This window comes from Coptis chinensis, chromosome 9, assembly GCF_015680905.1.
Source record: "Coptis chinensis isolate HL-2020 chromosome 9, ASM1568090v1, whole genome shotgun sequence".
Taxonomy (NCBI): domain Eukaryota; kingdom Viridiplantae; phylum Streptophyta; class Magnoliopsida; order Ranunculales; family Ranunculaceae; genus Coptis; species Coptis chinensis.
Genome location: NC_141464.1, coordinates 4,985,307 through 5,057,395, shown reverse-complemented (window position 1 = coordinate 5,057,395; position 72,089 = coordinate 4,985,307). Strand labels below are relative to the sequence as shown.

Below are 72,089 nucleotides of genomic sequence, written 5' to 3'. Positions count from 1 at the left end.
GTTTGGCCCGAATTGGTCGCTTTGGTATGAAGCGCCGGGCCTTCGGTGGTAGACGAAATTCCAAGAACTTAGCTGGTCGCTCTCCTTTAGCGGGCGGCGCTCCGTGTATTTTCTCGAATTTGTCACGCTGAAATGGGCAACCACAAGATGAAACAAACAAGGGTGGGTGGGTTTAATGGGACTTAAAAATGACTACTTCTACAAGGAAAACAATGCTAAAGTGTAACTAAGATGGCAGCGGCGCCATTTGATAACTGTAAAATGAATAGTTTACCTACAAAATGAACGTTGAATTCAAAACGTAAGTAAACTAAAACTAATCTTTTACTATCTCAATTATCAAAGCTTCTACCGATTAAATTAATTGCACTAAGTGGAGTAAGAAGTTCGCTCCACTCCTAGTTCCCTAGCATGGATTGTCTTCTAAGTCTAAGAAATCAGTCTTAAGTCAATGAGAGCTTTACTTAAATGTTATGCTAACAAGACGCGTTATTTTAAATAACTAGATATAATAAATAACAAGATAAAATATAAACTAAAGTTAACCTAATGGCTCACGAAATACGATTGTTTGAATCTAGATAAAGGATTGAAGGGAATTGAATCCACCTCGACTCCAACTTAACAACCTAGCGTAGAATGTTGTATCTCAATTCTCACGTTCTTACGGCGAGAATTTCGAGTTCTAATCCCTAGTGTTCATGGCATTCCTACCGGATACTAACTAGCATGTGAGGTCGTCCACCCATTCTCATGGCAAAACACGACCTTCTAGAGTGGAATAGATTCTACAACCAATTCTATACTAAACAACTAAGTCTTCATCAAGGCTTCATCAACCCCTCTAATGGAGGTTTTAGCCTTGATTCATCAAACTAACATTTCCCATTGAATCTAAACTAAACATAATATAAAGCATTGAAATTTACTTAATTAAACAATAATGAAATCTAAATTAATGACTAAAATGAAATAAGAACAAGAATTGAAATTAGATCTAGAAATGGAAATGACAAAAATCGAAATTGATAAAAAAATACTACTTTATTGATCTAATCAAATGAAGAACAAGATTCAAAGGTTTAATCTAATACAATGAATTGAAACTAATTAAACTAAGTTCTAAAACTAATTAATGGAGGCTAACTAATCTAGGTCTAACTATCTACCTAACCTAACTGCCATTAACAATGAGTCAAGCTTTTGTTTTATACATCCAGATCCAAAAAATCGTGCATGGGCTTGGAGCCATGTTTTGGGCCAGAGAATCAGGCCCAAAACCCAATTCTTTCAGTCCAAAAAGGCCTCTTCAGCTAGATTCGGCTTCAACAGACTTTTCGTCCACTTCTGCTCCTCTGATTGGGTCAAGGCTTGGACCATTGCAAAGCTCTTTCCGAGCCGGTCGTTTTGACATAAGGTAGGCCCAATTCCGAGGTCTGAGTCCAAAGATATGGCATTCGGAAGTTCTACTGACTTTTGCTCCTTTATCTCGCTAAAGTGGCACATTTCTGCACATAATGGACTTTGAAGCCTGAAATGCATAAAAACACGTAATCAGTATTAACTCTTACTTATTATTCACATAATTGGTCTAACAGTATGATTATTAAGGGGTTAAAACTACAGTTTTGGGCTCTTATCAGTCATCGTAATTTCCTTTCCACTCTAGAAATGATTAGTTCACCATGAGAATGGGTGTAATCGTTCACATGCTAGTTATGAATTGGTAGAAATGCCATGTGTAATTAGGGATTAGGAGTAACCAGATTGTTCTGCGAAGCAGTTCAATTCGGATTACGACGATTCGTCGTTAGTAGGATTAAGTCGAGTTAAGGTGGAATCAATCCCCCTCTAACTCCTTATCATAGAATCGACGTAGCATTCCCATAGTTGTTCTAATAGTCGACTAGTTGCATCTTGTGGGTAGTTGCATCGTAGTATAGAATTCCCCTCGTAAACCTCTCACTATACTTAAGACCGATTAGTTAACTATGAAATCATTCCATGCTAGAGAACTAGGAGTGGAACGAATTTGTTACTCCACTCTATTTCGATAGAATTGAGAGTAGACAACTTTGATAAATATAGGCAACATAAAAAGTTTTAGTTTACTTATGTTTTGAGTTTTATCGTTCATTTCGTAGGTAAACTATCATTTTTATGTTTTATCACCCTCTGTCTCTGTAATCTCTCGTTTGAAATCAATATAGAGGTACACGCCTCTAGAGTATGAGCCGCCAAAGGCGTGCGTAATGCTCATCTCTATATCTCTTTATCTCGTAGTTATCGCAATCTTGCTGAATCTCGCAGTTTCTAGTGGAAAGTGTGCACGCTCGATCCCCTAAGCCTTACGCTGGGTGTAATGTGTCTGAAATTTTTTTGTCTCTCGTATCTCAGTCCAGTTCTCCATATTCTTCAAAGAACTTTTCAGGTTTTGATTTCTTTTATGCCGCAGGTGGTGCCCGGATACTCAGGTGTTTCATTGACTTTTACTATCTTTTGTTGAGCTCTTTTAGCTGAAAAGCACGAGCTTTCTATTCATCTCAAGTTGCATTCACAATATCATCGCACTATTCAATATTAATCTCAAAGTTGCGATCCACATCATCAATCGCACTATTTAGATACATCTATCGGGTTGCAGTCATATCATCACTATACTATTTATATTCATCTATCAGGTTGCAGTCATCTCATAGGTGTTCTGTTTCCAATTTGTGCCTATGGTACAACTTCAGTATTCAGGTTAGGTCATTGTCTACATCGACAGTTTCACTTTCCAGAACGTCTCGTCTCAATAGTTGTTTGAGTTCTTCAACTAAAGGCAGTTCTATACGAAAGGGGGAGTTATATTCTTATATTTTCTTTCTGCCATTGAAGCTATAATTTGCAAGTTTGCGGCATTACAGCTTGAGAGGGAGTATTAGAATATATCATATATGTAAAGTCCCATGTTTCTATCTATAAGTGTGGACATCCATATCTAGTAGTTTCTATTATCATATTTTAGGTTAGTATAAATATGTAACTCTGGGTAGAGAACAATAACCAATAACTCTCTAACCATAATCAATCTCTCCAACCCAACTCTCTCAATCAATCGATCTCTATTATTCTCTATTGTTCTTATTCTTGGTTTTTTTCAATATATCAATGTCACAACTCTCCTAGCATCACCACTAACATGCAATTTAACAAGTATAAGCCTCTGAAGCATTGGGTAGAGAGCATTAATTATTCAATTGTGACTATTTGGGATGCCCTTCTCCCTGATAGTGATTGGAATATAGCTCTTCTCGAAAGTCTGCCTCCACCTATAAAGAGTGCCATCATATCCATTAAAGCAAGTCCAAGTTTCCTCGATGACCTTATATGGCAATTCACTAAAAAAGGCAATTTTACAATGAAGTCAGCCTATCAGACCGCCCTCACCATCAGGAATAAGGCTTCAAACGCCTCTTCCAGTGATTTCCCAAGATATATACTCAGATTTGGAAACTCAAAGTCCCTTTGAGAGTTCAGAATTTTATATGGAAGGCTTCTCATAACATCCTTCCTACGGGCGAAGTCCTTGTGGCTCACCACTTAAATATTGATCCCATGTGTTATTTTTGTAACAATACTTCAGAGGGTTTATACCAGCTTTTCTTCTTGTGTTCATGGTCTAGAGGAATATGATTTTTATCTAGCTTTGGTCTTAGAACTGAAGTGGAAGATTTTAATGTGATAAACTAGTTATCCTTCTGCATGAATTTAAAGAAACCCACTTATATAGGTTTCTTTAATCCTTCTGTGCTTTTCTTTGCCATCTTGGATGCTATATGGCAAGCCAGAAACAAAAAAAGATTTCAAAGAGCTATGCCTAGTCAACAGTCAGTTTTGCATCAAGCTTATTCTACTTATCAAGATTGGAATCTAGCTTTCCCTGAAGAAGATGATATACCATATATCATGGAAGATGATACTAATCCTACTACTTCTGATTTGAGTTGGATAAAGCCACCCCCTGGATGGGTGAAACTAAACTTTGATGCTAGTTTTAATAGAGAGAGTTCTCATGCCTGTTTAGCTGTGGTTGGCGGGGAATAGTGAAGGTTTTTTTTGGAGGAACGGTCGACAAAGTCAAAGCCACTTCTCCTAGTGAAGCGAAGTTCTTGCAGCCAGAAGTTAGCAAGTAATGTTTGCAATGCAGAAGCATTGGAAGGAAGCCATTTTGGAAGGTGATGCCAAAACTATAATCCAAGCTTATGGAGACATAGTGGAAGCATCCTCCTGGACCTGAAACCAAGCTCTGCTATATATTTCTTCTGTTTCAAGTAGTTTCAATTCTCTTTTGTTTAGATTTACTCCCAGAACTTGTAATGTTTATGCTCATAAACTTGCTAAATGAGCATGGCATAGGGAGTTTCCTATTGAACTGGAAGTTTGTAATAGTTTTTTAGACCAATTTCTAAATAATAAATGAATTATAGAGCCCGTGAATTCCTCATGGGCCTTCACCATAAAAAAAAAATGATTAATTTGAAAAAAAAAAAAAAAAAGCACTAGTCATCCGTTTTGTACAGCCCTATGCGCGTGTCGTATGACATGCATACATGTGTTACATATGCCTATAATATTTTAGCAAGATCATCGGGAACTATAGTTTTGTGGACTGTTTTTCGCGCACTGAATGTAATAACTTTAGAGGAAATACACACCGTACAGTGGAGTTCGAGCTTAGACAAGGCAGTATTGGGCGACTGTACAGCTAGTACGTGTTGATCATATTACATACTGTTGTCTAACATAACTTGAAACTGAGATATCACAGTGTGAGTGAAATATTGGAAGTAACAGATGCCACTCGATCATACAAAGATTCAAGGAAGTGGAATATTGAGGAAGGCCACTCTATGCTCATGTTATAATTCAGGGGCTGAAAATTTATGGACAATAAATTTTTTGAACAAGAACATGAAAACCAACCGTAGATTAGCAGATATGACTAATACCATTAAGAACTTGCAACATATCAGAGGGCTCCTTCTTAGTGGCCAACTTATGTGAAGCTAGTGGGTGCCCTGGCCTCTGGCCCGTGATGCTCTACCAAACAAATGTCATGAGAACTTATTCATTAATCCTAAAAGAGCTGCGTAATGCGACCACACAACTACTGCTTAATGCTTATATCATAGAAACTTGAAATTTCTTTTAAATTCGATTCATATATAACAATCAAATGTCATGGGAGATATTTTCTGTTTTTCTCTAAAAGTATAACATTCAATAGGAAATAACCTAATAACTTGAAGAAACAGAAACGTAACAATGAAATGCCAAGCAACTACTATTGATAATTGTATTGTCAAATTGATTATCAATGGAACCCGGCACATTGTGTGTCAACTGTCAAGTGTCGACAACCAGACGTAGGTAGAATGGCCAGAACATTTATCTAAGTTGAATCCGGCCTAATGATTCACTGGCCCCATAACAAAAGGTAAGCATGCCCTTTTTCACAGGCCTCCTTGAGATCCTGAACAAGAGAAGTAGAAAGGTGCCAGGAGAGAACAAGAGAATGTTTTTGCAGAGCACACGGTCATCAAATAGCCTTACACTAGACCTGCTTTGTTTTTTTCAGTGATGTTTACATTTTACTTTAATTACTTGGTCAGCCTTCAGGGATGTTGTAGTTCAAGTGTAAACACCAATTATAATGTATACGACTTGTTTAATTAACTACTAATTTTAGGAGTATATATATAAACTAACCATTTGACAGAAAAGAAATTTTAATAGAAAGAACATGAGGTTGACTGGAGAATGTTTTTGCCATAAAGTTGAAACAAAAGATTAATTCAACAAGTTACTTTGGATGCTTTCAGACTACATTTCTCGTAGGATGAACATTTAAGCATCTTCCTTTGGAAATGTACATAATGATTTCCCTAAGTTTAATTACAACCATATGACTGTACTATTGAAATATTAAGAAAGCAAATTCCGCTTAGTCCCACACGAAAAGAAGGGCTATCATGAGAGACTATGGTAGGTACACATTGGATGATGAATGCATAGAAATTTTGGAGAAATCTTAAGAGGAAATAGCACACCAAGCTGAAATTGGTTCATTCTACTTTTTTGATCATCTGTGACTGATTTAGCTTAGTCCAATGGTTGTTATCGTACAGGAGGCTCATCTCTTAGCACAGTGCGTGGGTACTGAAGCAAATTATACGGAACAAACAAAAAAAGGAGGAGAAAAGAAGAAAATCGAAAAGGAATGCACCATTCATATAATAATGCTATATAGCTTTGCTGGGTTTGACTAATGCATGCACAAAATGAGGAACGCTGATTTGTAAAGATGCATGTTGTTACTTGAAGTTTTGTTGCTACATAAGATAAGCTGATAAGGTACTAGTTCTAGTGGTGGAGCTAGGAAAGTAAGTGAGGGTGAACCAGCCAGACAAAAACCAAGCATACAAAAAAAAAAAAAAAAAAACATATATTATATATATTAATGTATTAGAAAAAAAAAATCAAATCTAAACAAGTACTTGTTCATAGTTGTCCTCGGCGGCCTTCTTTTTCGTCATCCTTCTTCATCTTCTAGAAGCGTTGTAAGATCAATTCGGTATCAATGCTATCAAAAACTTCTTTTTCAATGTATGTTATTAAACAATCATTCAACCACTCATCCGCCATCCGATTGCGCAGACGATTCTTTATGATATTCATACCAGAAAATGCCCTCTCCACAGTGGCAGTAGCAACAGGCCGGTAAAATCAGCGCCAACTTAATCAACAAATGAACAAGTAGGTACACAATGTCTTTCTTCGTCTCAACCATTTTTTTGGCTAGGCCGCTAATTCCATTTACTTCACCAAACTTAGTATCGGAACACACATCAATTATATAATTCTCAAGTTGATCCGCTAATTCCATCTAATCTATCTCTGAAAAATCATCAGGATAAAGTCGAGCAAAATGGATCAACTTTTGCTTATCGAAAGCAACAAACGATTCACTAGGATCAATACATGCCATACAAAGAAGTAATTATGTGTTTGCTTCATTAAACCGGTCGTTTAACTCTTGAATTTGCAAATCAATACAGTGATAGAATAATCCAACACGATAGTAATGTAAATTGGTGTTTCCTTCTGCTCTTCGTCGAGACCTCCCTCGAGCCATATACCTCTCTTCCATATTTGGAACAACCACATCATGTTTGACACATAGTGAAAAACTTGGTCGGGGAGACTATCCCACCCATCATGTCTCATCACCTGTAAAGTTTACCTTTGTTATTTTAACAAGAGCCATGGCATTGACAATGTCTTGGTCTTCACGGCTGCAAAGCCTTTGACAAATCATTGCTAATTCCTAGTATCGCTTTCATCAAATGCAAATTGAAGATAAATTCAAAAGACTGCACTGAATCTAATAATTCGTAAGCTTCACCTCTTTGTTACGAGCTTGAACCATTTTCCGCTACATTATCAAACACATCAACTACTGAACCATAAGTGGTTATCATGCCAAGAAGTGTATAATAGTGTGAGCCCCATCGAGTGTCACCAGATCGTTTAAGACTAGTCTCTTTCCCACCCATCATGTCTCATCGCCTGTAAGCGTACCTTTGTTATTTTAACAAGAGCTATGACATTGACAATGTCTTGGTCTTCACGCTGCAAAGCCTTTGACAAATCATTGCTAATTCCTAGTATCGCTTTCATCAAATGCAAATTGAAGATAAATTCAAAAGACTGCACTGAATCTAATAATTCGTAAGCTTCACCTCTTTGTTCCGAGCTTGAACCATTTTCCGCTACATTATCAAACACATCAACTACTGAACCATAAGTGGTTATCATGCCAAGAAGTGTATAATAGTGTGAGCCCCATCGAGTGTCACCAGATCGTTTAAGACTAGTCTCTTGATTCAACCCTTTGCCACTTGAAATTTCTCCACTTTGTAACGCTGCAACAACTTTAGCCTTCATTGCATCGTGCAACATATACCGTCGCTTACATGATGCTCCAACAGTATTTACCACATTAGAGAGAATACTAAAAAGGTTAGCGATTGACTCATGGTTCTTTGCAACTGCTACAAGGGATAACTGAAGCTGATGGGCAAAACAATGAACATAAAATGCAGACTCATTCTCCTTCATTACAAGTGCTTTTAGGCCATTCAAATCACCTTGCATATTGCTGACCCCATCATACCCTTGTCCACGCAGTCTAGATATGCTCAACCCATGCTTGGAGAACAACTCATCGATTGCCTTTTCAAGTGTTAATGCACTAGTTTCCTTAACATGCACAACTCCAAAAATCTCTCAATCACGCAACATTTCTTATCGACATAATGCAAAACAACTGCCATTTGCTCCTTAATTGATATATCACGTGCTTCATCAACTAAAATAGCAAACAATGAATTTCCATAATCTTTTAGAATAGCATTTGTAGTTTCCACAGCAGCCGAATTCACAATATCTTTTTGGATATCAGGCGATGTCAATTTCCGATTTTTAGAAGCATTATTAAGAACTTTCTTAATGACTTCATTATGATCTTTCAGAAACCGTATAAGTTCAAGAAAATTACCTTTATTGATCGACTCATCTGATTCATCATGACCACGGAAAGCTAAACCTTGTCTTAAAAAAAACCTAATGCAATCAGTTATTGCAGTTAGGTGTATTCGATAATCCCTTCGAACTTGGTCAGATTGTCTGTGAAGAAATGTCTCGATATGCTGCTCTTGATTTAACAAAGCTTGTGCTGCCCTATAAGCAATATTATGAGCACTATTTGGTCCTCCAATGTGCTCTTTTAATTTGGTTTTTCTTTCCCAATTAGTAAACCCCCTGAGAAAAAACATCCCCACCTCCTTGTGCCCCCTTATTAGGTTTAAAGAGATAACAATATAGACAAAATGCGGCATTCTCATGAATACTATATTCCAACTAACTAAACTCCTCATACCACTCTTTCTGAAAGCGTCGGATTCTCTTGCCTCTTGTTCTTGGAGGAAAAGCATGATTAGACAAGCAAGGACCCCTAAGCAAATATGCTCTTCTCACTAAGTCTTGATCATTAGGATGATAATCTGAAATCTTTTTTCTCAGTGCAGGGTCTCCCTGAAGACTAGACAAGTCAAGTTCTTCACGATTTTCACGTTGAACCCGCTTTGACGTAGGTTGTTCAACACCACCATCCTCAATTTCTTGGTGACTTCGCTTTGAGGAGGATCCTACTCCAACACTGGCAACAGTATTTGTTTTATTAGGTGGTTGAGTAGGTTGAGTGGGCAACAACTTTCCTTTGATCAAATATTTTAACATATCTGTTTAAATAATTAAAATAAACCATTAATCAACTGAATTGAAATTGCACAAATTAAAATAAACTACCAATGTTATTATGATATTCACAAAATAAAATAAAATAAAAATATGTGGTTTAATAAATTCACAAAAAGAATACAAAAAAATTAAAAAACATGGTTTAGGAATCAACTTAATATGAAAAGATAAAAAAATAAGATAGAAAATTTAATAATATTAGGCTTACCTATAAAACTTTAGAAATTATGGATAGCTAATTAGAATAATAGAGAGAAAAGTGAAACAGTGAAAAAGTGGAGTACCTGTGGGTTTTGCTTAAATTTTTGATAATGAGTCAAACTGGTTTGTTTCGCTGTTTGTTTAAATTGTTTGGTTTCGGTTTTTGTTTGTTTTCGGTTTGTGTGTCTGCTTTTCATTATCTCTTTTGTCGGTTATGGGTTATGGGTTTTAAGTTAGACTTCGAAGCCAACACTGTTAAGTGTTAACCCAAGTACTTTAGTACTTTATAACTTTAGTACTTTACTTTATCGCAGATAATACGCAGTTAATCGTTCACTTAGTACTTTACTTTTTACACGGATACAGTTACATTGTTCTTTGTTGAGTTTTTTTTTTATATGGTTTTTGGTTTTGTGAATGTGAATAGTAAAAAAAAAATTTGTTTGCGAAAGTTGAGGGTGAGCCAGGGCGTACCCTGGGCCCCCCCTGGCTCCACCACTGACTAGTTCCCACATGAGGAGAAAAAAAGGGTTTAATCTCTACTAGTTGTACTAAGTACTAACTAATTAGAGGCACTTGAAAGGGAACATATGGGACTATATGGTATGCAAAGTCGATGTGAGGCCATGAAGAAATGATTGTGTCTATGACCTAAGGCCACCTTTCAAAGTTAATGACAATTAAGTGAATACAAAAATAGGATGAAAAGAGATGTGACCATGGGGCCAAAACAAGTTGTTGACCAGTGTAAGTACCCATCATTCTACACTACAGAACACGTGTCCACACACCAGGTCGTACTTCACTAGCTCGTACCATGGAAGCAAATGATCTAGCGCAATCCTGGAGCTCAGTCAACGCATCAATCAAGGAGACATTTACTTTGTAATATCAGGAGTAATGTCGAATCATAAAGATAGCATAAAATATGGATCTAACTTAACAACAGCCTAGAGCAAATAAGGAAGGTCAGCTCAAACATTTATAAGTAGAGAGAGATAAACTATGTAAAAGAGCGTTTTAGTTATCCCTTACAAATATGATAGGAGAGGAGATTGGATTTGGAAAGAGGAAAGACCAAGTTCATTGTTGAGCGAACTGCCTACGTATCTATCTCTCGATTTTGAGGGGAGAGAAGAATTAGGTCTGACGTAGTTCAGGTAGGGGGGATTTATAGTTGTTGAGCATGTAGATCTGTGCAGCACGTGTACTGATGAGTACAGATGTGTAGCTGAGATCAAGGATGCATGTATGACTAGAGTTGGTAGGAATTTTGTAATGATGGGGAGTGGTTACAGTGGTTTGTATTTTGCGGTAATGGGCTGTGCAAGTATGGCCCTGGTAATGATTGCATCTGGACAAGGGATGATGTCATGAGATGAAGCGTTTTGCGTGAGTTCGTCCATTCGACCTATGTCACTCTAGAGAGAGCTCGTAGGACGAACATTTTAGATCGGGCGATGGTGTCGTTGCTTGTAGTACGAGCCGAAGTAGATCACCTACATGAGGCAAGTCGCTTATAAAACGAGCTCGGATGATGAGGACATGAGGTCGGTAGGATATTTCAGTTTATGCTGGACACGCGCCTAATATTCATTAGATGTGAATATTACTCCCTCACACAGCCCTTTCTCATTAGGTCGTGCTGTACATAGAAGCGATATGATGAGAGAGAACGGTGGCACGTGGCTAGCATATGTGAAGAGGCGAACAGACGTGATCATAAATACCAACCATGTTACATAGGAAGATGTTTGTTGTATGACGAACTGATGTTTGTTGGAGCTCAAAAAAGCGTTTGGTGCTTGAGAACGTTTGAACTTATGAGAGTGTTTTAGTTTGATTGCGTTCGGCTCATTGAGAGTGTTCTGCTCTAGTAAGCGTAGGTCTAGGACCCTTAGTGCTTAAGGAAGCGTTATGCTTGAGTAAGCGTAGGCCCAAGGATCATTTAATGCTTATGTAAGCGTTCTGCTCTAGTAGGTGAAGGGCCCTTTTAGCGCTTATGGAAGCGTTCTGCTTGAGTGAGCGTAGGTCAAGGGACCTTTTATCGCTTATGGAAGTGTTCTGCTCGAGTGAGCGTAGGTCAAGAGACCTTTTAGCGCTTATGGAAGCATTCTGCTCGAGTGAGCAATGTCGCCCCTGGAAGCCTGGTGTTCTTAAAGAGCGTTCTGCACTGAATTGATCCTAGAAGTGTAGGTCCTCAATTAGCGAGAAGTGATGGGCTATGTAGCCTGTGAGCTCGAGTGAGCATGTTAGCTTAAGAAAGTGTGTTGCTCACGGAGAGCATTCTCTCTGAGTTGAGCCTAGAGGTGTAGGTTGTCAACTAGTAAGAACTATAGAGGCTAAGAAGCCTATGAGCTCGAGTGAGCGTGTTAGCTTAAGCAAGTGTATTGCTCGCGGAGAGTGTCACTACTAAAAAAATGACTTGTGATGACGGCTTTTAGCCGTCATGAAACAGGTTTAATGACATTTTTTTCATTAAAAAAACTACCGTCATTATAGAGCCCGTCATAAAAGTTAACCAAAAGCGTCATAATTTTGATGACGGTTCTGAAGAAGCTGACATTAATGCTCGAACTTAATATGCCAAAAATTCATTTATAAACGTCATAATTAGATCATTTTACGTGACATGTTTTACTTAACCGTTATAGTTTTACTAAAAAAAGCGTCAAGAAATAAACTTTCTTTATGATTGTTTTTATTTAAACGTCACCATGAGAAACAAAAGCGTCAATAAATTAACATTAAAAACTGTCAAGAATTGGCATGTAACACGACAATTCTTTGGAAGCCGTCATAACTTCTTCGTTTTTTTTTCCTGTAAATCTGGAAATTCTTGTAAATTTGAAATTCCTATAAACCCAATGCATTCATACACCTTGACAACTCAAGTCCATTACGAAAACAAGAATCATACTTTTATTACCAACATAAATCATTCCAAGAACTTGTTCATATTACATAATTTATTCACGAAGAAAAAAAATTAAATAACTCAAACACTTGATTCAAAATCAAGTCATAATCCAACAATAATGCAATTTATATAACCCATCCAACAAATTGCTAATCAATCGATCCATCTCAAACAAACTTAATCAAGCTACCATGTTATCTCACTTGTAACCTAAAAAACAATATGAAGAAGAATGTGTTAGTTTGTTTAATTAAGTAAACTAAAAATATAATCATGTAACTACTAAATGAAAGAGATACAATCAACGCTACTATGACAGAGAATCATGTTGGTTAAGCCCTAAACGTACACCACTATAGGATATCTGATCTGTATATACAAATAACCCTTTACCTAATATGCAAACGAAAGAACGTAAGAAATTACCAAGCCAAAAAAAAACGTAAGAAATTAGACCTATGGAGAGATGCATTGATGGTGTTGAATCTGTGTTCTCCATAATTTGAAATGTCTAGTGGAAAAACTTCAGGCTAATATGAATGAACTGATTAGCATTGGTAACTAGAACAAACCATGCATGCATAGACAATCGATAAAATTTTCGACAATTTGGGGAGGATGTGCGTCAAAGTAAATTTAATCCCACTAGAAGATAAAATTTAAAGTAGAATCCCAGCTGCAAATTTTTTAGAAGTATATATTAAATATCGTATGATATTTAAAACTTTAGGCTGCCTTCTGATCCAATACCTTCTTTTGAGTGAGTTGTTTCTGCACTAAGGAGTTTGGTTTTATGTGTATGATCCGACCCCTAACAATATGACGAGTTTAAGTATTTCAATCCCTTGATCTCATCTGCAGGTAAACTTGTTATGGCTTGGAATTACATTTAACTCCTAGAGCAATATGTTATTACCAGTGTGCATCATCCAAGTTGACTGAAAGTTTTGGAAGACAATAGATACTACACATACAGACATACTAGCCGATACATCGTTAATTTTGGGCCACCCGCCATTACTTGTATCATTGTATGAGTCCCACAGTGCCTGTCCTAGTTGGTGATCAAAAGTCGAGTAGGGGTTTGTAAATTTTATTTCTTAGTTTAAAGATATATGATTGACATTTGACTGTACTAAGTTACTAACTTAAAGCACAAGTAGGAGTCGCCAGTTAGTGAAACGCAAGCTAAGAGAAAGATGTGTGTATCATCTTCACGACCATATTTTGGTTTTAATTATGATGACATAAGAAATTAAAGGTAACATACCTCTTCACAAACACATCAAAAAGGCTACGCCCATCCAAAACCATTGTAGCAATGCACAAAAACTGCTTTTTGAATCTTTTTTGGGCAACACTCCAAAGCATATGAGATGATTGCACCTCCACAACTGTGACCAACTAAAATAACCTCGAGGAAGAACTGCAGATATCACAATACTATCCAAAAGATTTGAGACAAAATATATGAAAGAATAATTTGGATCACACCATCACTAGCACACTCACACCTTTTCTTCTTCAGGTAAGTTCTGTAAATAATCAATTAGGGGTTTAGCGTAATCAGCCAAGGTTGATATACTGTCTATATCCGTTCGATCGATCTCGGATCCCAAGAGATCTATGGCAGTGGGAATCAGACCTACTTCCTCCAGCAGAGCAACAGTCTTATACCAACACCATGCTCCAAACCCTTCTCCATGAACAAGAACAAATTTCTTTGTCTCCGAGTTCTCAAGAAATTTTGGATCCTGCAAGAGGTACCTAAAGTTATTCCTTCATCATCCGAAGACGGGAAAATTATGAAGAACAAGCAAGTAAAAAATAGTTGAGGAATATTGTTAACAACAAAATTTGTAGTTGATTGCATTCAAAACCATTTTGGAAGGAGCTCTAAAAATAACACAGGCGAAAGGTGCATTTTCACGATGCTCTAAATATGTAAACATTAATTGGTTATACATCAAGGAGAGAATCTGTTAACTTGAGGGAATAAACATTATACTTTCGCCAGTTTTACTACCTATTGAAACTACAAATCAAATTACAACTCTTCCTATGTAGGCAATATATGGTATGCCAGAAATCTCCTCAATATAAAGAGGTTTCTCCCCATTTCCTATTTTATAATCTTAGTCATGCACAAGTCCCCCCTCCCCACACCAAGGTAACAACATTGACTCTGTGGCAGGTGTCGGGGCAAAACGTTAACCCGACACTCCCGATGTGATGGTGCTTCCGAAGGCTCGAAAGATATGGGGGATTGGGATTTTTGAGGAAGTGAGACTGCACCAACGTTCTGGTTGCCTACGTACCCAGTGAAGAATCCGGGATCAAGTCTCTTAAAACGTAGTTCTGGAGGATGCAAAAGCCTCCGTATATATAGCAATCCCCTGCCTTGGCGGCCAAGAAAGGGATTCTCGGAGATGATGAATCCTAGTATGATCCTATCTAAAATAGGATCATTCCCCAAGATTTCATTCTATCCTTGCGCAAGATCTTATCGGATTGCACTAGGATTTTTAGCTTCCGCGGATCGGATTATTGGATCAGAATCATCCGAACGGATTGGATCCATGGATCTGGGCCACTCGGATGGGCCCTGGACCTGTTCTTAACTTTGATGGATTCGAATACCAAACGATCCGAAAGTGTTTATTTGGACAGCCACTGGATTGGTCCACTGCTGGGCCCATATCCGGTCCATGGTTCGAGTACATTTTAGACTGAAAATGTATGGTACACACAGCAGGTACTGTAATTGTTTTAGAAACCTAAAGTGTGAAATGCACCTCAAGTTCTTAAACCATGCAGCACCAATGTGCGCATTCTCAATTTACAAGAGACATAAGAGTACAAGACACGAATACACGAGCAATGAGACCAAGGTTAATAATACTTTCTCTCACTAGATAGTGGATTTACTGTGCACATTTTTTGTGCAGTCCAACTAATTTTTGGCCTGTACGTTTTGGCCTAATTTTTATTACCAAGTAGAAGCATGTTTTAAGGAAATTAGCTGTACTCTAATAGCACATCATAATTCATGAATTTATGATGTTGGAATATAACCAAATAAGTTCATTGCAATGATTCTGGAATCACTCTAGACCGTCCCACAACAGATTAGTATGAGACAATAATAGAACTGTTATTTTTTTCTTGACTTGTATAAAATCCTTTCAAGATAGATGTCTAGCTTCATAACAGTAAACCAGTAAATACTTTGAATGTAGTACTAACATTACCTGAGAATCCAAAGGGTCTGTCTCCCTTGAAACAATATTCTGTAAACTAATTCATCGATACCCACGCTGCCAAGACAGGATCAATAGTGTCATGAGGAATTGCTGCATGACCTCCTTTACCACTAATTTTTGGTTTGAAGGCTCCACATCCTGCTAAGAATTCACCGGGTCTTGATGCAACAACACCTGTAGGCCATCTATAAGCTGTGTGAAGGGCAAAATGGCCTCAACATTTTCAAGTGCCCACTCTTTGATCATTCTCTGCGCTCCTTCACCTCGTTCCCAAGTGGTATATTATGATGTCTTCAATTCAAGTTCAAAATTCCCAGAAGTAAATGAGCAAATGAAGGAAATGAACGACCGGATGGATGCACTTAGTATGAATAATGAAATTTTCTAAACTCGTGAGGAAAATGAAAATGGGTGGGTACTGATCGGGAAAAAAAACGGAATTGGGTTTGAGCAATAGAGCGGCTGTGTTTGGTGGACTGAATCTCTCGATTCCTTGGTCAATTTGCTAACTTATTTCAGAGTACATGGTCAGTCTTTAGTTTTGAGAGAGGAGCAAAAGGAGGAGACGAAACTGTAAAGCTTATCAGGACAGGAAGGAGGTGAATTAGGTTTGAAGAGTATAAACTGATAAGGGGAGAGGTTGGGTGTTTGAAATTTCAACCTTTTCTTTTGTTTCACGACATTTTGAATCGGAAAAAAACGAATTGGCTCTTTTTGACGCTTTAGTTTTCGGGGCAGTGCTAGGTTTGTTTAATCGTGAAGGTTCACATTTTCTAATGATGTTCGGTTTTCTTCTTTTTCTTTTGTCTAGTTATTCACGGTTGAATATGGTCCAAGAGCGTGAAAGGTGTTAACGGTTTATTATGGTGGCCATCATAAAATCATAATATTTTCGTGTCGAGTCATACATGTCATAATGTTGCAATAGTTGTCATAAAATATATATTTAAATTATCAGAAAAAAAAAATCAACATATTTTCTTGACGGTTGGGCCATACACGACATAATATTGAAATAGCCGTCATAAACATATTATATTTTCTTGACACTTGTGTCATACACGACATAATATTGCAATAGCCGTCATAAAATTATTATATTTTCTTGGCGCTTGTGTCATATACGACATAATATTGCAATTGCCGTCATAAACATGTTATATTTTCTTGACGTTTGTGTCATACACGACATAATATTGCAATAGCCATCATAAAATTATTATATTTTCTTGACACTTGTGTCATACACGATATAATATTGCAATAGCCGTCATAAATTTATTATATTTTCTTGACGCTTGTGTCATACACGACATAATGTTGCAATAGCCGTCATAAAAATATTATTAAAACACCTATCTTGACGGTTTTTAGCAAAGTCGTCAAGATAGATAAAAAACAACCGTCATAATATGTCTTTTTTTTAGTAGTGTGTTCTCGCTAAGTTGAGCCTAGAGGTGTAGGTCGTCAACTAGTAAAAACTGTAGAGGCTAAGAAGCCTATGAGCTCGAGTGAGCGTGGTAGCTTAAGAAAGTGTGTTGCTCACGGAAAGCGTGTTGCTCGTAGAGAGCGTTCTCACTGAATTAATCCTAGAGTTATAGGTCCTCAACTAGTGAGAATTGGAGAGGCTATGGAGCCTATGAGCTCAAGAGAGCGTGTTGCACGCAGAGAGCGGGTTAGCTTAAGAAAACGTGTTGCTCACGGAGAGCGTGTTGCTCGTTGAGTTGAGCCTAGAGGTGTAGGTCATCAACTAGTAAGAACTGTAGAGGCTAAGAAGCCTATGAGCTCGAGTGAGCATGGTAGCTTAAGAAAGCGTGTTGCTCACAGAGAGTGTGTTGCTCGTAGAGAGCGTTCTCACTAGGTTGATCCTAGAGTTTTAGGTCTTCAACTTATGAGAATTGGAGAGGCTATGGAACCTATGAGCTCAAGAGAGCGTGTTAGCCTAAGAAAGCGTGTTGCTCATGGAGAGCGTGTTGCTCGTAGAGAGCATTCTCACTGAGTTGATCCTAGAGTTATAGGTCCTTAACTAGTGAGAATTGGAGAGGCTATGGAGCCTATGAGCTCAAGATAGTGTTATACCCAGGTGGGCGTCAGGACCCTAGTGAGTCTTCCTGCGCTAGTGAGCTGGCGGCTCTAATGAGCATCCTGATTTGGAGATCGCAGTTGATAGCTAGCCTTGAATTGGCCTAACTATAAGTAACCCCAGTTTTGGAGCTTTGATTGACCTCTGGGGTCTTGTCAACAGGATCTGGGGCGACCTCTGTGGTCTTGTCAACAGGAGCTAAGGAGACCTCTAGGGTCTTGACAACAGGAGCTGGGGCGACCTCTCGGGATGTAGTTGATAGCTAGCCTTGAATTGGCATGACTATAGTTAGCCCCAGTTTTGGAGCTTTGATTGACCTCTGGGGTCTTGACAGCAGGATCTGGGGTGACCTCTGGGATCTTGTCAATAGGAGCTGGGGCGACTTCTGGGGATGCAGTTGATAGCTAGCCTTAAATTGGCGTGACTATAGTTAGCCCCAGTTTTGGAGCTTTGATTAACCTCTGGGGTCTTGACAACAGGATCTGGGGTGACCTCTGGGGTCTTGTCAGCAGGAGCTTGGGTGACCTCTAGGGATATAGTTGATAGCTAGCCTTGAATTGGCGTGACTATAGTTAGCCCCAGCTTTGGAGCTGGATTGACCTGTAAAAGATGCAAGCTAGCACCAAAGAGTTAGTACGAACTAACAGTAGTAATTTTGGAGATGCATGGAGCATAATAACATAACCGAACATGTTTTGATGGCAATAATGATCCCCATTCTGGAGATAGCTGTGGCTAGCTCCGAGCCCCTAGTTTGGAGCTTGATTGACCTGTTAAAAATGTGAGCTAACACCATAGATGCGGTAGTAATTTTGGAAATGCATAGAGTATAATAACTGCATTATAGAGTGCAAGGCTCTGAATGTATCGAGGTACGTGTTGACCGAGACATGTGCTACCATCGTACATTGCAAAGCGTGGATTTGAGCTTTGAGGCTTGCCATGCTTCGTGGGCTTGAGGATTTTTGTTTATGTAAAGTGGTTTCTCAAGAAATCGAGACCACAGTCGGCGCCAATGTAAAGGAGCGTTTTAGTATCCCTTACAAATATGATAGGAGAGGAGATTGGATTTGGAAAGAGGAAAGACCGAGTTCGTTGTTGAGCGAACTACCTACGTATCTATCTCTCGATTATGAGGGGAGAGAAGAATCAGGTCTGACGTAGTTCATGTAGGGGGTATTTATAGTTGTTGAGCATGTAGATCTGTGCAACACGTGTCCTGATGAGTACAGATGTGTGGCTGAGATCAAGGATGCGTGTATGACTAGAGTTGGTAAGAATTTTGTAATGATGGGGAGTGGTTACAGTGGTTCGTATTTTGCAATAATGGGCTGTGTAAATATGGCCCTGGTAATGATTGCATCTGGACAAGGGATGATGTCATGAGATGAAGCGTTCTGCGTGAGTTCATCCATTCTACCTATGTCACCCTGGAGCGAGCTCGTAGGACGAACATTTTAGATCGGGCAATGGTGTCGTTGTTTGTAGTACAAGCCGAAGTAGATCACCTACATGAGGCGAGTCGCTTATGAAGCGACCTCGGATGACGAGGACATGAGGTTGGTAGGATATTTTTGTTTATGCTGGACACACGCCTGATATTCATTAGATGTGAATATTACTCCCTCACAAACTAGATAAGGCTTGATTCAAGTTTACCCCAAGAAACTTGATACGTAGGCAACTCTTGTCCCAAGTAAGAGTGTGCCCATTCCCTATCAAATAGAACATCAGGTCGTTGACCTCAAAATACTAACCTCTACATTAGCACCGTCTGCCGGTTCGTTTCCTTAAGAAAACTAACCACACTACTTTTCTCAAGCCCACAAAGCTGGCCAGAAAACCACAATGGAAGCACAACTACAAGCATTAACAGATCAAATGAAGACGCTCCAAGATTCCTTTGTTGCCCTTCAATAGGAAAACCAAACTATGCGCGACCAAGCCACCTCCAACACCAACAACGGCACTCCAGACGCAGTGGAGAACAATGCAGTCACAACCCTCACCACCACCACCAATCAACGGCTAGAAGACTTCACCCAGAGGTTGGAGAAGTCGAACGACAAAGCTAGCGCAGTCCAGATCCCTCAAAAGATGCTCCATTCATATAAGGCATCACCATTCACCACTGAAATCAGGGACAAGCAGCCTCCCTCAGAGTTCATCCAACCAAAGTTCCCACTGTACGATGGTAGCTCATGTCTAGGCCAGCACGTCTCTCATTTCAGCCATATCCTCGCACCCTACAGCTGCTCCAGACTATGATTACCTGAAGTGCAAACTCTTTCCAACCAGCTTGAAGGACAGAGCACTAGACTGGTTCTATGCGCTCACCCTCGATTCAATTAACAACTTCGACAAGCTGGCTGAGACGTTCGCAGCGGAGTTCCCACAACAGGAAGAAACAAGCCGACCTGGACTCTTTGTTTCAACTTAAGCAAGCAACGACGAGACGATCCGTACTTTCCTAGGACATTTCAAGAAGGAACTCCTATCAATGGAGCCAGGTCTCAAGAACAGTTTTACAACTTCTGCATTCACCAACGCCCTCCTGGACGACTCCGACATAGCATGATCTCTAATGCGCAACAAGCCATAACGCTTAGACGACCTATACCATAGAATTGACAAGTACATCAAGTACGAAGAATGGATGGCCCAGCGCAAGGGCAACGAAGTCCTCGCAATAAGCAACAAGCGAGGACCCAAAGAAAACAATCACTACTTCGGCAACAACAACAACAACAACAATAACAATAAAGGGTGATATTCACCTTTGGCATATCTTAGAGATTTGAATCTCTTCCTTGGCTAAAATGCGAAAACAAAGATATTTTTTCTTACTCACGATCTTCGTGTTCATATAACTTGGAGTAGAGATTCAAACCAACCTAAATTCTAGGACCACTTACAACTTGATTTTACTCTTTTAGGAAACTATTGAGTAAGTTTAACTGTTATTATATTAATACTAACTACTTGGTTTCTTTTAATGCACAAAAATTGAAAACCTTAAGTTACGTAACATGCAACTAAAACAAGAATAAAATTGGACTAAGATAAAAGTGGAGAGTTAATTTTTCCTCATGTGAAAATAACCTCTATTATTTGATGTTTAGTAAGTGCATCTTAATCTTTCTAGAACTCTTAGACAAGTCCTAATAAAAGAAAACTTGATCCCTAACATATATGACTCGTCTCTAAGATCATACATGCTAGCATATAGAACCAAAGCAATGACTTATCTCTAAGCTCATCACATTGATTCCTAACTAGACTCTACACTAACTATCAATTTGGGATAGGATGTAGGTCTAGTTGTTCTTCATAAACAAATTACTAAACCTAATAACAAAGATTTTCCCTCACATGAGTATTATTAACTCCCCATAAAGGGAAGGTTAGCTCATGATCCTTGGGATAAAGGATGACAAGTGTAGAATGTAAAAAGAGAGAGAGAGAACAAAAAAAAAAAAAAAAAAAACTATCTATATAAACTCACTTGAATTTAGATTTATTTTTAATTAGAAGAACACAAGGTTTCCTCCATTAAAACTATTACAAACTTTATACCAAAACTAAAAACTAAAAATAAAAACTAAGACTAAGGAACTAAAATAATGCATGGTAAAGGAAAAGAAGTCAAAGGAGTAAATGGAGTGTCCCCCCTTGTTTTGTTTTCTTCTTCATTTGAGAGAAATCTCATTTCCTCTCACGTGAAACACCAAACCACATTTACTTCCTTCTTAACCACACAATCCACAACAAAGTGACACCTATCTTTTTTCACTATTAACACCTAATCTCATCTAACTTTATTAACTACATGCAAGGTGTCACTTTTGTACCAATTATTTGCACCTTTGTCTTGACTTGTATGATGACTAATCAAATCTTGCGGACCCGCATAGTGGGTCCACGTGCAGTCTAGTGGCAGTCCAGTCTTTTGGAAGTTTTACAACTTCCCGCCTATGCATAGAGTTCATCGCCCTGATTGTTTGAGCATCTCACTTGTCGCATTCGGAGTCCTAGTTCAAGAGGTGGGAGCTTCAGAAGTTTGATGCTTCTGTGCGGATTTGTTGGGCTTCACATGGCTAATTTGGAAGAATTCATATATACATCGTTCCCCGTGCTTTAACGCAGGTTTAACTAATATTTTCATGTTTATTGCAAAGACCTGCAAAAGTACAAAAATATACTTATTTTATGATTATTAAACACATAATTAACAAAATTTATATGTCTCAATGGGATTTAATATTATAGTTTTGGGTGCTTATCACACTACACCTAAACAGCACTTTGCTTGTCCTCAAGCAAAGAAGAGACATTAAAACAGATTAGTGGCAAAAAATGTGTACTCCTAACTAATTCTTGTTTCGCAGAGTGCAGTTGCATTGACCATATGCAACAAGGCCTTAAACCACTAGGAATTCTCTAGTGGACGAGTTATAGCCTCATGAAAGTTTTCCAGAGAAGATACTCACAAACTTCATTTATACTACAACGACTCAGTGACAAAAACTCATTTCCTAAATTAATCTCATATATCCATACATCTCCTTAGCAGGGAACGAGGATTGATTTCTTTGAAACTCAAGTTAATATGCATTCAATAATTAAAACATCTACATATGATCATGCATGCAGTGAACTTTTCATTGAAATGTACTAGCAGGGTCATTTCTGGATCCTTTGGAGAGCGTACCTAAATGGGTTCTCACAGGTTTGTGTCGAAACACAAATTCACTCAAAAATTTTCCACTCAGGTTTCGTTAACTCCAGTGTGCAGTGGGCACACGTTTCCTCACATCTCAATGACAGTTAGAGGAGCCGAGGTCGATCAATCATGTCTACTACTTATTATCACACCTTCCTACTCCTAAATGAGCTAGAGGTCTTTATTAGGTATTGTGGGGCTTAGGTGATGGTGTACAAGAAAATGGAAATGGATAATCAAAATTGACGAGTATGAGAGAATAAGTTCTTCAAGATATTTATACTAGAGAAATCCTTGTTTTCTTTCCTTCTTCTAACTGAGTTTTCCAACCTTGTTCTTAAGAACATGATTCTATTTTTCTTTCCTGAAGCAAGTAACTGACTTTTATTTGGGACAAGTCTTTCTCTTTATTCTTCCACACTTCATCCTATTTCTCATACTCATCACTTAAGTAGGTTCTTTTATTTGGTTTAATAGATGGGTAAGGAATTTTTTTGGTGAAGTGAAAGGTTTGATGAAAGGTTTAGTGGAGTGACTAGTGGTAAAATTTGTAATAGGTAAGAATTTTTAGCTATGTCGATCCAAAGAAAGCCTAAATTCTCGCCTAGGGTTCGGGTGGTGATCAAGTAAGTAGACGTGTGATTTTCTCTAATCGGAAAAACTACTCCTTTATGTCATTACTCACATATCACACATATCAAGGCTTTTTGGTTAGATTCTCACAGGATTGATCGTTTAAGTAACTAACCGTTGGTACCAGAAACTTACTGCTATGTACAATTAATGATACTCAGTGCATGAATGTTCATGAAAAGATGTATAAACTATTGCATACATATTATTTTAAGTTTCTTAAAACAAATCCTAATTCGAATACTAATGTGAGATTTCTAGACAATTTTCATCATTGAAAAGGAAACAAGACTTTGTCACTAAGTACAATTATTAAATAAAAACTATATACAGGCTACAATTTGCCTAATTTTTTATACAGGTTTAAAACACCCCCAAACAAAATGATGCTTAGTCCTCGAAGTATCAATAGATAAAGAAAGAAATTACCTGAGAACCGTGAGCAAAATTAGGTGACTATAGTGTGGTTTTGTTGTTGGTGATCAAAATGGTATGTGCTTCTTAGTCCTCGAAGTATCATAATTTGCATGACTAAAGTAGGTAAAGGCGCTGACCTTCTTGTTTTCCTGGTGATCGCGTTCCAGAGGTGTTGGATTAGACAAAAATCATCCCTTTGAGTCTGCAAAACCCAAAGTAGGTGAAGTTGAGACTTTGTGACTTCTGATTGGTGTGATGTACCTACCACATTGTGTCCCAACCAGTGGAGCACAACTCGTTGATTCTGTTTCAAAGAGCGTTGAAGAACAATGTGATGTCTATTTCCGACTTCGCCATGAGATACGGTAGCTCATAGTAAAGTTTTGACGGAATTAAATGATGACTCTGGAAAAAGGAACTCATGGGTATTCATTGGGATTTGAAGTATGTCGGAGATAATTTCCCTAGTCAATTCCAATCGTCGTCCATAGGCATTGAAATAACATTTTCCATTTTCAGGTCCGCTAAATTGGTAGAACATCATAACCAATTCTCGGGAATAACCAGCTGCTGAATGATATAGAAGAAACGTCCATCCTCGACGTACAATTTCAGTGTCAAAATAAGGAGAAAACCAGCCATCTTCAAAAAAAATCAGGTAGTCTTTCTCAAGCATTATTTTTCTTGGTTGATCCATTTGGAAGTATTACGGAGGGAAGTATAGGGAAGAATGCTTGAAAGAGAATGGCTGAAAAAAAAAATTTTATAGCCAATCTATGAGTTTGTACCAATTAGGATTCCAAGTTTAGTTAAATCCAAAATTAATATATGAAAACACAAGTGACTAATGTGTTGTTGTGACACCTACCTTTATGAACAACAACAATGGGTATCCATAGTAAGTCTTTTCATGTCAGATTTCCACAAACAATTAATGAGATGTTAAACTGATAGAAAGTATGGGGGAAGGTTTCACATCACAGTTAGACCTACCCATAATTTCAGAATTTATGATCATACCTCAGTAATAGAATATGGATAGAATAATCGAGCTGCGTGTGTGACAAGTGTTATGCGTATCGTGTAGCGTGCGTGATCTTCTCTGAACACCATGAGTAGAGATAGAATTATTTTAGTGAGATTTGGATGGTAATTTTTTGTTATGGTTTTCTTAGTTGTTGATTTTTTTTAGGTAAAAATACAACTAATACACACAAATATTTAATACGTAAACCATACAAATGTGTGAGAATTATTTAACACACCATACTAATATACCAAATGATAGAAGGAAAGAGAGTTGTCGGTTACATAGATTTAGATATTCTGGATCATGTTATGCATGAGCGACAATAGTACAATGATAAACACTGTTATCACGAATACTGTGATGGCCTATTCGCGTTGCTCCTTTTCCCATCGCTCGAGTTGATTCATTAAGTTGAAGAAAATGAGAATTTGTGAAGAGGAGTATTTGAAGAGTGAGAGAAAGTGATGAGTGAAAGTGGAAGAGGAGAGTTGGATTTATTATTAGAAATCTGACCGTTGGGCATCTGACCGTTTGGATCAGTCCATTGGGTTTTAACCGTTGGGCTTTGAGAGTAGGCCCAATGCATCAAGGAACAACTAATATATTACGAAGTACAATAATTTCATATCATAAACAATTTCTCATTCAAACCGTCTGGAGATACAAAATTATGAGAAATCAAACGATATATAATTTTTTTATCACTAGAAAAATAAAAATGCAATGCATAAGGGAAATAAATGACATAGTCATTTCTAAACCAAGGAAAATAAACAACTACTAGGAATCCGCAGGGTTAGCAGAAGATGAACCAGGGTTTCTACTTTGTCGGCCACGACATTTAACTCCAACTGGACCGGTCCGGAATGTGGCCCAAAGATCTATGAGATTGATCTTGGAATTGCTGCTGATTTGCCATCATCATTCTCTGGAAACGGCCTTGGCGATACGCATTTCTTCGCTGGAAGTCATTTTGGGAAGTAAGCATCTCTTCCTGACGAAGAAACATCTTGCTCATGCTAGTGTTCATGTGTCTCAAAGCTTCCATGGGAGTGCTGATTCGCGATGGTATCCTCATTAAAACAGTTGGGTGGTGAAGGAGGAGGAGGAGGTATGCTATTATCGCTCAATATCATCTCTTGCTATAGGGTCCCAATGATCCATGACACAAGTCTCGAAAATCGTAAAATTTTCAAAAGACCTTGTTGGAGTTAAAGGACTAGCGGATTTGGAACCCTAAGTTAAGCATAAAAGCCGAAAGTAACAAGTACGACAAGAGGAGCTGACTGGTTGTATGAGGCGTAAGAACATGGCCCAAGAAATGGACCATACATAACGTATCCTTCTTCTCCTGGAGGATCCACAGCAAGTGTAAGAATGTCTTGTTCACGCCAGACGTTTTTGAAGTTCCAATGACGTTGTAAGCCAGCCACTGAGTAACGGCTAGTTGGTTACATCTGAGCGAGTGCTGGTACACGCAATTCGAGGTAGCATTGTATTCGCCCTTAAGAAGCATGTCAAACATCAACTCCATTGTATTCAGATACTCTGAAATCAGCAGTGTCGCACTATCGGAGTTGATTGGAATATTCGTCGTTGTCGATATCAATTCCAACGTGAGTTCACATTCCAACCCATCCGCCGTAATCCAAAACTCATTCCCCCGAAAACCCCCATTGTTATAGAACTTCAACACTAAATCTTCGGAATAATGAACTGGAATTCGATGCAAAACATATTCCCACTCTCTACTAGCAATTTCTCTATCGAAAAATAGATGAAACATTCCGGAATTATAGAGATTTGAAAATTTTCTCTCAACTGTGATTCTCCGATTTCCAGCCATAGAGGGATCGAGTTGGATTTTTGAGGGCCTATATTGGTTGTGCGGAAGGAGGGGATGTTGGTGTAAAAAAATTGGATGAATTGGTCTTTGTAGTGTCAGCGTCTTATTTGATCAAATTTAGTATCGGATGTGATGCGGCGCTTGTGAAAGGATTTCTATGGGGGACCAAGATCTGGATTTGGGGGGGGGGGGGGGGGGTGGGAGAAAACTGAGGGGCTGATGCGTGGGATGCCCTGCGTGTGGGTTTTTGTGATCGGACGCGTGATTTTGGGTTAGGTCCAATTTTGGCCCAAGCCCATAGTAAAACCGGAAATTACCCATATGTCCCGAAATGGTTTGAAATTTCAAACGTAGAATTTCGATTCGTTTTAACTCCAAATTGAATGAATGAGATATCAAAACGATCGTCATGAAAAATGCCATCCACTGGAAAATGACAAAATCACATTCAAACCTTTTTATTTTTATTTGGGGGGGTTTAATCTTGTAAAAACATAACGCAACCCCCCATTTTTATTTTATTTATTTATTTTTTTTTCAAGAATTTTATTTATTTGCAAATTTTATATACAAATGTACAAGGGGAGATGAACGTGTCAACAACACCGGATCTCAAGAAGAAAATCATTACTGTAAAATCAGGCAACTGTTATGTCGGCTCTAGAGCAAACCCAATCCAGCCAGACTACGGCTTAACCTTTATGTTTTGGGGGCCTAGGGTTCAAGACGGTACCATCCCTGACCAATGTGCAATGGTTTAATAATAATATTACCCTTAGTACATATGGTATAGCCTCAAACCGCCCCGAACTATCATCAAATATAAAACTATTTGGGGTTGGCCTGGTGAAATTCATTGCCCGTGCGAACGAGGGACCATCCGATGTTGCATATCACGACTCTCTTTGTGCAAAACACTTAGTGCAAAGGTGAAAATAAAAGACACGAGTATAAACAAGTTGAGTCTTTTAACGTCATATCCTCAAGACGAATCCCAACCTGTGGGAGCAACGGGACGACGACGAAGTTTATCCTGCTGAGCTGGTGTCAGACAATAATATACGTTATACCGGCTCATATCGGATAGTAGATCAAGACCTGGACAGAAAGGTGTTTGACAATACATACACCACCCCATCCTTTTCGCACGTTGCTTTCGAGCAAAAGTACTACGACCATTACCTATTCGAGATGGGTGAGATTTACACCAAATGATTAGCTGAAGTTCGCGAGGAAGATAATAGAAAAGGGAAGAGAAGGAGGGAGTAGAAAATTTGGTACCCATTGTTTACCAGAAGGCGCGTTTGCTCGATTAACAGAAGACATTTATACTCAGTTCTGAAGTAGAGTTTTTGTGGACTAAGGTTCCGGCACTTGCAACCACACACTCTAGGGATTTCTAGAAAAGAAAATAGAAGAGGACCGGCTACCCTAATGGCATACTTTCCCTTTTTATATCATATGGAAAGAAGTACACCAGTGAATCTATTAGTCTGTGTAGACTGGATCTTTGAGAAGAGCCTCTTCAACATCCGAGGCTTTAACTTGTCACACCCGAATTTCATTGAATCTGGAAAAACAATATTTGTTCCTGACTCTTCGATCTTCGAGGTGTGACGCACTCTCAACTCCCAAAAACCCATAAACAGTTTAAATATGCGGATAATTAAAAACCAATAAAATTTTTAACTTAAACAAAAGTCCTCTTCATTACAAAAATTTACAAATGAAAATGCAAATAACCTTATCTCAACTGAAAATCTATATCACCTCAAAGGAAAACAAAGCCTATCTTGAAATGCGACGCTAACGCAAACCACAAGCAGCAACCAATATTCTTCAACACTAAACCTATAAAGACTTATTAACTATGTTCATTTAATGAACACACCCGATAAGCAAACATGTAAATCGGGTCAGCATTATAAAAATCCTAGTGTGAGTAGCTCTAAAATACAACATATACTTATACCAAATATATACACAATCCATACAGCAGTTAGTTCCTCCACCGAGGCGCCTTAACTTTCCACGACTAATACAACATCCTTAAGTTCAATAACTAAGGCATGTAGTTCCTCAACTGAGGCACCTTAACTTTCCACTAACCACACAACAAACTATACTCATAATAAATAAGGCATGTAGTTCCTCCATCGAGGCGCCTTAGGTTCTAACTAAACAAATAACCAACCATGCATATTATATCCGTACCGCATTTCATGCTCAATTACAAAGTGGGTCGTCTCTACCCAAGTAATTAGTTTGACCCACACTTCTGCAAAACCATATACAATCATCTATCCAAAGATACATCATTAACCAACATATTACCATAATTATATTAATTAAGGCTTTCTTTGTGTGTCCCTAAAATCACGTTGTATCTATGTCTTATCTAGTTTCCCTGGCTACCACAATCGCTTCCCAACGCCGAACATGTACATCCACATGCCTCCCCTTACATAATGAACCACTCCATGTGTAACTACCCTGAGCGGGATGCCGCACACCAGGTAACCCTCACACGAAAGCCATTATGTAAGTACTGCCATTATTCGACATAAAATATCGCGCATCTCGTTCTGATTTTTGCGAACGGAATAATCAAGCCACTATTCGGCTACGCTAGAAGGGCCATTCAGATTCACTGAAACGCCAGAAGGGCCAATCAAATTACTTACGCCCGAAGGGCCATTCAGATTCACTGAAACGCCAGAAGGGCCAATCATTTCACATACGCCCACACAGGGCAAATCACATGAGTTGTGATAGTCAGGTTTTAGGATTTTCGTTACGTAATTTATTCAGGTGTCATACATTTATATCTCAGAATCATTCCACTATATCCCGTGCAGGTCAATTACCTTATTACACTAAGCCACAATATTTAGAAATATCTCAATATATCTCATAACCATTTTCATTCTGTCACGTACCAATATATTATTGTACTACGCCACAATCCCGTGGGAAATATCCACAAATACTCTACTAGCATCTCACAGATAAAATAATGGAGTGTTTATACATTTATTTCTCCAAAACTATTGCATTTAATATATATATCCCAACATATTATATAATGTCACAATATCAACGTCAAATCTTAATTAGATAATGACAAACAATGTTATATAATTTTCAACAATAGTTTATTACTATATTTGTCCATATTCTTAAATATGTGAAAAACTGGAAAAACAACATTCCACAGTCAACGGTCAACGGGCAAAGTCAACACGTCATCGTCAAAGTCAAACTGTCGTTTCCATGTTCAACAGGTTCAGGGTCATAGCCATGGTTCATGGCTAAAGGCAAAGGTGCATGGCTCATGGGCTCATGACTAAGGTAATGGTTCGGACCAAATTGGCCAAGCCCAAACCTTAGAACCCGAAAGTTTAAATGTTGAAAGACCCATTTGGATCTCTATAAAGTCCTATGGACTGGCCCCAAACAATATTAGAAACTGGCCCAAAATAGTTAAGTGGTTCGACCTAAAAATTGAACTGAAACCGGCCCAAAAACTTTAAATTAAACTGGCCCAAACTAGACAAATAGAAAATGGCCCAACCCACTAACTAATATCAAAGCCGGTCTGGCCCAACAATTTAAACCGGCCCAAGAAAACTAAACTAGAATATAGCCCAACCAAACAACCCAAGCCCAAGAGAAACCGACCCAGGCCCAAGCCCAGCCGGTCATCTTCTTCCTCAGGTTTCTCCTCCACCACCAGCACCAAATTGACCACCACACCTCCACACATCACCCCTTTTTAACCAAGCGGTTTCACTCCTATACACAAACCCTACAACTTTAATAAAGCCAAAAACTCTAAATCATTCAATCCCGATTATTCATCAACCTAGATCTAAAATTTGCGCCGCCATTAATGGCTTCTACCACCTCCGACAGCCCCCACACACTCAAACACACCCCCTTCAATCGACAACCAACACAACTACATTATACATTTCATTGAACCCTTCCTCCACACTAGATTGACATCTCGTCTGCCATTAACAGAGCTTCGACAGCTCGTCCAATCACCAACAACCAACCTCCAGCACTCACTCAAACCCCACTCATCCATTCTCACCCAACCAAGACAACTACCAATTTAAAGTGTATCGAACCCTTCCTCCACAGCGCTGCCATTAACGAACTCCACGCTCCCGCTTCGACAACATCCAACCAACCTCCAATAACCCACATCAACCAACGAGATTTAATATATAAACAGGGTTCAATAATCTACAAATAGTTCCAACCCGTATACAGAGACGACTTCCTGTCTCGCGCCGCCATTGGCGACTTATTCCGAGTTCCAGTAATTCGGGCAGTTTTCAATAATAACTAAAACAATATACTAATAATTATCTAGTTTAATAAATAACGCAACATGATGAATAATGATGAACAGTAAAATTGTTACTGTATACCGGTGAAGTAGAAAACTAACTACTCACCTTAGTTAGTAGCTTGACGAATCCCTCGTAGTCCGTATCGTCGCGCTCTACCCTCCAGCAATCCAGCTTTTATCTCTGCCTTCATTTTTATTATTTTTTTATTCTCTAGGAACCCTATTCTCTAGAACAATGTGATTATATACTTGGGTTTGAAACCCAAGCCCAACACAAACTCGGGCCCAGAAACTAGGCCCACGTATCCCAAATCCAATCCAACCAATTTTAAATAAATAATTAAATTAATTAATTAATAAATAGATAAATACGTATTTTAAATACGGGCGTTACACAACTCATGATAATGTTTAACGCGTTGGCCATTTCCTTGAAATTCGCTGTCATCATTTACGTTTTTCAAAGATATAGCCCCCATAGGGGTGGTGGTGAGAGACAATGAAAGGACCCGGGACTATCGAGTTTTTAATTTTCCTGGAAAAATATGTAATCTTGAGTTGTACAACAAAACTTTTTGACCAACTTTGAAATATTTTCTCAATATGTGCTTGTCATGCACTATTTTCATGTTAGCTTTATAAGATTTCGAGAGATCATAGGCATCACTCCGAATTTCCTCAAGCTCATTTTAAGCGCAATTTTTTTCTCTTTTCGCCGCATTAGTATTATAATTGAGGCTTTTGATGGCCCATAGAGCACGATGCTCAAGTTCAACCGGCAGGTGACAATGTTTTCCAAAAACGAGGCGATAAAGAGACATCCCTATAGGTGTCTTAAAAGCTGTTCTATAAGCCTACAAGGAATCAGATAATTGTAGAGACCAGTCTTTTCTTGATGGATTAACAATTTTTCCAAAATAGATTTGATCTCTCTATTAGAGACTTTTACTTAGCCATTGGTTTGAGGATTTTATGGAGTTGCTACTTTGTGCGTGACTCCATATTTCTTTACTAATGATTCAAAAATTTTATTACAGAAATATTTTCCCCATCACTAATTATAGCTTTTGGAACGCCAAATCGAGAGAAAATATTTTCCTTTACGAACAAAACAACCGTTTTATGATCATTAGCACGACATGCCAATGCCTCAATCCATTTTGACATGTAGTCAACTGCTACCAGTATGTAAAGGAAACCATGGGAATTTGGAAAGGGACCCATGAAGTCGATGCCCCATACATCAAAGATTTTCACAATTAAAATAGGATTTAAGGGCATCATATTGCGTTGAGTAATGCGTCTTAGCTGCTGGTAGCGGTTGCATGCTTTGCAATGCTCATGTGCATCTCTAAACAGTGTTGGCCAATAAAATCCACATTATAGAACCTTGGCCGCTGTTTTCTTACCACTAAAATGACTACCACAAGATTGTTCATGGCAGAAGGATAACACGTCATTTTGTTCCCAGTTGGGAATGCAACGATGGATTAGTTGGTCGGAACAATACTTGAAGAGGTAGGGATCATCCCAGAAATAAAATTTCACAGTGGATAAGAACTTTTTTCAGTCATTACAAGACCAAGATGAAGGGACTTCCTCGGTAACTAAGTAATTTACTATGTCAGCGTACCAGGGGGACGAAAAAATGGAATATAAGTGTTCATCCGGAAAGGAATCACAGATAGGTTCGGTATTAGTATCAATATCACTGACAAGTCTTGATAAATGGTCTGCAACCACATTTTCGTAACCTTTTTTATCTCTAATTTCTAGAGTAAATTCTTGCAAGAGGAGAATCCAGAGGATCAACCTCTGTTTTGCATCTTTTTGCTAATAGATAACGAAGCGCCGCATGGTCAGTGTAGACAACTGTGGAAGAACCCATTAGGTAAGGATGAAACTTATCCAAGGCATATACAACGGCGAGAAACTTTTTCTCAGTGGTGGTATAGTTACGTTGAGCTTCATTAAGGGTTTTACTTGCGTAGTAAATGACAATTGGCTTATCTTCTCGGCGTTGCCATAGTACAGCTCCAATAGCATAGTCACTCGCGTCACACATTAATTCAAAAGGTTTAGACCAATCAGGTGGTTGAATTATGGGAGCGGTAGTTAAAGCGGATTTTAAAGTCTCAAAAGCTTGTTTGTAATTGAAACTGAAGTAAAAAATGACATCTTTAAGCAAGAGATTGGTTAAAGGTCGAGCAACCTTTGAGAAATCTTGAATAAATCTCCTATAGAAACCTGCGTGTCCTAAAAATGCGCAAATGTCGTGAACTATTTTTGGTATAGGAAGTGAAGCAATTTTTTCTATCTTAGCTTTGTCGACTTCGATTCCGTCTTTTGAAACGATATGTCCTAAAATTATTCCTTTTTTAACCATGAAATGACATTTTTCCCAATTAAGAACAAGGTTTTTCTCTTCACAACGTGTAAAGACCTTTTCAAGATTTGATAGACAACTATCGAAAGAATCTCCATATATTGAGAAGTCATCCATGAATACTTCCATAAAACGTTCAACCATAACACTGAAAATATGAAGCATGCAGCGTTGGAAAGTACCAGGTGCATTGCAAAGGCCGAAAGGCATTCGTTTATATACAAATGTACCAAAAGGACAGGTGAACGTAGTCTTTTCTTGATCAGCAGGATCTATGACTATCTGAAAATATCTTGAACAACCATCAAGAAAACAATAATACGCATGACCGGCTAACCGTTCAAGCATCTAATTAATGAAGGGTAGTGGAAAGTGATCCTTACGAGTGACTGCATTAAGTTTGTGATAGTCAATGCATATTCGCTATTTCATTGGAATACGAGCGGAGATGCATTCATCTTTATCATTGCACACAATTGTAATGCCAGATTTCTTTGGAACAACGTGTACTGGACTCACCCAAACACTATCGGAGATAGGTTAAATAATACTTGTATCGAGTAATCTTAAAACTTCCTCCCGTACCACATCTTTCATGGTTGGGTTTAGACGTCGCTGGGGTTCACGCAACGTCTTAGCATTTTCTTCAAGATGTATGCGATGGGTGCATACATTAGGGTCAATGCCCTTAATGTCATCGAGAGACCATCTAATAGCAGAACGGTGTTGTTGAATGACATCTATTAAACGGGATTCTTGATCATCAGTCAATTGAGATGATATAATAATTGGATGACTACCATCTGGATCAAGATGTATGTATTTTAATTATGAAGGAAGAGGTTTTAAGTCAGGGGCGGGTGGAATGGGTGTTAAAGATTCTTGAGGAAAGTCGTCTTCCATAGAGTAAACAAATTGATGTTCATCCAAATCACTGGACATCATGGTCGTAGGGTCAAATAATGGTATTGACTCTAATAACTCATTTACTTCTTGTGTATAATCATCGTCCTCAAATTCAGAATCGTTAAAGGAAAGAAATTGGTATACTTCATCTTCAGGAAAAGTGTTTGTTAAATATTCTTGCACAATGCTGTCAACCCTATTCACCTCACCATCAATGTTAGGCTCTGGAATTTGTTTCATCATCTTGAACACATTTACCTCGACCGAAAGATTTCCGAAGGACATGATCATGGAACCATCCCTACAGTTAATAAGAGCATTAGCAGTTGCTAGGAACAGACGTCCTAAGATGATAGGAATGGAATCACATGCAACTTCTGTATCCAAAATAACAAAGTCTACAGGATAGAAAAAGTCTTAGACTTTTACAAGGATGTTTTCCACAATTCCTTTTGGATACTTAATGGAACGATCGGCTAACTGTAGAGTCATGGTGGTAGGTTTCAGCTCATGAAGACCTAGTTGTTTAAATAAGTAATATGGAAGTAAGTTTACACTAGCTCCTAGGTCTAGTAGCTTAAAGAGTCGTGATATATTTGTCACCTAAGGTGCATGGAACCGTTGGTCTACCAGAGTCCTTGTATTTGACTATACCATTGTGTTTGGTGATGGATGGAAACTGTTCGGTGAGGAACGCTTGTTGAGGAACATTAGTTCTCCTTTTTGTGGTGCACATATCTTTCAGAAATTTTGCATGTTTTGGCAATAGCTTTAAGGCATCGAGAAAAGGTAAGTTGATTGTCAAATTTTGAAAAGTCTCTCGAATTTCATCAAAATTTTCATCAGATTTATTATTTGCCAAGTGTGCAGAAAACAGTACCTTAGGGCGGAATTTGGCAAAGGGGTCCGCTTGCTTGTTTCCTAAATTTTGAGATGTTGACTTTGTTGTATTTGGTGAATGCTCTGTAGGTTCATTATTGGAAATAGATTCATTGGAACCGTCAGATTCCTTTGGTTGATCATCTGGCATACGTATTTGATTGTCTACAGTTTTTCCAGATCAAAGAGTAGTGATTGCGTGCACCTCACCTTGGTTGGGGGTACTTGTACCAGGTCCATTGGTGAGTTCAAAGGCAGTGTTCGCTAGCTTAGGGTTTGGAACTGCTTGTCCAAAAAACACGCCTTTCTAACTCTTTTCTTGCACCAATTGTTGAAGTGATTGTTGGATAGACGTTAAAATTTGAGATTGTTGGTTCATGTAAGCTAAGAAAGTCTCACTTGTCCTATCCGTAACAAGTGGCGCAGGTTATGCAACAGGTACTAGATCACGATTATTACTGAGTTAGGATTTGGATTGGCTGGAACAAGGCTGCGGTTGGTTTGATAGTTAGCATCAGAAGTATTTTGAAATTGATTCTGACTTTGTTGGTATTGCTGATTATTTCCTTGGCAGTAAGGAATAAAGTTGTTGGTTGGTCAAACTGGTGGATTAGCGAAACCTGGAGGAGCCCCCAGCTGTTGGTTATTTTGGCGCCAAGCGAAATTCGGATGTTGTCTCCAAAGTGCATTAAGAATGTTGAATGCACATGCCTCCTCCGATGGTTGAGTAAAGGAAGCATATAACAAGGGACAATATGCATTAGGATGGTCAGGACTAAGACAAAGAACACATGGGGAGGGGTCAACGTTCATAACCTGTTTTGGTAGTTGATCGTTTACTTGAACTGCAAGGGCATCTACCTTTTTAGTTAGGGATTCTATCAATTTTTTTAATTCAGGATCGGGTTTTACCTAAAAAATAGATGTAGCTTTTGTAACAGTATCCTTTGATGACCTAGACGATTCAGTGTTACCCCAGTGTGTACCTTTTTTCGCTTGTTTTTCAAGAAAAGTATATGCCTCAGTAGCTCCTTTGTCCATGAAGCAACCGCCGTTCATTATATCAAGAGTTTCTTTTTGATGATCAGAAAGTCCATTAAAGAAGGAACAAACAAGGACGACTTTGTCTAGTTGGTGATGAGGACATTCTAAAAGAAGATCAGTAAAGCGACTCCATGCTTCTGTAAAGGATTCATGAGGATTTTGACGAAAGAATTGAATTTTCTGAAGCATTTCAGTAGTTTACTTTTAAGTGTAAAATTGAAGCATGAAAGCTTGAACAAGTTTATTCCATGTATCTATGGATTGTGGCTATTGTCCTGCTAGCCAAATTGACGATTTTTCCGCTAAAGTGAATGGAAACAGCCGCAACAAGAGTTGTTCCTTAGAGACAGCTAGATGGTGAAATGTTGTGGCCACTTGTTAAAGCCTACGAAGATGATTGTACGGTTTTTCGTGATCCAAACCATGATACATAGGTAACAAACTAAAAACGTTTGGCGGAATTCGAAAATCACCGACAATGTCCTCAAGTTTGATGCGGGAAGGTCCTTCTTGTAATGCAGTATAAAAGTCCGACAGGGGCATCTTAGCTGGTGGAGGATCGTCGACCATAACGATAGAAGTTAATGGTGACGAAGGAACTTGATGAAGGTAATTAACAGAAGAAGAACAATTTTTAGGTGAGAACTTACGCAGTTGCTTATCGTATTTTTTTCGACGATAGGTATGTTCAAATTCTTTAGTGAAACCAGACCTTAATCTCATGCAAGCATAAAATTAGATCTAATTGACAGAAGGAACTTATTATTACTTGAATTTTATGATTCTCTTAAAGATTTTGGAGTTGAACAACGTAGGCCTAAGCTGCTGCTAATGTAGTAGTTAAGCAAAGAATACGTGTGTATAAACCAACGACCAGGTTATAAGAGAGATATGAGGGAGGCTTTCCGTGCAAGCACGGTTCTAATTAAGTAACCTCAATCATTTAAGTTTCCTAGACACCGTTGGAATATGATTAAGATTTATGGAATTAAAATTTATGCAAGGTCGTTCTTAATTTTTTTTTTTTATTATTTTTTTTTTTAAGGATTTATGCAAGGGTGAAAGTACAAGCATGCAAATACGATCTACTTATACAATACTAGATGCAGTAGCATGTGAAGATACTCTACTTATACGTATAGCTATACGAATAGGCAAGGTTGTATCATCGATAAATACTTTGATACGTACAGGCAAATATACATCAGTAATACGTATATGTATGCTAATTTGTAAATCGATATTACGTAGGCGATATCAACAAAGAATGGCTTAATTTGAATCACTCATACGTATCTAAATACATTAGCATGCGAATATAGTGTACGTACGCAGATAAATACGACAATGCTAAAACTAAACTTGTAACGTATTATTATACATAAACTAAAATACGACTCTTGTATTGCATAATAATTCGATTTCAGCAATACTTATTGAGATTGCGAGTGTCATATAGAGAGCAGCTTCACCCCGTAGGGTTTCGAAACAACTTACCCAACTCAGATTTTAAGCCTCGTTGGAATGTTCTCCTCTTTCTTGACAAAATCGAAGTATTATACAAGGACGTGTACTTATACGTAGAGAAATACTAAACATGCAACAATAGACACTTATACGTAGAAAGACAAATAACCATGCAAAAACAGTACCATTTATATGTATAAATACATTAATATGCAATTCATGCCTAGTTAATCGTATATAAATATTTACAGGTATATGAACATGATTCATGCATATTTCTAGGCTAATACGTAAATAATAATTCATAAACCTAGTACATAATAACTACGTAAATGGCATTCATACAAAAACAGTAAAAATGTGGAACCTATAGCGTCCCACTAGTCCGCCAAAGAAATGAAACAGACGTTTCAATCCGTCGACATGATTAATCCCAGAAGATATTTGAATTTTCTATTACAGTTCCAGAGAGTTAGGCCTGGATATGGATCAAGATATATCAGTGGATCTGCAGCTAGAACATGAGTAGCAAAAGAGAAAAGACACCCGCGGACGCGGGCTCCACCTACGGACGCGAGTCCAGTACAGCGCACGCGAAGGATTCTCCCACAATGAGCTAAAATTTTCACAGCAACCTTAGATTCTTGTGTAGTTTACTTTTCCGGTCCTAACTTTTTATTCCTGGAAGTACAACAAAAAATCCGATAATCGTCAGGTCTTTTGCGAGGCAAAAATGTGAAAATAAAACAAAAACGTAGAAAACAGCAAAAAGGAAGGAAAGAAGAGGGTGGGGTTTCCTCTTGGAGCAATTTCCAGTCTGTAGCACAAGTCATTGGTCTTTAGAATGGCTGCGGCGCCATTTTGAAATTTCGATTCGAATCCCCGGCAGCGGCGCCATTTTGATATTCACCTTTGGCATATCTTAGAGATTTGAATCTCTTCCTTGGCCAAAATGCGAAAACAAAGATATTTTTCCTTACTCACGATCTTCGTGTTCATATAACTTGGAGTAGGGATTCGAACCAACCTAAATTCTAGGACCACTTACAACTTGATTTTACTCTTTTAGGAAACTAGTGAGTAAATTTAACTATGATTATATTAATACCAACTACTTGGTTTCTTTTAATAAACAAAAATTGAAAACCTTAAGTTACGTAACATGCAACTAAAACAAGAATAAAATTTGACTAAGATAAAAGTGGAGAGTTAACTTTTCCTCATGTGAAAATGACCTCTATTATTTGATTTTTAGTAAGTGCATCTTAATCTTTCTAGAACTCTTAGACAAATCCTAATAAAAGAAAACTTGATCCCTAACATATATGACTCATCTCTAAGATCATACATGCTAGCATGTAGAACCAAAGCAATGACTTATCTCTAAGCTTATCACTTTGATTCCTAACTAGACTCTACACCAACTATCATTTTGGGATAGGATTTAGGTCTAGTTGTTCTTCCTAAACAAATTACTAAACCAAATAACAAAGATTTTCCCTCACATGAGTATTATTAACTCCCCACAAAGGGAAGGTTAGCTCATGATCCTTGGGATAAATGATGACAAGTGTAGAATGTAAAAAGAGAGAGAGAGAACAAAAAGAAAAAAATTATCTACATAAACTCACTTGAATTTAGATTTATTTTCAACTAGAAGAACACAAGGTTTCCTCCATTAAAACTATTACAAGGTTTCTACCAAAACTAAAAACTAAAAATAAAAACTAAGACTAAGGAACTAAAATAATGCATGGTAAAGGAAAAGAAGTCAAAGGAGTAAATGGAGTGTCCCCCCTTGTTTTGTTTTCTTCTTCATTTGAGAGAAATCTTATTTCCTCCCACGTGAAACACCAAACCACATTTACTTCCTTCTTAACCACACAATTCATAACAAAGTGACACCTATCTTTTTTCACTATTAACACCTAATCTCATCTAACTTTATTAACTACATGCAAGGTGTCACTTTTGCACCAATTATTTGCACCTTTGTCTTGACTTGTATGATGACTCATCAAATCTTGCGAGCCCACATAGTGGGTCCACGTGCAGTCCAATGGCGGTCTGGTCTTTTGGCAGTTTTACAACTTCCTGCCTATGTGTAGAGTTCATCGCCCTGATTGTCTAAGTAGCTCACTTGTCGCATTCGGAGTCCTGGTTCAAGAGGTGGGAGCTTCAGAAGTTTGATGCTTCTGTGTGGATTTGTTGGGCTTCACATGGCTAATTTGGAAGAATTCATATATACATTGTTCCTCGTACTTTAACGCAGGTTTAACCAATATTTTCATGTTTACTGCGAAGACTTGTAAAAGTACGAAAACATACTTATTTCATGATTATTAAACACATAATTAACCAAATTTATATGTCTCAATGGGGTTTAATATTACAGTTTTGGGTGCTTATCAAAGGGCTCCAGCTCCCACAAGCCCTCATACACCAAAAGAGAATTCTCCAACTTCTCCAGGATGCCAAGCCATATCATGAAAAAGATATATACATATAACCATACTTCTAGCCCAACATCAACAAAGTCATAGCAATTCAAGGACGTCCATACTGCCATTTCCACAAACTCCACCACCATGACACGGATGAGTGTTGGAGCCTCAAGCACTACCTCCAAGACTTAGTCAAAGAGGGAAAACTGAAAGAGTTCCTGCCAGGAAGCTACCTCAGGCATAAGTTGAATGCCAATCGCAACAGAAGTAGAAGCAGGAGCCAGGAACGACCTGCTTGCAGAAGAAGCAGAAGCAGAACAACCCAAAGATCTAAATCTCCAGGTCGGTCGAGGCATAATAGGAGACAACCCTCCTCTGATCACGACGAGGAAAAGGTAATCAACATGATTACAGACACCTCCAACAACGAGACCTTAGGTCGTGAAAAGCGCAGGCGGGTAGGAGCACGGCAAGAAATCTACCACCTCTCCCATAAAGCTGAGGTGATCACTCCTACCAGCTCTCAAACAGCAACTGCGATTTCATTCACCGAAGAAGATCTAGACAAGGTGTGCCTACCCCACAATGATGCCCTGGTAGTGCACGTCAAAATCAACGGTTAGACAGTCAATAGGGTCATCATCGATCCAGGCAGCTCCTGCAAGATCCTCTTCTATCAAACATACAAGGACATGTACCTACCAGACTCAGTGATGATAGAATCAAATGCACCACTCTATAGGTTCAACAAAGACCACACAGATGCCATTGGAGACGTCATCTTACCAGTCTCCATTGGAAAAAAAGAGGACATGGTCAAGACCTCAACACGTTTCAGCGTGATTGATGTCAAGTCATCCTACACTGCCATCTTAGGATGTAGGTGGATTCACAAGATCCAAGCAGTTCCGTCCACCCTACACCAAGTGCTGCGGTTCCCCGGACCCCGAGGCATCATGGAGCTCAGAAGCAACCAACTAGAAGCTCATCGATACAATCAAGTCAGCGCAACAGCCACAGTCAAACCTCAGGTCGTCCAAACAAAAGAAAGCCCAAAGCTGCAAAATCCTCAAACTTCCAGCCCTCCAGCACCAGCACCAGACAAGCTCAAGGAGAAACAATCACAAATCGAACCTGGCGAAAAAGTCAATTTGGGCACAAATGATGACCCAAAGTTTGTTTATGTAGGGGTTGATTTAGACCCCAAGCTCAAAGAGAAACTTGTCAAATCTCTCTCTCTCAATAAAGATGTTTTTGCTTGGTCGTATATTGATATGTCTGGAATCGACCCACATGTCGGTTAACACAAATTAAACGTAGATCCAACTATAAAGCCTATCAAACAATGACCTAGGAAACTTGCACTTAAATTTCAAAAAGCCATCAATGAGGAGATAGAAAAGCTCAAAAATGTTAGATTCATCAGAGAAGTCGAGTACCCGACCTGGCTAGCTAACATCATAGCCATTCCTAAGAAAAATGGCCAGGTACGACTCTGTATAGACTTCACCAACGTCAACAAGCACTGCCCAAAGGACAGCTTCCCCACCAAGGATTGACATTATGGTAGATCAAACTTGCAGACATGAACTTCTATCATTTATGGACGCATATAGCGGGTACAATCAGATACCACTTGCAGAAGAAGATCAGGAAAAGACGTCCTTCATAACCAAACAAGGAACATTTGCTACAACGTCCTACCATTCAGCTTGAAGAACGCCGGTGCGACCTACCAAAGATTTGTCACAAAGATGTTCAAAAACTTGCTGGAAGACACTATGGAAGTCTACATAGACGACATGGTAGTAAATGGCTGGCGATCACATTTCTCACCTACAAAGAAGCCTTTGAAAGGTTGCGCCAAAACAAGATGAAGCTCAACCCAGCAAAATGCGTATTTGGAGTAGCCTCAGAAAAATTCTTAGGCTACCTCGTTTCACAAAGACACATTGAAGCAAACCCAGAACAAATACAAGCTCTCCTTGAAATGCCAGAACCAACTACAAAGCAACAAATCCACAAGTTATCTGGCATGGTTTCATCCCTCAATAGATCCATCTCACGGGCATCCGACAAATGCAGACCATTCCTGCAAATACTTAAGAAAGGCACAACATTCACATGGACAGACGAATGTCACAAAGTTTTCAACGACCTAAAAGCTTACTTATCAACTCCGCCCGTCCTGTCCAAACCAAATGAAGGAGAAACACTAGGGCTTTATCTTGCAACTACCGACTTTGCCATCAGCTTGGTCCTCTTTCACAAAAGCGAGGGAATCGAAAAGCAGTCCACTTCACCAGCAAGACATTGGCAGATGCAGAAAAACATTACTTTGTAATGGAGAAAACAATGTTGTCTCTATTGTACTCCGCTCGAAAGTTCCAACCTTACTTTCAAGCTCACAACATCAAGGTCATAACATATGTACCCATCAAGTAGGTCTTGAGTTCTAACAACAAAACGGCCCGCATTGCCAAATGGGCTGAATAACTCTGAGATCATCACATCGAATTTGTTCCTAGAACATCTCGCAAAGACCAAGTCGTTGCTGACTTCCTTACGGACTTCCCCGTCGAAGACGTCAACGGGAACCCGAGCCCATCACTTCACTCCATCAACCAACCACCCCAGACACATGGCACCTCTACGAAGATGGGGCGTGCAACAACAACGGTAGTGGACTAGGGGTTGTGCTAACTTCATCAGAAGGAACACAGCTGCAAAAGTCAATTAAAATCGACTTTGCAACATCCAATAATGAAGCAGAATATGAAGCATTAATCATAGGGCTCCGCATAGCACAACAACTGCAAGTCCAAAAGCTCAAAGTTTGCAGTGATTCACAGCTAATCGTCAAACAGATCACCAAAGAGTATGTAACAAACGGAGTAAACTTAGCCAAGTACACTCAGGTAGTAAACGACATCATCAGCTCGTTAAAAACATTCTCCTTGGAACATATTCCCCAAGAGGATAACAGACATGCAGACAGCCTGACTTTCTTAGCTTCGAAAACCCAAGAGGCATGTCCTAGCACAGTCTACATTGACATCCTAGAGAGGCCCGCATACCAGCAAGAAAGCGTCAACAGCCTCACAGCCTCACAGACTTCCAGCCTTCATCCGAAGAAGAAATCACTCAATCTTGGATAGGCCCATTTCTGAAATTTATCTTACATGGTGAGCTCCCAGCAGAAGCAAGGAATGCTCGTGCCATACAATTTTGAGCTCCCAGATACACCGTGATCAACCAATGATTGTTTTGTAAATCCGTAGGAGGTGCATAACTCCACGTGAAGGCCAGCTCATCTTTGACGAAATTCACAAAGGCGTGTGTGGCAACCATGCAAGAGCAAGATCTTTGGCTCACAAAGCAATCACCCAAGGGTATTATTGGCCAGGCATGCACATTGAGGCAAAGACGTATGTTCTCAAATGCCACCAATGTCAAACATTTGGCCACAACCATCTAAGTCTAGCACGAGAGTTTATCAACATAGCCAGCCCATGGCCTTTCCATATGTGGGGGCTAGACACCATGGAACCATTCATCCCACAAAAGAAAGCAGGACTTAAATACGTCATAGTAGCCACAGATTACTTTACCAGATGGGTTAAAGCAATCCCACTAGTTCAAGTCAAGGAAGTCCACGTCATCAACTTTATATGGACCAACATCATCACAAGATTTGGTCTACCCCACACCCTTGTCATGGACAACGGAACCTAATTTGCTGGCTCACAAGTCAAGGCATTTATACAAAAATGGTGCATCACTCAAATATTTTTTACACCTAGATATGCACAAAGCAATGGCCAAGCAGAGACCACAAACAAATCCATCAAAGAAAATCTCCAAAAGAAGTTGGAGAGCAAGAAAAACCAATGGCCAGAACAACTCGAGAATATTTTATGGGCATACAGAACAACAGCCAGAGCCAGTACCAACGAGTCTCCTTTCACATTTTGCTTCAGAACAAAAGCAGTCATACCATCAGAACTCACAATCATAACCACATGATCCGACAACGTCGAATCAGGAGAAAATGACAATATCTTAGCTAAAGAAGTCGATCTCCTAGAAGAGCGAAGGGAAACAACTGCAATATCCCTAGCTCGGTACCACCAAACAATCCAATGATCTTACAACAAGAAGGTCGTCCTAAGATCTTTTCAAGCTGACGACCTAGTCCTCAAAAAGACACTAGCTCCAGCCAAGCTTGACCGAACATGGGAAGGCCCTTAAATTATTGACAAAGTCGTTGGAAATGGAGCATACTGGATCAAAACTTAGCTCGGTGATGTACTTCTCCGACCTTGGAATACAGCTCTGCTCATGCGTTTTTACCAGTAATTTTTCTACAGATGTAGAAATCAATATGAATGAAAATCCATTAGCATTTCACACATAAATGTTATCCTTGCATTATATGAGTACTACGCATCTTGCATTAACAATCCGACCTGAGACGTCAAACCATCAGGTCGTACACAAACACCATGGTTAAGCACAGCCTAGCTATAATTACCACATAGTGGTTAATTATCAATCAAATTCAATCCATGGTCTCCCAAAAGGACCACAAATCAACTTAGCACCAATGTCAGGGCTATTTATGATTCAACTATAATTGCCACTCAAAGGCCAATTATCAGTCAAATACAATCCCAGGGACCCCCAAAAGGACCCAAAGTCAACTTAAGGCCTTTGACATGGTTAAGTTTGGCTTAACTATAATTGTCATTCAAAGGTTAATTATCAGTCAAGAATCAATAAGGAGTTCCCCCAAAAGGAACGACTCAACCAACACATACACCTAAGGACATGAGAAAGCCTAGGTGCCAACTACACGCATATATCAGGTCATACACAAACGATCACGACTTATTACCATCAGACGACCTAACAAAGTTCAGCAGGTCGTCGATTCTACTAATGTACAACACATGACGTTAAATATCAAAGCAATAGAAGCAATCACATTCATACAAACATCAATCTCAACAAGTAAGTAATTTAAATAATTTTTACTTCATGCAAATGTGTTTAGATGCTAGAGGCCCCCAGGTTATCCTGAGAAAACGACCTCAGCACCCCCATCATAAAAAATATCAAGTATCAGTATAAAAAAAAAAGAAATATTTAAACATTGTTCAAGAAATCTTCATCCAAGCAACAAATAAATACCAGAAGATCAACATCAATCAACATGGGAAAGATGCTCCACATTCAGGGGATCCAGTGGGCAGCCCTTTTCACCAGCAAGGCCACAAGCTGGATCACCACTCACATTCAACATTTCGATGACAACATCTTCAGTTGGTTAAGTAGCTGGAGCAACACCCTGGTCGGTTGGCACGTCAGGTCGTCTACTAGCATCTACAACAGCACTTTCAGCTACTGTTGTAGCCCCACTTTCAACGGACCTCTTGAGGGTTTTGTATTTACGTTCTAGCTCCATAAAGTCATCAACCAGAATGTAAACATCACCACTCTCTACCAAGTCGACCAACTCGTTGTATTTATTTTGAACACGATCAATGATGGCCTGCGCATTTTTGCACTCCGCAACCCAATGCGCCACCTCCACCCTTGAAGCATCAAGTGATGGTTGCAGCAAGGCAACTTTCCCAGCCAACTCCACGACCTGAGCCCTCAGTCCCCCCACCTCAAATCGCTCCACCTCTTGCATCGCCAGCAGCTTGTCATAGGCCCCTTTGGCAACATCCAACTCCTTCTTGTATAGGTCGGAGATAGTTGCCATCTCTTTTAGCTTCCTATACATGGCCACGACCTGACAACTAACAAAACAAGTCAAAATGCAACATATCAAAGCACAAAACAAAAGCTCAAGTTGGAAGGACACTTACAAAGCAGATGGAGCAATCCATATTTTTCAGGTTAGCATCCAAATCTTTTCCACTCTCCAGTTGGTGCCTATCCCCATCCAAGGCAATACTCTCCAGCAGCCCTCCAGCAACTAGTGTGGAGTTGAAACCACAGTCCCTGTTCTTCACTAGTTTTCTCAACCTACTAACTTGGTCGAGGTAGGTGACAACCCTATCTAGGACATCAGAGTCCCCACCCTTATCATTTGGGGCCGCACTCCCCGACCCCTTGCATTTTTGGGTTGCTGGCTCAGCCTCACCAATTTTCTTTTTTCCCCGGGACTCAGCCACCCCCACATCCATAGCCAAATCCTTCAAGTTCATCTTCTTCAGAGAAACCCGACCTAAAGAAGTATGACCTTCCACCATAGCAGGTCGGTCTTCAGACTCAGTTCGGGTCCTCTTTACCCCCTTAGTTTTAACCACCTCAGAACGCCTTTTCAAGTTAGGCTTCCTAAACTGAGTGGGAGCATCACCACTTCCCATAGCACTTCCACCTACACCACGACCAGCTCGGTCACCACCACCCCCCTTAGAACGTCTAGAGGCAGAGTGGCTATCAGCAGCTCCTCCAACCGCTCTCACTCCAGAAACAGGCTTCCTCCTTTGGCTCTCCCTCTCCATCTCAAGATCTGAGCTAGAATCAGAGATATCAAGAAAAAGCTTTCGGGCCCTCTTCTTCTGCTCAACTTTCTTCTTGTTAATCTTCGCACCGCCTCGCCTTTTGAAGTAGTGCGCAACCTCCCCGAACAAGGACATTTTCTCTTCCCAAGTCAGTCTCGTAAACTCTTCAATCGCTCCCGTAGACGTACGACCCCGGATTACGACCTCTGCAAAACAAATCAATATCAGAACGTCATCATATCAACTTATAACCAAAACAAACGACCTACAACATAAAACGATCTACCATCAGTCCTTACACTACGATTCTCCACCACACATCCAGGAGGACAATAATTCCCCACAATTAACAGAGGCCTACGCCACCACTCCTCCTTACACCAACAATCACCGATGATTTACCTTTCATCACTTGAAAACCAAAGTTCAAAGCAGAAGATATTTTCACAGTGAAATGCTCCAACACGTCAGACAAACAGATATTATAACCTCTGAGTCTCAACAAATCCAGAACGTGAAACACCCTCCAACTATTTCCCACAAATTGCAAGGGTGGCTTACTACAGAAGTTCAGAACGTCCAAGGTCAGACGTGAGAACGACAACCTCAACCCAGCCTTCAGTTGGCCATATATAATCACAACCCCACCATCTCGAGGCACATAATCTGAGCCAACCACGTTCTTCTCACCACTCAGGTCATATATCATCAGGTCGGGGCTGTCAATCCCAAACTCCCTTCTCAAGTCCCCAAAGTTATCAAACACCGACCTACTCATCACCTCCTCAGTCATCATCTCTAATGAAGAAGACGAAGACGCCTCACCTCCACTACGTGCCCTAATACCAATCGACATTACAAAAACAAAAACAAAACAAAAGATCAAATTTTTTAGATGAAAGTGATGCACCTGAAGAAGAAAAACTAGAAAAAGTTTTTTTGCTTTGCTTTTCTTTCTTTGTTAAGATGATAGAATGAAGAAATGATAGACCGCTTTCTCTAAACCATTCAGCTGCACAAAACCCCAAAAAAGACAAAAACGTTTGGGTTTCCCACACATCACAATCATAACTCGCCCACAAACTGCTGCGAGTTATGTATGGTTTGCCTTACCTCTCGGGGTTAGGGTACAAATTGGTAGGGCTGACACTGTCAGAACTTAGCTGGACCAATTTATGCTCTGGTGCTCCAATAAAGAAGAACCTAGTAGTCACACTGGGTTTTCTGATGTGTGATGCTTCACTGTATCTGGGAAATGAGAAATGAAGCAAAATTTGAGAACAAGTTGCCCAGCATGGCAAAACTACTAAGAAAATGCTCCAATGTAAACAACAAGTTGCTGCATGGCTTTCAGAGAAGATCTCCCTAACCCTAATGCTAATTTGCCTATAGCAAATACTTTAAATGATATGTTTCCAATCATTCCCAATGATAGCATATTGATTAGATATGATGCTGCCTTCCACAGGGACACTAGATGGGCAAGTGCTGGATGCAGGTTTAGAATGATGTAGGAGAGCTAGTGGGAGCTGTTGTTAGGAGATTAAAGGCTACTGAACCAGAGAAGACATAAATGATAGCGACTGAAGTGGCTGTCTTACTGGCTTGCTACCTGGGGAAATATGCTTTTGTGATACAAGGAGATTGTTCAGAGGTCATTAAGACTTTTAATGGGGTGACTGCAAGTGGAAGTTCACTGCCCTATATTTTGCTGTAAAAAGACTATTAATTAATTTTGAGTCTGTTTCGTTTAGCTGGTTAAGTAGAACTGAAAATGGGGATGCTCATCAGCTGGATAGGTGGACTATACACCAGCTGCCTATGACAGATCTTCCAAATTGTATGTTGGAGATTAATATGAATCAGGTTATCGAAAAAAAAAAAAATGGGCGGGAACATAAAAGGGTCGTGTCAGTGTGTCACTCTTCGCATTATACTCAATTGACTGTGATTACTTAGTGGAGTTGTGACCCCTCTTGTGCACTCAGAATGCTGTGAAGCTTCCTCCCACTATTCAATTTAGATATCCATTTCGAGTTTTGACTTTTGACTAGTACATGTGCATAGCATAGTGCATCACAACTCACACAACGTGAGTAGCGGTGCAAATGTTTCAGGCCTGAAGGTCTCTATTCCATGACTTTCAAGTTTCAACCCAACCTATAGATCCATCAAATTGCAACAGAATTGGGATTACTCTTGGAAATGAACAATACATTGGTCGCATACTCGTTTGGTCAGGTAGTTTTCGGCGATTTGTCAGAGAAAATCAGATATAGAGGTGGCAATTGATATCTCTTGGGTCACCTTTATAAACATATATTGTTTCATTCAATTTTAAATACTGTAAGAAATGTTGGATCTAATAGTCATCATAGATTTTAAGCAAAAAAGGGAAATGAAAAAAACAATGAAGAATTAAAAATTAAAATTAAAATTAAGAATATGAATATTGGAAATATTCTTAGACATGCACAGGGATACAACGGGGACACAAAACCAATATTAGTGGAGAAACACTATTTTCTGAATCTTAGACGTTAACTAAACCTTTCGAAAATCTGGGGTAATAATATAAACCAGATTGCTGCAATTAGAAATGGAGAGAGACTCCGGGGTATGCAACCTTCGCTTTGACTAGTAGTGGGAGGATCAGAAGTAGCGTCACCCAAAAAACCAGTGCAATCAAGTCCAGCCTTCCCTTCCTGGCACTCACTGGCAAACAGGCCTGGAGGGTACTTTCCATACAGATTTATGTAACTGAACATGACATAGGCACACTCGGATGCAAGATCATTGATGTAAGCAGCGTAGGGGCACGCAAACCTCTTGAAAGCATCACAACAGAGTGTAGGAGGGTACTGAGGTCCTTTACACTGGCTTGTGATGATAGTGTAATTCTGGAACTCGAAATCCTGTGGACAACCTACAGGTAGAGACAGATGATCATCAATACGGTTCTTCAAGAGTTGTTGCCTGTCAAAATCAACGCAATTAACTGGACTTTTCTGAGAAAAGTTAGAACTAATAGATTTAAATAGAAAATATCATAGAAGTTGAAGGCATTTAGCGGCCCGCCTGGTCAAGCCTTTGGGGGAAGGAGTCCCACGGTCTTGGGATCAGTTCCCACCTACTATAGAAGGAGGGTCTAGGTGCCAATAAGGTCTACCAGTAGAAAAATAGTATAAACCATTCTAAAGGAACTAACTATGCAGTGCTAATTTTTGGCAACAGACATTGGCACATTGCATTCGCAGATGAGTTATCCGGGTCATACATATTTTAATTCTTAAAGGATGCAAGGTTCGCCAAAATACAACATATTAAAAAAAACACTTTTAACAAGTTAGACAGATTCTTAAGATATACGTCCCAAATATTCTTATCACTACATGGATGTACATAAACATGAAAATAAGTTACCTACCTTTTTCCAGTTCAGTAAATTGTAAGCTGCAATTCACATCAGTTGTTAGTTTTGACCCATGGTTTATTCTCTGATTGAACCAGAAAATGACAACAAATGCACCCATTTTTACATCAGTTTGAACTTGTTCCTAAACTTTCCACTCCCAGAATATCAATTATTAGGGCCATCAAGTCAACAACGTCATGGTAGCCACCTTAACCTGGAAACTTCTCTAGGGTCAAACACTCAAATACGTGAAAGTTTCTCTGGGTTTTAGTTTGGATCATATTTTAGAGTGGAACCTTCGGAACAGTTTAGTGAGTACTTGAGCTCTTAGAAAACAAAAACCGAACAGTGAAACTCAAACAATACTTCCTACAACAATTGAATCCGACTGTCGAGAACTCAGCTGTTTGTAGACTAAAAAATAGATGGAACAAGTTAAATTATGTTCTTGTTATTGAGAAGAAAAAAAGATGAAAATATGGAGAAGAAGAGAGGAAAGAGGATACAAGCTTAATTAGTTTCAGCATTTTCTCTCAAATCTATATGTATGAAAATAATATAGTAAACATCATAAATTTTTTTCCCTCTCTTCTCTTCAAGATAGGGTCTCAGGAAATGTCTCATAACTACAAAATGATAGCCTTCATATAATTATAATCTCTAGACTGGACGGGTGTCCAATGTTGTTAAGGTCTAGTAAAACAAATGGCCCATCAATTATTTCCAATTATACAACCAAGACACTGAAACAAACTTACTATCTTTGGTTTGAAGAAGAGAACGATGCGTAGTAATAGATCCACGAGATTCTTTTTCCTTTCCAAAGATTTCATCTGCAATAATAATGAGAAGAAGAAGAAAAAAAGTTAGAATAAAATCTTGAAAATATATAGAATCAAGGATAAGAAATGATTACCAGAAATGAAAGTAGTGGAGGAAACTGTTAAAAGGAAGAAGAAAAGAATCAGCAACGCCATTTTCTTCTTCTGATATTATTATTCCTTCACATAATAAACACTAGTTCTTCAAACCCAACTCCGTGTTGACTAAAGTTGACAGCTTTCAAATCTTGTCATACGTTGTGAGTGGGCAATGGGGTGGGTTGTGTTCGTGCCGGGCTGGTTGAACGAACCATTTTATTAGGCTAACTCCAATGGTTTGGTGCGCCAAAACACCAAACCACAATAACACAGTAGATACAGTTAGTGAGATAGCGAAATCAAATCCAATGGTTTATTTTTCCAGCCGCCAGTGAGAATGGCGTACAACACAAAATATTAAAAAAAAACCAAGTTTTTTTGGACGCCATCACCAGTGGCGGGCAAGAAATAAAAAAAAAAAAAAAACCAAACTTTTTTGTACGCCATCACCAGTGGCGTGGAGTTATTTATCTTCCTATATTGCCCTTTAAAAAAAACCATAACACAAAAAAAAAAAAAAAAAAAAAAAAAAACCCAAAACCTTGACGCCATCACCCGGTGGCGTGTAAAAAAACCAAAAAATCAAGTTTTTGTTTATGCGCCATCACCCGGTGGCGTGTAGTTAGTCCCTCCCTCAAAAAAAAAAAAACGCTCTCTCTCACTAAAAAAAAAAATCGCTCACTCTAAATCGCTCTCACACTCACCTTTTGTTTAGAAAATCACTCTCACACTCACACTCACCTCTAAATCGCTCACTCTTAATTTCACTCTTAATTTTGTTTAGAAACCCAACAGGAAGAAGTTGTTGAGATTGGACAGGCGGTCCCTAATCGCTCCTGATCAAACTAAGAAGTTGCTCCTATTGTGTATGTCTTCTCCTTCACTTATCCCATATCTAATTAAAGTAGATTCTCTGTTGTTCTAGGCGTTTGACAAAATAAAAAGAAAAGAAAAAATGTGAAATGCTGAAACAAGAACAAGCTTTGAAGGAGATTGGAGAAGGAAGATGATTTCTGAGTTAGATCTGTTTTTAAAATCCTGTAGAAACTCATATATAAAACAAAATGTGGCTTCCTCTTTGTGCTTCTCCGGCGTAAGCATACCCCATTTCACCATGTCCATTCCAACCACCTCCCTTATTCTTCAATGCTCACGGCGGGTTCGGCTTTTCTCCATTTACTTTTGTACTACTTTTCTCAAACACCCCTTGATCTAGTTAAGTTTGAAAATGACATAATAGAATTATGGGTGATTGTTTTATGCGTGTTATCCATATAAGTGTATAAGCGTAAAACCGGCTTTAAGAGAACTAAAAGTCGGGCCTGAACTTGTTTTTCTAACAAAGATCTCTTTGACTCGGCAACACTATGCTTTTGTGTGATACTCAATTAACAAGATCAGCCTAAATGGCTGACTGTAGCTCTTTGGGACTATGACACTCCATTATGTGCATTTCATGATATGATTGTATGCTGCAAAATCTCTAGACACCAATTCTCTTTCTCTTTTATATGTATATATATTTTGTGTCATACCATAGTGTGAATACTATAGTGTGGTCTAGTTTTGTGTCATACCATCAGTAGAAAGAAAATGTGACACTTAATTTTATTGTCGTAATGCCATATCATCTAGTTTTGTGTCATACCATCAGTAGAAAGAAAATGTGACACTTAATTTTATTGTCGTAATGCCATATCATCTAGTTTTGTGTCATACCATCAGTAGAAAGAAAATGTGACACTTAATTTTATTGTCGTAATGCCATATCATCTAGTTTTGTGTCATATTATAACTTGCACTTAATTTTATTTGTCGTAATGCAAGACCAATTTATTTAGTTTCATATTATAAATTATGTTTAATTTTAGTGTTAATTTATTTCTCACCGCGGTTACAATGTCGGCATTTTACACAAATTCGAGGAGGTAAGGGTACAAAGTCAAAAAAAAGTCGTGGGGACACCAAATGCCCCAAATCCGTAAGATATGCGTGTAGGGACTTCTTATTCCGAGTTTGATCCTAGTTCTTATCAACGTGTTGTTGTAGAGGAAAGTACACACATATCCTTTTTACTCTTCGTGAAGGTGGTGGAACGAAGGAAAAAGTCGGTAAGAAAGGGACTTTGGCCCCGTTTTGGAATGGTTGAGCCAAGTGAACTTTGGAGAATTTCAATTGATGCTTCGAATGTTGGTTTTGACGCCTTTGCTCAAATTGATATTGAAAAGTCCGATAGACAGTTAGTTGAAGCAATTGTAGAGATGGTGGGACTCTACCCACACATTTCATTTTCCATGTGGCGAGATAGGCTTTACTCCCCTTGATTTCTCAATGCTTACGGGGTTTGCGTGGTTGGAGAAGGAAAGATTGTAGCTTTTGATTCAAAATATGAGTTATTTGATGAGGCATCAAATATTTACCTTTTTAACGGAGGATGAGATTTATAGTGGCAAAAGATCAAACCGAAGTCATTTAGAGATGTATACTGACTTATGCGGTGCAAGATGATATTAATGAAAGAGAAATAGGGTTTCGTGGCTTTCATGTTGTATGTTATTGGAAATGTATTGTTAGCAAATTCCCATGTATTCTTAGATAATTCATTACAATCTTGCCCACAACCCAATGACCCTAATCAATAGCGCATGCACCACGAGAAAGTAAAATTCAATAATTCAATTTGACCCTATAAAAGAATGTCTTTTCCTCTCTCGAAAAGTCACATTCCCGCAAACATCGGTAATATTTTATTTTTGTATTATCAATAATCTTGTCTTTTCTCTCTCTCTTTCACTCTTTCAAGTAACAATGTCAAGCGGAGGATCATCATTTAGCATTGATGAAGACCACGAAGATTATGCCAAGCATGGTTGGATAATTCAATTGATCCAATTACCGGAACAAATCAATCAGGCAACATATTGTGGGATAAAATTAAAGAACAATTTGAGAATCAGAGGATGATACGGGGTTTTACAGAGGCACGAACTATGAGAAGTGTTACAAGTCGTTGGCAACTTATAAATAAAGCAATTACTTTATTTCGTGGATGTTTGAATCAAGCCGAGGATATGAACAGATCAGGAACTAACGAAATGGACATTGTAAGATATATATATATATATATATATATATATATATATATATATATATATATATCAATTATTTAGCTAGAATATAATTGATGAAACTCAAACTATTTTTTTTTTCTTTTACAGATGGAGCAAGCAAAGAAGTTGTATGTCACCAGGTCTTCAGATAATAAACCCTTCAAATTTGATCATGCGTGGTTTATTTTGAAAGACTACGAAAAATGGGCGCGCCATTCAATTCCAACTACACCTGGTTTCTCTCAAACTAATTTTCATTACGGGTCTCCAGCTCCATTAAACGAACAAGATGGCATGGGGGGAACACCTGATTCTGAAATGCAAAGACCTGGTTCATCAAAAAGACCGGATTGTGGAAGAGACAAATCAAAACAAAAAAAAAAAAAAAAGTTGATAGTCAAAATGAAACTTCTCTCAAAGAATTAACGCGACAATCTCAACGGGCGATGGAGGCCATTGAAAAGAACCCGACCGTGGGAAAAATTCTATGAAAGTGAAGCGTTTAATCCTTCAAGGATTAAACTTGCAGAAAAAAAAAATTCGTGAGACATTGGCATGGGAAAAGGAGATCATGAGCACAAATACATCGACTATGACACCTCAAGGAAAAGAATGGTACAAAAACGCAAAGAAACAAATTTTGAAAGATCAAACTCTTCGCAATTCACGGACTCCTTCAAGAAATTTGTACTTTGAAGAATACGAAGAAAGCGATTGATTAATTTGATTAAGAATTTTAAATGTTTCGTATGTATTTGATGTATTTTTAATGTATTTCTTTTTAATTTGTTTTTTTTATTTTCAATAAATGTTTTATTTAAATAATTAATTAAGTTGTTGGAATAAATTTAATCTTAAAATTGAAATTATAACAAAGAGATACAAATAAATCAAAAAAATTTAAAAGGGTAGGATAGAATGGTAATTTAACAAATTAAGTTATTAAAAAAAAAAAAAGAATCAATTGCATGCCATTGTGAGTGGCGTGTAAGAATTAATAATTGAATTTCTTGACTTTCTGCAGACGCCATTGTGAGTGGGTGCAACTTATTATTTAAATGAATTCTCATTCCTACCCGCCAGCAGCTCACGTGCAACACTAATAATAATTTTTTGATTGTACGCCATTTGCAATGGCGCACGAGCATACGCTATAACGTTAAAATTGACGGCAAAAATAGAGAAATTTATGAAGATAGCGTTAGCGGTATAACGTTTTAACGTACCATTGGATCACATTTTACGTTAAATTTGATGATTTGCAGCACCATTGGACTTAGCCTTAACGGGTTATCCAACCCGTGACCTTTAAACTAGCTACTAAATATAGTGAATGTGTACCCTACTAAAAAATTAAATGCAACTAATTGGCACAGTATACAATATACTATGTCTGTTTTTGCACTTTGGATACTGTACAATTTTCTAGTCACATTTCTATAATGTACTATAAAAAATAATTTAGGTGGCGGCCTTGACAAATATTCTGGCCAAAATGTGCCGACGTGGCCAAATTTTGAGCTTTTTCTTTTTCCTGCGTGACCAAAATTTAAGTTTTTTTTCCTGCCACACAAGCTGAGTCACATGAGTCCTTTCCCGCGTTTTTTCTTTCACATTTTTTCCCCCTCTTTTGTTTGAGTGCCCAAAAATTGGAAATTTCATGAGAAACCCTAATTGATAAAAATTCACTCTCTTCAAAATTAAATTGTGTAACCTATATAAAACACTAATCCATAGGAATCTGCTCCAGATTAGAGTACGTCACTTTTATAAAATCGAAGTTAATGTTTTGTGGCTTTTTATTCTTAAGTTAATGTTTTTTATATTGTTTTTTGCCATAGTGTTGTTATAATATGAGATTGGTTGTCGGCTATTAATATTATACACTAGTGAATATGAATATTGAATATTATACTATGGTTGTAACGCCCATATTTTTAAAATACGTTTTTATCTATTTATTAATTAATTAAATTATTTATTTTCAAAATTGGCCGGATTGACTCGGGATCGTGGGCTGGTTTTGGGCCGAAGTGCACATGTTGGACTTGGGTTTAGGACCCAAGTATATAAACACATTGTTACGGAAAATAGGATTGAGAGAATAATAAAATAATAAAAATGGAGGCGAGAGAGTTTCGGTTTTTGGAGAGGTGGAGTTGTGACGATTTCGGACTTCGGAGGAATTAAGTAGGAGTACATTAATCTGGTGAGTAGCTATTGTTGCTATTTCACCGGATTTATAGTTTTTCTGGTATACCGACAAAATTCTACTGTCAACTGTTTCTATTCATTTTTGGTTTGTTCGGTTGTAGTTATTCGGCGATATTGTCGAATTGATTTAAACTAGATAATGTTAGGGTATCGTTTGTTATGTTATTGGACTGTTGCGTTTTTTGAACTGTTGAACTCAAAAGAGCTTCAATGGCAGCTCCTCTGTGTGTATGCGTTACTGGGATGTCGGGGGTGTAGTATTTGAAGTTGGTTGTAGAGTGGATTAGGTGCTGTCGAGATTGACATTGGTGGAGTGGTGTTGGGGCTGTCGAAACTTCGCATCCGACACTAAGGGCGTCACCTGTTGTTTGATTTTTGATTCGTCGGCTTGAAAGAGTGTGGGTTTGGATGATGGGTTGAAGGGGGTATGTTGGAGTGTGTGAGGACGTCGAGATGGAAGTAGAGTGTGCTGTTGGAGCTTGAGAAGCTTTAATGGCGCCGAACGTCCATTACTGTGTTACTGAAGGATTTGTTTTATGCGTTTTTAACAATTGTTTGAACTATGTTTGGTTATTGGTGGTTAGTGGTGGTTGAGAGTTGTGTGGGGCTGTCGATTTGAGCTTGGAACAAGCTCTAATGGTGGCCGAAATTCCAGATCTAGATTTAGGAATAGTTTTTGGTTTTATGATTTTCGGTTTTGCTTTTGTTAAAAGGTGTTGGGTTTTTCAAATTTAGTTAAACCGATGTGTTGAAAAGGGGAGGACGATCGGTTTTGTGGTGGTGGCGGTTTTAGCCGGTGGTGGTGGAGGAGGAGAATGGGTGAGGAAGAAGAACGTGGATCGGCTTGGGCTTTGGCCTGGGTCGGTTTCAGTTTTTGGGCCGACCTTGTTTTGTTGTTGGGCCCGATTCTATTTTGGTTTTAGTTGGGCCTTATTTGATTTGTTTGTATGGGTCGGATTCTGTTTTGGTTGGTTTGGTCCATTTTTTTCTTTTAAGCCTTTGGGCCAGAACTTAGATTGTTTTGTTGGGCCGGTTTCAGTTAAAGTTTTTGGACCGAACCACTTAACTGTTTTTGGGCCCGTTTCTAATATTGCTTGGGCCAGTCCATATAATTTAATATAGATCCCATTTGGGTTGGGTAGAATTAATAAATTGGTTTTAGACTTTCGGGTTCTAAGGTTTGGGCTTGGCCAGTTGGGTCCGAACCATTACTTTGGTCATGAGCCCATGAGCCATGCACCTTTGACCTTAGCCATGAACCATGGCTATGACCCTGGACCTGTCGAACACGGAAACGACAGTTTGACTTTGACCAGGACAGTTTGACTTTGACCAGGACATGTTGACTTTGACCATGATATGTTGACTTTGACGATGACAGTTTGACTTTGACAATCGACCGTTGACTTTGACGGTTGACTTTGACTTTGACCATGACATGTTGAGTTTGACCTTGACCATGATGTGTTGACCTTTGACCTTTGACCGTTGACTTTGACTGTTGACCGTTGACTTTGACCGTTGACTGTGGAATGTTGACTTTTCCAGTTTTTCACATATTTGATTATATAAAATATTGTCGATATTGTATAACTTGGTTGGTCATTATCTAATTTAGATTTGACGTGAGTAGTGTGTAAAGCATATATATATTGGGCTTTAATTGTGGACTTTTGACTGTCTAATTGTGCTACGTTTTATGTTGTATATTATATGGACACATATAGTAATAAAATGCTGTGGAAGCTAGTATATATTTGGTTGTCATTATCTAAGAAAGATTTGACATTGATGTTGTTTATTTTGACACGTGACGATATTGAGATGTTAGGAGACATTATATTCCTAATACGTTATAATAAAGATGTATGCGATACGTTGAAGCATTGTGACATGATATAATATGCTGGGATAGTTATATTAATGCAATATCTTTGAGAAATCTATATACGCTCCATTATTATATATGTGAGATGCTACTATGAGGTAGCATAGTATTGGTGAATATTTGCCCACGGGAGTGTGGTGTAGTGCAATAATATATTGGCACATGAAAGAATGAAATTTGGTTATGAGATATAATTGAGATGTTTCTAAATATTATGGCTTAGTGCAATAAGGTAATTGACCAGACGCGTGATATAGTGGAATGTTTATGAGTCATTAACGATATGACCCGAATAAATTACATAACGAAAATCCTAGAACCCGACTACCACAACTCATGTGATTGGCCCTTCCGGGCGTTTGAGTTAATCTGAATGGCCGCCGTCCGGGACCTTCCGGGGCGTTTGAGTTCCAATGCCGCCCGGGCGCCCTCGCGGCGGGCGCGAATAATGGCTTGATTATTCCGTTCGCATGAAAATAGAACGATGATGCGCAATATTTTATCCGAATAGTGGCGGTGCTTACATAGATTTGGCTTCCGCGGTGAGGATTTCCTGGCGGCATCCCGCTTCGTGGTAGTTACATACCTGAGTGGCTCATTATGTAAGGGAGGCATGTGGATGTACATGTTAAGTTGGGTAGCGATTGTGGTAGCCGGGGAAACTAGGTAAGACATAGATACGACGTGATTTTAGGGACACGCAAAGAAAACCTTAATTAATATAATTATGATAATATGTTTGTTAATGATGTATATGTAGATAGATGATTATATATGGTTTTGCAGAAGGGTGGGTCAAACTAATTACTTGGGCAGAGGCGACCATTCCATCTCCGTGATTGAGCATGAAATGAGGCACGATATAATATGTTTGTTTGGTTATTTGTTTAGTTGAACCTAAGGGCCTCGATGGAGGAACTACATGCCTTATTTATTATGTGTATAGTTTGTTGTGTGGTTAGTGGGAAGTTAAAGGGCCTCAGTGGAGGAACTACCTGCCCTTAATTATTATTCTTAAGGATGTTGTATTTGTCGTTGAAAGTTAAAGGCCCGATTGGAGGAACTAACGCCTTATGGATCAGGTTTATATTTGTATAAGTATATGTTGTTTTTAGGGCTCACACCCGGCATTGTTTATAATCAATGACCCGATTTGCATGTTTGCTTATCGGGTGTGTTCATTAAATGAACATAGTTGATAAGTCTTGATGTGTTTAGTGATGAAGAAGATTGGTTTCGCTTGTGGTTTTGCGTTAGCATTGCATCTCGAGGATAAGTTTTGTTTTCCCTTGAGGTGATATAGATTTTCAGTTGAGATAAGGTTATTTGCATTTTCATTTGTAAATTGTTTTTGGTAATGAAGATGACTGTTGTTTAAGTTAAAAATTTTATTGGTTTTAATTATCCGCATATTTTAAAACTATTTATGGGTTTTTGGGAGTGGAGAGTGCGTCACACCTCGGAAATCGAAGAGTCGGGGACAAATAATGTTTTTCCGAATTCTGTCGAAATTCGGGGTGTGACAATGGTAGTGCTTTGCTTTTCAATTTAAATATATAGATTGTTGTTATATTATTAATATGATATTGCTAAATTATTGCAGTGAAAACAGTCGTAATTAATCTCCATCATTGAGTTCATTTGTTACTAGTCCAGACTTTTCATTACTGTGAGTGGTAGGATAGAGTGTTTGGACAATATTGATCCAGATAGGTTTGAGTATTTTGATTTAAAATCAATGGTGGAGGAGTTGGGGTATTCCAATGTGAGTAAAATGCATTATGGTCAAGCCAGCAGTCATTATATGTTAATTTTTTATGATACTATTATTATGAAAATGTTGTAAGAAGCCAGGGATGGGAATAGAATTGAGGTCTAAATTGAACATGATGTTGAGGTGGATTAAAGTGAACAAACTGTTGTGCATGATATTGAACCAGTTGAGTTAGAGAATAGTGATAAGAGCCCAAAACTGTAGTTTAAACTCTTTAATAGTATTTCTATTTAGCCAATTATGTTATTAATAATATAGGTTTATAACTAATTATGTGTTTTTGAGTATTTCAGGCTTCGGAGTTGAATAAATGTCAATTCGTTACTAATTAGGCGCTAAAAGGAGATAAAGTGATTGCTAGAGAAGTCTTATGAAGAAAGCTCAAGCTTAATAGAGAAAAAGCCCTTAAAAAATCCAAGTCAACACTGTTAAGTGAATTGAAAGTCAAACCAGATTAGAGAGCTGAAGAAAAGTCAATAGAATTTCAAAAGGCCATATCTTTGGACTCAGGCCTCGGATTTGGGCCCATTTTATATCAAAATGACCGTCTCAGAAAGCTCTTTTCAATAGTCTAGGTCTTAACTCGATCAGAGCAGTATAAGTTAGTGAAAACATATGCTACAGTAACACATTTAGAATTGGAAGTCTTGGATTTAACCAATTGGATTATGGACTTGATTTATGGGTCCATAACCTAACCTAAAAAGCCATGCACGATTTTTTATAATTATATAAGAGAATAAAAACCCTAAACTCTCTCTCTCCCTTCCATTAGTTAGAATAAATTAGGATTCTCTCTCTCTTTCTCCCCATTAGATAATAATTTAGTTTCCTTCTTTAAGTTTTAAATCGTAGTTATTGTTAATTAGCCTAGACACCATTAATTCAATTCAAGTTATTATTTAATAAAGTAGTTATTTATTATGTCTTATTCTTTCTATTATTATGTCCATGATAGTCCCATGATTCATAGCTAAATTACCATTAGAGGGAGTTTGAATAAAGCTTTGAGAGGACTTGATTTGTTACTATAGATTTGTTGTTTAGGGTTTTAAGTTTATGTTTTTCTTGACTTAGAGATAAGAAGAGTTTAACCTAAACTAGAGAATAGTGAGTTTGCCATGAGAATGGGAACAAGCTTTCTCTCATGCTAATTAGTTTATTGCTAGAGATAGTATAAAGTAATTAGGGATCATTAAAGGTCTAGTCTTTTTATTTTAACCTTGTGTGAGAATATTTAGACTATGGTTTTCTATACAAATCTATGCTAGCATGTTAAGAAATTAAAAAGTGGATTTCAATCTCTCTCTAGTTTTTCTCCATATTTGATTCATCTATAAATAATTACTTTAGTTAATAGTAGTATAAGATCAATTGGTAGTATAATCGTAGAATAAAAATCTCTCAATATAATATTACTCTCACCATTGTTTCCTTGTGTTTGATTAATTGGATTATATTTAGTCTTGATAGATTAAGAGTGGAACGATTTCGTACTCTATATATTGCATAAATATATATGTGAGAGTAGGAAATAAAATAATTGATAACGTATAAGAATAAAGTTAGAGAAATTTAGTAGAGTTTTTACGGGTTATCAAATGTCGTCGTTGCTATCTTAAACTCTTTCAAGACAAGAATTCAATTGCTTGAATCCAAGGGGCAATCCCCCATTCTCAACCCACCCACCCTTTAATTTTTCATTCTTGTTTAATGCATTTTTTGTTCATTGTTTTAATCATAGAGCGAACCTGCCCTCCCTTTTGCCTTGCACAAAGCGCAACCCAAGAAGAATAGAAGGAAGGAAGGAGTAGCAGTGGGAACTGGAAGAGTGACACAAGACAAGGTGTAACGCCCATATTTAAAATACGTAATTATTTATTTTATTAATTAATTATTTATTTATTTAAAATTTGATCGGATTGGATTTGGGATACGTGGGCCTGGTTTCTGGGCCCGAGTCTGTGTTGGGCTTGGGTTTCAGACCCAAGTATATAATCACATTGTTCTAGAGAATAGGGTTCTTGGAGGATAAAAAAAAAATAATAAAAATGGGGGCAGAGCTAGAAACTCGTTTGCTGGAGGGTGGAGCACGACGGTTCGGACGATGAAGGATTTGTCGGTTTTAATACAGGTGAGTGGTTATATTTTTTAAATTTTCACCGAACCTACGGTACTGTCAGAGTTTTGGCTTCGGGCTCAGTATAATTTTGGGTTATGCGTACTGGTCGATATTTTTCCTCCTGTCGTATTGATAAACTGTCGTAGTTATAAACGATTTAAATCGGAAGCTATGTTATATTGACTGTGGAAGCTTCGTGGGCGTTAATGGCAGATAAAGCCCAATACCAAGAAATCGCCAGTACCATTTTATGTAACTGGTAGTGTTGTTTTTTATTTTGTTGTTGGCTGATGATGGGTGGTTGAACTGTCGGTGGTAGTGGGGAGTTTGGGCGTTGATTGAAACTTCAAGGACGCGAGAATGGCGGTGGCCGAACCGGTGGTTGGGCTGTTTTTTTGGTTTAATTGGTTGTGGTGTTTTGTGGTGATGTGTTGTGATGTTGGTTAGTGGTGATTGAGTGGGTAAGGGCGGTTGAATATGGTGCTGTTGGAAGCTTGAAGGAAGCCATTAATGGCGGTCCGAAATTCCTTCCAGATCTAGTTTTGGTGAAATCTAGATTTAAGCATTTTGAGATTGTTACCTTTGTTAAAGTTGGTTGGTTTAGGAGGGGGAGTCAAACCGATGTGATGAAGTGGGAGGAGGAGGAGAACCCGGTGGTGGCTGGTCTGGTGGAGGGGATGACCGAGGTTTAGATCCGGTGCTCCCAGTCGCACCTATCCTAACTCTAATTCGATTTGGGCTTGGGCCTTAGGTGATTGTTGGGCCATATTCATTTCTATTTTCTGTTTTGGGCCGATTTTAAATCTTTTGAGTTTGGGCCGATCCAAATCTTTTAAGTTGGGCCGGATTCTAGTTTAGTTTTTGGGCCGGTTTCATTTCAATTTTTGGGCCGAACCACTTAACTATTTTGGGCCAGTTTCTAATATTGTTTGGGGCCAGTCCCTAGGACTTAATAGAGATCCAAATGGGTCTTTCAACATGTAGACTTTTGGGTTCTAAGGTTTGAGTTTGGCCAGTTGGGTCCGAACCATTATCTTAGTCAGGAGCCCATGAGCCATGTACCTTGACCTTAGCCATGAACCATGGCTATGACCATGAACCTGTCCAACATGGAAACGACAGTTTGACTTTGACAATGATGTGTTGACTTTGACCTTGACCGTTGACTATTGACTTTGACCGTTGACTGTGGAATGTTGACTTTTTCCAGTTTTTCACATATTTGATTTTCTGGACAATTGTAATAATAAAATGTTGTCAAAAATTATATAACTTTGTTTGTCATTATCTAATTAAGATTTGACGTGAGTAGTATGTAAAGCATATAAATATTGGGCTTTGATTGTGGACTTTTGACTGTTTAATTGTGCTACGTTTTATGTTGTAAATTGTATGGACAAATTCAATGCTAAAATGTTGTGGAAGCCTGCATAATTGGTTAGTCATTATCTAAGAAAGATTTGACATTGATGTTGTGTATTTTGACACGTGATGAGATAGAAACTTTAGGAGATATAATATTCCTAATACGCTATAAAAATGTTATGCGATACGTTTGGAGCAATTGTGACATTATATGATATGTTGGGATATATATATTAATTAAATGCAATATGTTTGGGAGAAATAAATGTATAAACGCTCCATTATTTTTATATGTGAGATGCTACTATAAGGTAGTATAGTATGTGTGGATATTTTCCCACGGGAGTGTAGCGTGGTGCATTAATATATTGGCACGTGAAAGAATGAAATTGGTTATGAGATATAATTGAGATATTTCTAAATATAGTGGCTTAGTGCAATAAGGTAATTGACCTGCACGTGATATAGTGGAATGATTATGAGTCATAGATGTATGACACCTGAATAAATTACGTAACGAAAATCCTAGAACCTAGCTACCATAACTCATGTGATTTGTCCTGTGTGGGCGTATATGATATGATTGGGCCTTGTGTAGGTGTATATATAAGATGTTGATTGACCCATGTGTTGGGCAATCGTAGCCGAATAGTGGCTTGATTATTCCGTTCGCAAATATTGGAACGAGATGTGCGATATTTTATGCCGAATAGTGGCAGTACTTACATAATGGCTTTCGTGTGAGGGTTACATGGTGTGCGACATCCCGCTCAGGGTAGTTACGCACGGAGTGGTACATTATGTAAGGGGAGGCATGTGGATGTACATGTTCGGCATTGGGTAGCGATTGTGGTAGCCAGGGAAACTAGATAAGACATAGATACGATGTGATTTTAGGGATACACAAAGAAAGCCTTAATTAATCTAATTATGGTAATATGTTGGTTTCTTTAGATAGATGATTGTATATGCTTGGTTGGTTATTCGTTTAGTTCGAACCTAAGGCGCCTCGATAGAGGAACTACATGCCTTTTTATTATGCGTATGGTTTGTTGTGTGGTTAGTGTGAAGTTAAGGCGCCTTAGTGAAGGAACTACCTGCCTTACTTATTATACTTAAGGATGTTGTATTAGTTGTTGGAAGTTAAGGCGCCTCGGTGGAGGAACTAACTGCCTTATGAATTATGTATATATATATATGTATAAGTATATGTTGTATTTTAGGGCTACTCACACCAGCATTTTTATAATGCTGACCCGATTTGCATGTTTGCTTATCGGGTGTGTTCATTAAATGAACATAGTTGATAAGTCTTGACAAGTTTAGTGTTGAAGAAGATTGGTTCTTTGCTTGTGGTTGCGCGTTAGCCGTCGATTTCAAGATAGGCCTTGTTTTCCTTTGAGGTGATATAGATTTTCAGTTGAGATAAGGTTATTTGCATTTTCATTTGTTAATTTTTGTAATGAAGAGGACTTTTGTTTAAGTTTAAAATTTTTATTGGTTTTTAATTATCCGCATATTTAATCTGTTTATGGGTTTTTGGAAGTGGAGAGTGCGTCACACCCGGAGATCGAAGAGTCGGGAACAAATAATGTTTTTCCGAATTTTATCGAAATTCGGGGTGTGACACAAGGCTTCCCACCAACTATGCAGGAAGGGTAGGAAAATGCATTGTTCTAGATGCAATAGTGAGGAACACAACATAAGGTTATGCAAGTCTACAGACCCACCACTTAGAAAGAAACAAGTGAGTATTTGTCTTTTACTTTTATAAGTATATATGTGTAATAAGTGTTTTTTATTGTATTTAAATATGTTAATATAACATTAGGTGAGGAGAAAGGAGAAGTGAATGTCCCAGCTAAGGATATAACTAATGAAATGAAAACTAATGTATTAGGTGAGAATGGTGATGTGGGTAATGAAGGCCCAACTGTGGGAGAGGAGAATGGTGCTATTGAGCAACCAAGAACAAGAGGTAGGGGTACAAGGGGTAGGTGTGGAGGTCAAAGAGGGAGAGTAAGAAGGGAACCAGTCCCTATAGGCTTTGGAGTATACACTAGTGCTGAAGGAGAAACTTACATCAATGTGAGTCTTGTAATATATTTAATTTATTTTTCATTCATTATGTTTTGTGCATTATCTTATTCATAGTGAATTATGTGTAGACTACTTCAAGATTGCCACCCTTGAATTCAAATGAACCATCTCCAAGTAATGAAGGGCCAAGTACTTTAACAGATGAGAGTGCAACTAATGAGCAACCAAGTACAAGGGGTACATGTACAAGGGATAGAGGTACAAGGGATAGGGGTGAAAGAGGAAGAGAAAGAAGTGAGCCAATTACTATTCCACTTGGTGTAAACACTAATACTACTGAAGGAGAAGCTGATATCAATGTGAGTGTTTTAGTTTAGTTTTTTCAATAAATTAGTGTAATGTGAATGTTTTAGTTGAGTGCAATGTCTTATTCATTGTGCATGACTGTGTAGACTGCTTCAAGATTAGCTGTTCCACTTGCACTAAGAGTAACTATGTCAATGGGTGATGGAGTACACATATTACCTCCAACTGGAAGAAAATATTTGCATATAAGTTCTTACTTTAAGTTTTTTATTCATTTAAATGTCTGCATGCAATTTAACATTTAGTTTAGTTTTTGACATATTATTGCTTATGTTTGATGTCTTATATAGCCACCACAAGAAAGGAGAGTTGTACAAAGGAAGACATCAAGTGCAACTTATCAAGTTGTAAGTATTCAAGGGTCAAATACACCACTTGGAACTCAGGAATCAAGTACTGCAAAGAATACAACAGAAAGTGCATGAACAAGTGTATTAATGTTTTAAGGGTCAAATATATGGTAAAACTGATCTCATTTTGGTGTTTTCAGAGTATGTATTAATGTTTTAAGACTTGTTGCTGGAACAAGTGTCACGTTTTGTATGCTTGTCTCAAACATGGTCATGCAAAGAACAAGTGTCATATTTTGAATGCAAGGATCGGAAACAATTTTTTGAAAACTGATTTGACCAAAGTATTGTAAATAGTGTTATAGTTTTAATTCTAGTTGGTGATAATTAATGGTGTTTGGTATGCAATCTATAAAACCTCCCTAGAGGGGTAGAGGTTGTTTACTTTGGTTTAGATTCGAAAAAAAAATGGTGAAGGGTAAGATGATTCATGTTAAGGGTGAAGGAGAACCCAAAACTTTCACAAGAGCACTTGATGCAATTTGGGAGCTCATACATAGCAGTAGCAGCAAAAGAAGAAGCAGAAACATCAACACCAACACCATCTCAGTAGCAAGCAATTAAAAAGGTTATCATGGGTCTTGCTACTGTTGGAGTTTGTATGAAGTCGAAGAAGTCTAACAAGTGATGTCTAGGTGTATGTTTGAAGTGTGTTTTTTAGGTTTATCTAAGCAGTGTCTTGTGTCTTGTTCTATGTTTTTTTAGCTTGGTTGTCTTGTTCTATGCTAAATTATCAAATCTTGATGATGTAGTGATGTTTAATGTTTGCTTTTGCTATGTTTATTTTTATTTTGATTGAACTCATTACATACATACAGTGACAGAAACCAGAGAAGTCTACAATTTCATTTTATTTTCATTAAACTCATTACATTACAGAAACATTAGTGTTACAAAAACACAGTGTACATCACTTATAGAGAAACACAATGCACATTATAGAAACAAATACTTGTAAAGCAGGAATACAACGACCAAAACCAAACAAGTTTCTTTATCTTATAATTTTGGCATTCCAAAGCTGTCACCTTTTTCTTAAACTCCGTTCTCTTATTTTTCCCAAAGTAAACAATTAGAATCAATTTTCCTTGCAACTCCACCTTTTTCATGTTAGCTACCTCCAAACTTTCTTTCAATCCATCAACGTCTTTGTACAAATCAATGAACCTTTGCTTTGTTGATTTTGGAATGTTGTCCTCCCAATCAAAGTAGCCATAGTCGTGACTTTTGTAATTTGTACAACCATGATAAGCACCCAAAAGTGTAGATTAAACCTGATTAGCTCCCAAATGTGCATTTTATTACCCATATATTGATGCATTACAATCCCTCTTACGCTTAACGAAAAGACAACTCATAACTTTTATTGCCTTTTTCAGGTTAAGGAGTATTTCAGACCACTTATCATAAAAGTTGTGTCTTAGCTAGCACCAAAAAGAGCCTTAATCATGCTTACTATGAAGACTAGTAGTTGCTATGGAAAAGTGTTGAAAAAGTCAAAGTCAACAATCAAAGTCCTCAATTCATAAGACCAAAGATGGAGACCCTTATCTCAAATTATGAAGACTTCTCCCTAAACCTACCTTGGTCATGAAGAAACCAAAAAACAAAACTAAAAAGCAAAAGCAAACGAAAAAGTGGAAGTGTGAGGTGCCTAGTTTTTAATGGAGAAGGGCAAATCTATAAATGACAAAAGTAGGGGTATATAAACAAAAACCAAAGGAGAGAGAACTTATCCATTGTCTTAGGATCCAAACCATTTGGTTTGTTTATTTTCTTGTCTTGTTTTTCTATTCATATTTTTAATTTCTTGTTGTTTTATTTTATTTCAATCAACTTGTTATTTCATTTTCTTTATTTCTATCAAACTTGTTACTTGTTCTTTGTTTTAATCTTCAATCTTGTTTGTTTCTTTCATTTTAATGTTTTAATCAATCTTTCTTTCATGTTTTCAAGTCATTTTAATCAAACAATCAAAGCTTTCAAGTTCATTAGCTTAGAACCATTCTAATCCCACAAGAGTCTACCTTTCTTCTTCATATCTCCCTCACTCAAACTCTAAACAATTTAGGATGAACCTCAACTTCTAATCTAAACTCTTTTGAAATATACTTCCACCACTACTAAAGCTTCAAATGGCGTCGTCGTCATGGATTGAAGGAGTGAGAGTGATTGATTGAGAATCTAAGAAGGGAGCATCATTTTCATCTCCCAATTTCTATTTTTTTTTTTTCAATTTTTCGTTTTTATTTATATTGTTTCTTAGTACTGTCTACTTTTTTTTACAAATCAGGTTGTGGGTCAACAAAGCTAGAGAGGAGCTAATCAAACTAACAAAAACCAACGTCAAGCCACCGGCGCCAAGGGCGACAGCTGGCAAGAAAAGCGAAGGCTACCTTGACCACCTCCAAGTAAAGTGTGTGCAGTTTTTGGTAGTTCAGTTCATTTGTGATGAGCAGTTGTATTCCAAGCCCAGATTTTGTAATAGAGTAGGAGAAAACAGTGGAACTTGTTTATAATAGTTAGTGATAAAAAGAAAAAAAAAAAAAAAAAAAATTGGTTTTTGATTGATTTCTTATGATGAACATGAGTTCAACTTGGTTTAAGTTTAATACTTACCAAGGGATTAGAGTTTTAATTGCCTTGGGAAGTTCAAGTGTGTGAGGCAAGTTGTGGATCATAGCTTACACACTTTGAATCAACTTGGTAATCAACGCTCTAAATCCATTTGACTAGTTAATCTAGGTGATTAATCTAAAACTAGTTAATTAGATTAGTATAATTTTAGTTTAGTTTTAAGTTTGAGCCATTGAAGGCAAAGTTGTATAAATTGTCAAAAACTCAAATTGTGGGTTTTTTAAGTGGGCCTTTATTGTAACTTAAAATAGGGTAAAGCTTGAAAGGTTGGGCCTGATTTTCAGATCAAGCACCAATCGGCGTCGTCTTCTCCTCAAGCAGCGTGTAAGCACGGCTTGAGAGATAAATTCTAAACCTCCTCGAAGCCCAAGTAAGAGGATACTTGTGTGTTCAAGCATGCTTACGTGATTATTTGAAATTTACTTTCCGCACTGCAATTTACATTCGCGCATAAGACTGAACCCGAGCCATAACAACCATTGGGAAGTCATTACCCAATGTAGGTAATTTGGATGTTTCTTGATTCTTGAAAGCCCTAGACCAAAAAAATTAATTAAAATCAATCAATTAGAGCCAAAGTAGTCACGCTCCTCCATAAAAGGACAAAAATTTAGCCACGAGGATTTAGAGTAATCAGTTACCAGATTCCTGTGGACCAACTACCTTCCTCACTCCCCTCCCCCAGATTCATGGTGAGTGAGATTCTTGGTAGCACACCACTTGGTGAAGTGACTGTCTACTCTTTTGAGACGTGTAGTAGAGCCATCCTAGTCTCGCGCCCAACTATTCCTATGAACAGGGCATGGTAAAATATAGACCAAAAGCAAAGTTTTCAAAACTCCATACTTGCAAAACCGAATTTCGATTGCTTGAGCATACTTGCACTGTTTGCGCATGTTAGGATAGTTTTGGGGTCTTGCTAAAAGTGTATGATACTGCATTCAGGCACTTCTAATATTAGCAAGAATAAAAATTACTCACGTAGGAGAGTTCGTTGACCTAGACAATCTCCTGTTTCTATTCCTCCATCTCTTAAGATGGCTGACGAAGTAGTGCAAGCTGAAGAGTCTCTCTCCAACTTCTACACACCATTGCAAGATGTGCCTCCATCTTATATACGACTCACACCGCTTACGAGCAATTTTAGGATTCCACCGAACGTGTTCAATCTTCTACCCATCTTCCACGGGTTAGAACACGAGTTACCGTACTAGCATTTACTCCGGATACATGAAGTATGTAATACTTTTCATCATCTGGGCATCACCGACGATCAAGTTAAGCTACGAGTGTTTCCTTTCACTCTAGCTGGTAAAAGTCACACTTGGCTTCTCTCACAGAAGGCCGACTCTTTCAAAACATGGGAGAAGGTTGTGTTCTCCTTCATGAAGAAGTACTTTCCGCCGAAAAAAGTAGAAAAGATAAGAAGCAAGATACAGTTCTTCAGACAGAGTTCGAGTGAGACATTTTCCGAAGCATGGGATAGATTCTCTGACCTTATTCATTCATGTCCTCACCATAAACTAGAAAAATCAACTCTTGTCCAATGTTTCTTCAAAGGCTTTCTCCCAGAACACAAAGTAACCACCCTTGACATCATGAGTAATGGTAATTTTTTTGATAGAGGTGCAATCGAAGCTTTAACCTTTCTTGAAAATCAAGCTAAAAAGAGTACCCATTGGGGCGACATAAACAATTCCAGAACAGCCCAACCTAGTACATCTAACGCTAGTGGTATTTTTGAGGTGAAATTAGATCTAGAAATCAAAACCCTAATAGAAACCCTTACAAGAAAGATAGATGCCCTCACAACCAAACAAAAAAACCAAACCCTTCATCCTGTCATGAATGTAAATACCTTACCATGCAATTTCTGTCTAAGCTTAATTAAATTATATAGATGGCACCTGTCCCTTGATCACAAACCTATCATCACTTCAACCAGAAGAAGTATGTGCTTTCAATGTACCAAATGTACCATGGAGACAACATCCAAACTTCGTATGGACCAACATTCCACAAAACCAAACACCACCAAGTTTCAACAAACCAACAAATACCTTTAGACAAGGATAAGGACAAGGTACCTATAACAATCATAACAAAGCATTCACTACTAAAAGAATGGTTTTTTGTGTCACTTATTTTTTTTGTCTCGTGTCACTTACTAGAAAAAAGTGACGCATAGAATTTTGATGTGTTACTTTTTTATGGAATTAGGGCTGATGTGTTGCTTCTAGGAAAAGTGACACAAGTAATTTTATTTTTTGTGTCCAATTATTTGAATGTGACACTACTGGTTTGCCTTGTTGTGTCACTTTTGGGTGTAAAAAAATTGAAAACAAAATTAATAAATTATCGAAATAAATAAGAGACACGAATAATTGTTTATGCCATGAAATTCAAAGTCGTGATTTGGGGGCGCGGCTATACTTTTAAGTTCCATCCCAAAAAGAATTAACTTACTAAACCTAGGAAAATAAACTTAGGGTGTGTTTGTTATGATGGAAACACTATGGAAAGGAAAGGAAAATAAGAGTGGTCCACCTTTTCCATAGTTTTTAAGGCATTTGTTTACCCATGGAAAGGAAATGGGTTTTTCCATATGGAAACAAAATCATGGAAATGGAAAAGGTTTTGTGTCCTTAGCTAACTCCTGAAAATTTTGTGGAAAGGAAAGGAAAGGAAAGGAAATAGATAGATAGGGACTTACTACTAATACACCCATGACCCAACAATACAATTATTCCTTTCCATAGCTTTTGCAAACAAACATGATTATTCTTTTCCCCAGTTTTTACTTTCCTTTCCCCAGTTTACCAAACACATACCATTTAAAATTATTTTCTTTCCATTCCATTCCATTCCATTTCATAGTGGACCACCCATTTTATTTCCTTTCCTTTCCATGAGTTAAAATTTAACAAACACATAGGCTTAAAAAGAAAAAAAAATAGAAGAAAAAAAAAAGAAAAAGTCTGTCTCGCAAAAACGCTGAAGAGACCTCACCTTCTTCCTCCCAACTAATTATCACCGTCGTTCTAACACCACGCGCGCTCTCCCAGCCAGCGGTTTCTCATCCATCCCTCGTTCTCCGTCTCAGTTCCCTTTCCAGCTCTCTCTCGCGAGCAAGAAAATAAAGGTAATATTTTTTTTCGTTTTTATTTAATTTCATTGAGAAAGTACTGGTTTATCTCTTGCGATAACTTAGTTTGGGAACTTGTTTGATATTTTGGATGCTAATCATGGTCCTGTTACTCAACCCCTGATGTTTGAAAGTGCATTTTAATGTTTATTTTGACAGGTTCCTTGGCCCCTTGAGCAGATTGCTAATTCATAGGCAATTAATAAATATAATCAGGTACAATTTTTATATAGAAACTTGTGTTTTCAGTTGAT

General features: G+C 38.2%; 2 protein-coding genes, 1 long non-coding RNA gene and 1 other non-coding gene across 5 annotated transcripts in view; 1 reads left to right on the top strand and 3 right to left on the bottom strand.

Moving 5' to 3' along the window:
* Nucleotides 1-44,989: 44,989 nt before the first annotated feature.
* LOC147474503 (uncharacterized) lies at nucleotides 44,990-48,309 on the bottom strand. Of its 2 annotated transcripts, XM_086583182.1 has the most exons (3): nucleotides 46,789-48,309; nucleotides 45,848-46,695; nucleotides 44,990-45,771 (listed from the first exon to the last, which is right to left on the bottom strand). In XM_086583182.1, exons 2-3 carry the CDS (start codon nucleotides 46,622-46,624, stop codon nucleotides 45,301-45,303), a joined length of 1,248 nt encoding a protein of 415 aa, XP_086439308.1. In that variant the 5' UTR covers nucleotides 46,625-46,695; nucleotides 46,789-48,309; the 3' UTR covers nucleotides 44,990-45,300. The 2 variants fall into 2 exon arrangements, with proteins under 2 accessions (XP_086439308.1, XP_086439309.1); XM_086583183.1 differs by having other exon boundaries at nucleotides 45,848-48,309.
* A 591-nt stretch (nucleotides 48,310-48,900) lies between these two features.
* Nucleotides 48,901-55,278, bottom strand: LOC147474502 (GPI-anchored protein LLG1-like). The gene is made up of 4 exons (XM_086583348.1): nucleotides 55,222-55,278; nucleotides 50,821-51,048; nucleotides 50,663-50,737; nucleotides 48,901-49,415 (listed from the first exon to the last, which is right to left on the bottom strand). The coding sequence occupies exons 2-4, from the start codon at nucleotides 50,879-50,881 to the stop codon at nucleotides 49,030-49,032; spliced, it is 522 nt and encodes a 173-aa protein (XP_086439474.1). The 5' UTR covers nucleotides 50,882-51,048; nucleotides 55,222-55,278; the 3' UTR covers nucleotides 48,901-49,029.
* A 14,830-nt stretch (nucleotides 55,279-70,108) lies between these two features.
* LOC147474501 (small nucleolar RNA R71) lies at nucleotides 70,109-70,215 on the bottom strand. The gene has a single exon (XR_015209967.1). It is a non-coding gene; the product is annotated as a small nucleolar RNA R71 (small nucleolar RNA).
* A 1,441-nt stretch (nucleotides 70,216-71,656) lies between these two features.
* LOC147474500 (uncharacterized) overlaps nucleotides 71,657-72,089 on the top strand; it is a 3,312-nt gene continuing 2,879 nt past the window's right edge. Inside the window, exons 1-2 of the long non-coding RNA XR_015208117.1 lie at nucleotides 71,657-71,832; nucleotides 71,995-72,051. This is a non-coding gene — a long non-coding RNA (uncharacterized LOC147474500). The remainder of the gene's footprint in view (nucleotides 71,833-71,994; nucleotides 72,052-72,089) is intronic.

Excerpts from the sequence above, each read along its gene's own strand:
- LOC147474503 (XM_086583183.1), bottom strand. The coding sequence starts at position 46,624 with ATGTCCTTGTTCGGGGAGGTTGCGCACTACTTCAAAAGGCGAGGCGGT. Across the intron at positions 45,772-45,847 it reads TGGATTGCTCCATCTGCTTT|GTCGTGGCCATGTATAGGAA; the intron begins GTAAGTGTCCTT and ends GTTAGTTGTCAG.
- LOC147474502 (XM_086583348.1), bottom strand. The coding sequence starts at position 50,881 with ATGGCGTTGCTGATTCTTTTCTTCTTCCTTTTAACAGTTTCCTCCACT. Across the intron at positions 50,738-50,820 it reads CTCCACTACTTTCATTTCTG|ATGAAATCTTTGGAAAGGAA; the intron begins GTAATCATTTCT and ends TTATTATTGCAG. Across the intron at positions 49,416-50,662 it reads TCTTCTTCAAACCAAAGATA|GTTGTCCACAGGATTTCGAG; the intron begins GTAAGTTTGTTT and ends CTCTACCTGTAG.